Source organism: Salvia hispanica, chromosome 4 (assembly GCF_029641045.1).
Source record: "Salvia hispanica isolate PSC_SH4W2 chromosome 4, Shi_PSC_v1, whole genome shotgun sequence".
Lineage (NCBI taxonomy): Eukaryota > Viridiplantae > Streptophyta > Magnoliopsida > Lamiales > Lamiaceae > Salvia > Salvia hispanica.
The window spans coordinates 31366364-31437518 of NC_142695.1; the positions used below are offsets into that span (position 1 = coordinate 31366364).

Genomic DNA, 71155 nt, shown 5'->3' on the forward strand with positions numbered 1-71155 from the left:
ACGATGAGACCTTCTTCCCAGTAGTCATGCTCAAATCGATCCGTATTCTTTTGTCTATAGCAGCTTACATGGATTGGGAAGTATGGCAGATGGACGTTAAGACTGCGTTTTTAAACGGGAGTCTTGAGGAGACCATCTACATGGAAAAACCCGAAGGCTATGTGGTAAAGGGCAAGGAACATATGGTTTGGAAGCTTAAGAAGGCCATTTATGGCCTCAAGCAAGCATCTAGATCATGGAACCAGTGTTTTGATCAAACTGTTCAAAAGTTTGGATTCGAAAAGTGCCCTAATGAAAGCTTCGTGTATAAGAAGGTTGAAAAAGGAAATGTTGTGTTCTTAGTTTTATATGTAGATGACATTCTTCTAATTGGAAACAATAAAAAGCTGTTGTCATTAGTACGAACTTGGTTGTCCAGCAAGTTCGAGATGAAAGATATGGGTGATGCGGGACACATTCTCTGTATCAAGGTTCTTCGCAACCGTGCAAAGAGAAAGTTGTGCCTATCCCAAGAATCTTGCATCGATACGGTACTTAGACGCTTTTTCATGCAAGATGCCAAGAAAGGTTTCTTACCTTTTAGACATGGCATCCATCTATCTCAAGAGATGTGTCTAAAGACATGATCTAAGATAGCAGAGATGAGAAGGATACCATATGCCTCGGCTGTTGGTAGTCTCATGTATGCTATGCTTTGTATTAGACCTGATATCTATATCTGCTTTGCTGTTGACATGGTAGCAAGATATCAATGAAATCCGGGCCAAGGACATTGGACTGCCGTAAAGAACATACTCAAGTACCTTAATCAGACTAAGGACTATGTTCTAGTTTATAATGCAGCCGAGCTCTGTCCTTTAGATATACAAATTCAGACTTTCAAGCTAATGTAGATTCAAGAAAATCAACTTTTGGATATGTGTTTACCTTAGGAGGTGGAGCTGTAATTTGGAAGAGTGTAAAGCAGAAATGCATTGCAGACTCTACCATGGAAGCCGAATATGTGGCTGCTTCGGAGGCTGCAAAAGAGGTTGTATGGCTTAAGAACTTCCTTCTGGACTTAGGTGTGGTTACGAACTTTCCCAAGATCATCACCATTTATTGTGACAATTCTGGTGCTGGGGCAAATTCGAGGGAACCACGGGCTCATAAAGCGAGCAAGCACATAGAGAGGAAGTATCATATCATTCGAGATATAGTGCAGAGAGGAGAGATACAAGTGGTCAAGATTGAGTCAGAAAACAAACTGCCAGATCCTTTCACGTCGGCATTAGCGGTCAAACCGTTTGAGAGCCATGTTGAAGGAATGAGAGTTCGGCTAATACAAGACCTCAATCCGCTTTCAGTATGAGTGGGAGAATTAGACGTTAGCACATTTTTTTTGTATAGTCGAAAGTGGTTTGATTATAAGTGGGAGATTGTTAGAGTTTGTGTACTAGAAATTACGTTTCGAGTGACTGAATACCGTAAAACTCTTATTTTATTTTCCAAGGAATAAAACAGATTATTTTTGTCATAATGTTGTTATGTTTTACATTTAATGGATGTTAATGCATGTTTAAATGTATAAATTAACTTAACAAAGTCTAAGTCTTTGTTTTAGTAGACCGGTTGTGGGTGGCGTCCACTTTAAGGTAACACGGTCAGTCCTAAACAAAGAAAAAGAAGAATTTCATGACCTAGATGGAATTAAACTATCCATCGTGAAAGGTTGCAATGACAGAAAAACACAACACAACACATTATTTTTCTCTTGAAAAATTTCGCCCCCCCCCACCAAATAGCAGTTGGGCGATTTTTCCTTCTCCTCCGTGGAGTAGAATTTCTGTCTTCTTTATTTAAGTCCTAGTATTCCGGTGAGATCAGCCCACACTGATATTAGAGTACCGTTCGGGAACCAGAGAGAAGATCCGTGGTCTAGTATTCAAAGCGTCACGTGGAGAAGTCGCTAGCCATCGTCAATTCTTTGGAGAATTAATAAGGTATTATTTCTGCTCCGTAGGAAAGCATGTTTCAGGTTTTAAATATTTAAAATATGATTAATTCAAGTTATGAGCATGATACATTTGAGAATTACGCGAATAGATTTTGTCTAAATAATCTGCTAAATAGATCTGATTATTATGTGATTTATTTGTTCGATTAATTATTAAATTATGAAATCCGAACGCGCTTCCACTGTCAGTTCCTTCAGTCCGACCATCGAGGTCACTGCCAACGGACGCCAATATCATATGGGGTACTACTTGGCCGATGGCATATACCCACGGTGGCCTGTTTTTGTGAAGACGATCAGCTACCCAATGGGTGACAAGAGAGTGTTATTTGTGGCAAAACAGGAGGCTGCGCGGAAGGATGTGGAGCGGGCTTTTGGTGTGCTCCAATCGTGGTGGGCAATAGTGAAAGGTCCGACACGTTTGTGGTTCAAGGAAGTCATCGCCGATGTCATGTATGCGTGCATCATCTTGCATAACATGATAGTCGAACAAGAAGCTGGACATGTCACCGATTGGGGCGATGATGAAAGTGGATCTAGGTCCAGCACAGCGAGCGCGACTGTTGCTTACGGATTACCGATGGACTTCAGTGAGGTTCTAGCTAGAGAGACCTCAATGCGCAGCCAACAAGACCATGCGACGCTTATGAACGACATGATTGAAGAAGTTTGGAAGCGCCACGACCATTGAGAATTTGTAGTTTTTTTATTTCGTACTGTAATTTAAACTTTCACTGAAATGAAGTGATTTTTTCCTATTTTTTTAGTGTTTAAATATTCAAAAAATAAATAAAATGTTTAGGGCGGGCTATAGTCCACCCCATTGCAGGTGGAAGGGGCGGAGGATAAAATGCTGATGTGGGGGTGCATAGGGCGGGGCTTAGGGCGCCGCATCCTCCGCCCCATTGTGGATAGCGCCGACAAATTAGAAGATGAATTATAAAAGTTGGAAATATGTTAAGGGGGGGGTTCACTAGTGTTCTTTTACCCTTAGAATCACAACATCCTTTTAACCATGTGTTGCCATGTGGCACTTATAAGTAACAAAATAACGTTATTAAGCAACAAAATTAATGAATGACATTGACGGATTTCCGCGAATTTCATAAACGACTATTTATGTTGCATTAAATGCAGTTTATTTTGCACTAATAGTCTTTTATGCAATTCACGAAAATCTATCAATGTCATCCACTAATTTTGTTACTTAATAACGTTGTTTTGTTACTTAATTTAGTGGCGTGTGCAGCAGGAAACAAGGGAGTACAATTGTATCCCAATTTTTTTTTGTTTTTTAATATTATTATACATATCCTTTATTACTGTTAATTATATTTTGATATTGTACTCCTAAATATTTGGGAAAAAATTTATTAATCTACAATTAATCTTTAAGATAGATACAGAAGGAAAAAAACATGACACACAGGTACAAAAGAGATCAAAATCGAAAGATATTTGGATCCAATTTCAATTTGTAGAAGGAAATAAATACATAAGGTAAAAAAATTGAAATTAAAAAATCAAACCCTATTAATTTCGCCCAAATAAATACCTCCATACTCGAATCAAGAGGCAAGAGTTTTCGCCTCCGAGTCGCCGCTTTGACTGGTCCGTTGTCTCGTCTCCCTTCAATCGCCCAGTCACCAAATTCAATTGAGAATTTGAACTCTTATCGCCTTGTCGGTTCTCCTAACGCGGAGAGATAATACCATAAATTTATCTACTTTGAAAAGGTTAGTAAATTAATGGGTGTTAAAATGGGTGAATTTATATATTTGTATGATAAATTTATCTATCATAAATCCAAAACCTTCCATAGATCCCTGTGTAGGCCCAAAAGGAACTTAATATAAATAGGAGAATAAAGGAGACAGAAATCATAATTTTTACTACTAAAATTTCCGTCCCCCTCTAGTAAGAGGAGTTCGAAATTTTCCTCTAATTTGAAAATGATTTCTTCTGCCTTCTTTATTTAAGTGGTAAGATCAGCCCACACTGATATTGGAGTACAGTTCGGGAACCAGAGAGAAGATCCGTGGTCTAGTATTTAAAGCGTCACGTGGAGAAGTCGCTAGTCATCATCAATTCTTTGGAGAATTAATTAGGTATTATTTCTACTCCGTAGAAAAGCATGTTTTAGGTTTCAATATTCTTAAAGCATGATCAATTCAAGTTATGAGCATGATACATGTGAAAATTACGCGAATAGGTTTTGTCTAAATAATCTGCTAAATAGATCTGATTATTATGTGATTTATTTGTGCGATTAATAATTATTAAATTATGATAATCCGACGCACGCTTCCGCTGCCAGTTCCTTCACCTTTCTGGTTCACGAGGAACCCTCCCACTACGGCGAGGCTTTACAATTTGTGGTACGGAAGTTGATATCTCAGGTATAGATTGTACTTGTGTTATTGGTTATTTGCTTGTGGAAACTAAAGTATCTCTTAGTTCCTCAAGAGCTACTTCACTTCTGGGCTTATGATTCATCACATAGTCTTGTTCTAAGAACTTAGCATTTGTGCTAACAAATACCTTCTCATCTCGTAGACTATAGAATTCATAGCCTTTCGTTCCACTGGGATACCCTACAAACAAACATACCTCAGTACGAGACTCCAACTTCTTTGGATCTTTCTCCAACATGTGTGCTGGACAACCCCACACTCTGAGATGTCTTAGACTAGATTTTCGTCCAGTCATGTGGTGTTGTAGGTACTGATTTGGATGGTAAGTTGTTCAAGGTATAGCTTGTTGTGAGCAACGCGTGTCCCCAGAACGAAATAGGTAATTCAGCATAACTCATTATCGATCGAACCATTTCTAAGAGGGTTCTATTCCTCCGTTCAGCTACGCCGTTCTGTTGGGGTGTGCCAGGCGCAGTCAATTGAGATTCAATTCCCGCCTCCGATAAGTAGTCCAAGAACTCACTACTGAGGTACTCGCCTCCACGGTCAGACCGTAGAGACTTGATTGTCTTACCATGTCGCGTCTCCACAAGTGCTCAGAATTCTTTGAACTTTTAAAAAGATTCTGACTTATGACGCATCAAATAGACATATCCAACTTTCGAGTAGTCAGTCATCAATGAAGGTGATGAAATACTGAAAGCCGCCTCTAGCTTGAGTAGTCATTGGTCCACACACATCAGAGTAAAGGAGCTCAAGTACTTCCTTGGCCCTATTACCCTTGACCTTAAATGGTCTCTTAGTCATCTTGCCTTCCAAACATGATTCACAAGTTGTATAAGGTTCTATTTCTAGATCCTTAAGTAGACCTTGGTCTATCAACGCTTAAATCCTAGTAGGGTTAGCATGACCAAGTCTAAGGTTCCATAAGTATGTTTCGTTCATTGAAACTGAAGGAGATTTTCTTTTTCGAGAAACTTTCGATGTTGAGTTAGATTCTATTTTATGTTGCATATACTGTGTAGACATTATAGTATAAAGATTGTTTTCCATGATACCACGACAGATATAAGAACTACATTTCTTGATAATGCATGAATCATCAAATGAAATCGAATATCCATCAGAAACAAGTTTAGAAACTGAAATTAAATTTCTTCTAAACGAAGGTATCAACAAAACATTGTTCAACACTAAAATTCTATCACTAGAAAAACATAACTAAACGTCTTCCACTGCAACAGCTGCCACTCTCGTAGCATCGCCTAGCTGGATTTTGATCTCTGCTTCATTCAACTCCTTGTTACCTGCATAATATCAGGATCAAAGCAAACATGATAAGTAGCTCCAGTATCAACCACCCATTGCTGAGTAGATACAACTGCTAAACATGATTCTACAACGAAAGCTTGGTGCATACCTGAGCCATTGCCCTTTTTAGGACAATCCGGCTTCCAATGCCCTTTTTCGCCGCATTTGAAGCACTTGCCGCCTTGCTTCTTGTTCGTGTTCACCCGTTTCTTTTTGTCCTTAGCTATCTAAGGTGCTACAACATTTTGTGCTTTCTTCTTCCCCTTACCTGGCTTAGAGCCTGAGGAAGACGGCCTAGAACTCATCATAGCAGCCTTTGTCTTGATCATAAGATCCTCCGCTGACTGCAACTCAGTCAACAGTTCATCTAGGGTGTAAGCCCTCTTGTTCATCTCGAAATTGAGCTTGAACTGCTGATAGCTAGCTGGAAAACTCTGAAGGATTATAGTTACTTGGGACTCGGGATCAATGGTCCTTCCCAAAACCTAAATTTGATTGAGGTGGCTCATCATCTCGAGGACATGGTCCCTCACAGGTGTGCCCTCCTTCATAACCTTAGTCATGATGCTTCGAAAGGCTAAAGACTTAGCCGCTCAATTCTAAGTACCAAAAAGGTTATTAAGATTGTTCACAATCTCAGTAGCAGTGTTCATGCCTTGATGTTGATGTTGAAGTACTGTTGACATAGAAGCCAACATATAGCACTTCGCCATCTCATTGGCTTTACATCACTTCCTGTATGTTTCTTTCACTGCTGTTGAAGCATTTGCAGCAGGTACGGGTGGACATTCAGTAGTGAGCACATATTTGTACTCTTCGGCAGTGAGAACGATATCCAAGTTTTGTTTCCATGCAATATAGTTATGACCTTCGAGTTTGTGTTCTTTAAGAATAGCAGAAAGAGGATTGAACGACAACTTGTTTGGATTTAGCTGCGAAAAAGAATAGCTTATGTTACAAACTATGTAAGATTCTAAAGAGTAAAAACCATTAAAACAGTTCAGATTCTCACAACAGTCAAATAGAATTAAGTACGCCTCTAGGGAGGTCAAGTAAAAAATTCATATTTAACTAAATTCTGGTCACAACATCAACGAATAGTCCAGAGACCACTAAGGTGGCATGGCCGCCAAACATTGCCTAAGCTTGTACCATTGAATATTCACCCCAAGAATTTCGTTTTCGTATTGATACTCCTTCTAGGGAGAATCGCACGCCACGAACAAAATTCTACAGTTATCTCATAAGTCAATTTAATATTCTGAACTTTGCAATTTCTTAGGATTAAAGCTCCCACTAAGGTGGGTCGCGATAATATTGGAAATCACATCTAGATAAAATTGAACTTAAAACTGAGAAGTCTAACCAATGAACTTGCTGTTTCTTAGGATTAAGGCTCCCACTAAGGTGAGTCGCGTTAATATTGGAAACTGCTTCATAATAAACAGTGATGCTCTTGGGCATACTCGGAATCACATTCAAATCACTAAGAAATTTCTGAACCATACTGCTTCCTTTGCGGCTTCTGATGCTGCCACATATTCAGCTTACATGGTAGAGTCTGCGATGCATTTCTGCTTCACTTTTTTCCAAATTACGGCTCCACCTCCTAAAGTAAACACATATTCATAGGTTGATTTCCTCAAATCCCGATCAGACTGAAAGTCTGAATCAGTGTAACCCAAAGGATACATCTCGGATGCTTGGTAAACTATAGAATACTCCTTAGTTATTTTAAGATATGGTTTTTCTTTGGAGACTAATTCTTTGGAGACCATATCGCTTAGTTATTTTAAGATATTGGTTTTCTTTTAATTATCACTTAAGTGAATTAGGCAGAAATTTCACTTATATTAATTTCAAATTAATAGATAGTTCTATTAAATCCATGAAATTAAACTAAGATAATTAAATAATTTGATTAATTAATAATTAATAATAATTATAAATAATTAATCACATATTTTCTTTAATTTATATTAATCAATTATTATTAAATAATATTAATAATATTAATTATAATATTTATCCTTTTCCATTAGGTTTAGGAAATCTAGATATAATAGGATTTAGTTGGAAAATACTTATCCAAATCTTCTTAAGATATATTCTAGATAAATAAAATTTATCAATATCTTATAGATAAGGATTATAATTCAAACCTAACCATATCATAATAAGTATATATTATGGAAATAATCTACATTAAATTCCAGTTTATTTATTCCATAAAATTGGAATCCTAGATTTATAGGATTTATTTGAACAACAAAATCTAATCTATCTAGGATATATCTAGATAGAAATCTATCAAAATCCCTAAGATATAGATTAAAGTTATGTAAAATCATAATAAATTAATTTAATAATATTCCATATAAAATTAATTTTGATTTTAGTTACATAGCATTTGACCGATTACAATATTTGAAACCAATGCTAACTAAAATTGCCAAAACTAGTTTCCTACTACCACCAAGACATGGAGTTCTCAATAGTTTAGTGATATTCACGTGAGCATATATTTGTTCACAAATTGAAAAACATGGACTCATATTATTCAAAACAATCATGCCACACTTCACGTAATTATACCAACTAATAGTCAGTTTCAAAATTCACGCAGTTTATGAATAAAAGCAATTCAGTTCAGAAAAACACGCATTAGCACAACACACGTAATCAGTTCACCAAAACGTGATTTGTTCACAAATTCTGCTGGAAATTTCGGCAACAGAGCAGCTGACTTCGTCGCTTGCTGCAACTGCTCGACGGTCAGCCGTTAGGCGCTGCTCTCAGCCGTGTAAACACGTCCAGCAGCTGCCTGGTTCTGACCTCGAAATTGATAGCTGATCAGGCAGACCTGGTGCTGCTCTCGCCAGAGTAGACTCGGTCAGCAGCCTCCATCTACCTGACGACTCTGTTGTATGCCGCATCAAGCTTCTCTTGGTCAGAAAGATTCAACCAGCAGCTGTCTCCGTCAGATTCAGATCATGGGAATCGCTGGCGCTGCTCTCGGCGTTAAGAACAGCCAGCAACGCCCCTCGTCTTCCACTAATCTCTCCTCCTCATCGACCAGCAAGCCCCGTACCATGATCGAAAATTTATCGACCATCAGCGCCTGCTTCCTGTCGACAAATGGCGTGTGATCCGGAGCTGCCCTCGGCTTTCAACCGGCAGCTCCCACTGAATTTTCATGATATCGTGTCTGCTCTCAACCATTAAAGGCTAGCGTCACCATTTTATTCAAAGTGTGCGTGATTAATTGATCATCTAGGTAATGGAAAGCAAGTCACGACCTTGATCAATGCGATAACCGATCGTCTCGCCCTAGGGCACGATCAAATCGACTTCTTTTCGAAAGTTCTAGATTCAACAAATACTTAATTGAAGACTAAAACATGCATCGAAAACTATAAACATGCTATTCATACAATCAAAGCACGTAGTAAATCAAACAATCAGAGCCTTAAAAACAGGCTCTGATACCAATTGTTGGTTTTGCAGCGGAAATCTATTTAGTTTGATTGAAAGATTTACATCTAAACATGCTTTTATCAGATTGTAAACTAGAAATATGTTCATAAGCATATAATCACAGATCGTACTGAATATATGCAATTAAAATCATAAGATTTACCGTATGAATTCAAGTAATTGAATTCGAACACCTTCTTCATCGACCTCTACCACGGATCTTCTGATTTTTTCCCTTTAACTCGGAATTGACCTTTGTGTGGGCAAAGCTTGTCAAATCCTCAAAAGCCGGAGAAGAATATAAGAAGAACCCTAAATACCGATTCTTCACTCTTGATTGCAGAGAACGAGACAAATAATATCGGTAGAATTAATTCGGTCTTCTCTTCTTCTCCCTTTTATATTAAGTTAATTATTTTGGGCCAGACCAGGGATCTATGGAGGATTGGATTGGCCACAGTTTAGGCTTTCACTAATAAAATTAAAACTAATTTAATTCAAGCCCAAACTTAAATATTATCATCATCCACTATAGATATAATATTGACTGCCCGTCCAAACCGAAATTACGAGTATTCCGGGACATCCTCTTTAATTAAATCATTTCCCGTGTTAAAGATATAAATATTCATTAATTAATATCAAATGACTTTTATTACTTAATTTTTTTTTTCCAGGAGTGGTCTAGTTTAGAAACATTATTTATTATTCATGGAATAAATTCTAACTGGCCAGTTTTCTGAATAATAAAACCTTTTTCTAAACACCTCTTGAGGATATTATCAGACTGGTCTCTCCCAATACACGATTCATTGCAATAATAATACTAGCACCACTTAGACATTAATGATCACTACCCAATCTATCAGGATTCTTGGGCAACGAAATACCCTCACCATTTGATAAGTCAAAGTAGTTTTCAACTAATATCGCATGCTCAATGTTATGTCAACAATGATTAAGAAATGACAATCACCGAGACCTCGTCTTTCAGTAAATAGCCAAGAAAGACTTATCTCACTGTTTGATCCTTTCAGTGTTATACCACACCGACGTCGTTCATTTCCTTAGGTAAGGAAACTTTCGGACTGATGTCGCAACCTTTGACGATAGGTACTCAAAGCCTATGTAGGTTGTGAAACAGTTTTCCTTCGGCAAGAACCGACAAGTTACCTACTGTGAACGCCGCTCACAACTTGTCAACTATGCAGAAGACTTTGACTCATTTTGCTTAAACTATGTGTCACACCTCTACCCTTATGACGTATACACTTATATTAAAAATAAATTCAAAATTTTAAATGAAATAATCCACACTTCAAATACAAAAATACATATATTTTATAATTTCAAAACTAACATTTATAAGGTACATATCTCAAAACATTCTAATCAGCAGTGGGACCCTCTCACCACTCTATATGCTACACATTTATCTACATGCAAAAATGATGAGGAGGAGAAGGTTGTCAAAATGCGTCAGCCGCCGACCCTGATAACATGTAGAGTTTGTATAACTCACATTAACCAAAACATCACTGATATCTTATTCCTGAAAAATATTAGTGGTTTATATGAGCCACAACTCAGTGCATATAAATTTTCACCTTTAATTTCACACACAAATATCAAACACATTCTTTCACCAACATATATCACCAAAAGTAATAAATATCATAAACAATTTAATATTCATATGCATATGCCTCTCCGTTCTTTTTATTATTCTGTGACAGATCAAGCCTGGTATCTGCCCGTGATTTCCATTGTACACGACCCTTAGGTCCCTTATATTTATTTGACCTTTCCACGAAGGCCCCTCTTTGATTTGACCTTTCCACCAAGGCCCCTCTTTGCATATTTTGACCTTTCCACGAAGGCCCCTATTTGATTGAACCTTTCCACGAAGGCCCCTCTTTGCATATTTTGACCTTTCCACGAAGGCCCCTCTTTGATTGGACCTTTCCAAGAAGGTCCCTCTTTGCTCTTTGTATTGACCCGTAGGTCTATTATCATGGTATATGACCCATAGGTCTATTTTCATTTCCATTGATATCAGACCCAGGACAAGATTGTCACATATCCTCTTTAATCCAATGATACAAATAATTCTAATGCTATATAAAAATATATCCATAGCATCACTCACATATTCAATATTCCACCATCAATATCAAATAACACATAAATATTCACTCCAATTTAACACATAGCAATCAATCACATAAAATATGTAAAATTAAAAGTGTGATTTATACACACTTGATTACTGTAGATACTCTAATTGAGCCGTTGATTCTACTTAGCACTGTGTATCATTTCTTCACCAAATTGGCTTGATTTAGTTTGCTATTCTACCTTTTCAAAATATTAGCTGAACATTGTTTCATCAATTCTGTAATTAGGAGCTCACGTTTTGAGTCGACCACTTTCTCGTAGACTTCCTCTAAAAAAATTTCCCCTTCTAACTCTAGTACTCATATAGATATAAATATATATTAAAGAGTCGGTGTAAAATATGACTAGCTTTTCAACTATCATACGTGTTTACCTACTATCTAAATTACTCACACGTATAACTCTTGTAGGCGGTATAACTCTTGTAGGCACATATGTCATGCAACCTATTTATATTATATTAATTATGAAACTATTAATCACCATGCATTAAGGGCATATTTCATGCACACACACGTTACATATATATGCACACATATATACACTTCCCCATGCATACTTGTTAACCATTAATATATTTTTCATACACCTATACCATCTTTATACATATATATATAATTAGTTTAATGATTTCACTATTCCTGTACATTTATACACTATATTTCCATAACACATATTCACATTATTACATGATAAGGCTAATTTCATACATCGGTTATGTGGTGAAAAATCACTTTTTTACTGGGTCTAACACAAGTTTTAAGCCAGGTGTGTGAAGGAAATCGCTAGGTCCAGGAAGAGCTGGAGGCAGTGGATCGGCAAAGGAAAGCGAAGGGAAGTGAGCAGAATTGAAGAGAAAAAAAGGGCTAGACGAAGGAAGTCCAAAGCCGAGGGTAACGAAGACTATTCACACCTTGCTGGACCCACTCCTACGCCTACATAAAGAGGAGCATGCAGCACACGAAACATACATGATTTTTGCTCTCAGCTCACACACTCACACACACTTGGGAAAAGGGGGATTCTGGGGTAATTAGGGGTTTCATCTTCGGAGAAAGTTAGTGGTAACACTGTGCTCACGAAGGGCGAAGATACAATCAGTTTACATTCAGTTTTTGCACTGTTATTCCGTCGAACTTCAACGTTTCCGAAGTCGATTGGTTGTTTGCTACTTATCGTTATTCTATGTATTTAGTTTACGTCACGATGGTGTTTATTTTGTGTTGATTTATGTTGATTCTGTGTTTTGAGGTTTATTTAAGAAGTTAAATGTTATTCTCTGGGAAATAGGTTGTGGATTGTGCTGTTGTTGTTGATCTGTGGTGAATCGGCGAATCTGTAGTTATGGATATAATTTTGGAAGGAGTTTGTTTTGGATGCTTGGATCCAGAGTGGATTTAGCATCCGGAGTGTGGATCTGAGCAGGGGAAACCAAGTTTTGCATGGATTTTGAACTTTCTACTTTCTTTTTACTTTACTTCGTCTAGTAGCCGTAGATCTGCTTTAGTTTTAATTGTTCTCCGATTTTGTCGCTTGAATTTCTGTTGCTTCGTTTCAATTACGTTCTCACTCTTTTTTTTACTGGAAGTTTCATGCCATTTGTTGGAGAAGATGATGTTGTTGTTAGTTAGTACTTTAGTTAGTTGTTTTCCAGCTTTTCATCCGTATTTTACCTTTTCAGTAAATGGTCCCCACCGTCGGTTGTTTTCTCAGGTCTAGGCAAATTTAGGAAGTAGTTCTTTCGATCCAGTTGTTAGAATAGCATATCTCAATTACCAAGTCTAGTTAAATTCCTCAACCCAAATTGCGTGGCAGCAGCCAACCCAAAAATAGTCCCGAGTCTTTGAACATGTTTACTTGCGCATTCATCTCTGTGGGATCGATCCCTACTTCCCTGTGCTAATTTTAGTATATGTGGTTGAGGGTTTTGAAGAGGTATTCTGTGTGTCCGACGACCGAGATCTTCCAACGTTCTGTGAGTTCCTAGACCCCGTGATCTAGTGGATTCGCTGGACCTAGGGAGCTTGATATTTCTTACTGTGCACACAGTCTAATCCAGCACACTTCAAATGGCGCCGTTGTCGGGGATGGATGGCGTAAATTGTTTATGTGTTTGAGGATTTGGTGTAAATAGTATAATTTCTATTATTTTGTTTTTCTTGACAGTTTATGAACACGGGCTTCCATTTCGGAAGTTGGGCTAGTTCATCTGGGTCAGGAAACACCCGATACAAGTGGCAAGTCAAGGAGTCTACGTCCATTGTCACTACCAGATCAGGGTTAAGGACAGTAGACCCATTCCCATTCGAGTCAGAAAGTGAGAAGGAGTGAAACTCGTCAGGAGAAAAGGACCGAAAGTCGTCCACAGAAACAAAGCATTCCGAGACTGAGGAAGAGGAAGACGTGAATATGGCACACTTAGTGGATCCCGATCCGGAGATAAGTTCACTCACCGCGCATCTGGACGGTGAACCCGCCCATGCCATAGTTTCAAACCCGTGCCGAAGGTCCATCGATATCAAGACAAATGTGCTCGGGGTTTTGCCCACATTCTCTGGACGAAGGAATGAATGACCTTACGAATTTTTTAACGAGTTTAGTAAGCTGTGCAGCATCCAGAAGCGACCAACGAGGCGACTGAGGAGGACTACCGTTTGCATGCAGTCCCGTTTGCCCTTAAGGGGGAGGCTAATGCTTGGCTGCTGAGGCTCCCACCAGACTTGATCAGCATATGGAAGGATTTCAAGCTGGAGTTCTTGGATTATTTTTTACCTTCCAACAAGACGAACGCTTTGAAGAAAGAGATCCAGGAGTGCAAGCAAGAATATGATGAGTCTCTGAGCTCTTATTGGTCCCGTTTCAAGGGACTGTTGGATGCTTGTCCGAACCACAGGATGATCGAGGCAGAAACTTACTATTTGTTTTACGAAGGTGCAAACCCTGAATCAAAGGATTTGATGAATTCCTCGAGCGGGAGAAATTTTACCAAGCATAGAGCAAGTGAAGCCAGAGAAACTTTGGGAAAATTGATCGAGGCAAAAAAGGCCTATGATAACCCGCAGAGCATTTTGAGAAGGGGATCGACCAATGCAGTAACAGAACAAGATGACAAGAAAGTGGAGAACAGGATAGATAAATTGGAGAAAGCACTATTGAATGCAATTGAGAAGTACAACCCTCATGCTCCATCGGAAAATGAGAAACCCCCTGATCAAGAGGAAAGGCAACTTCAACCTTATTTCGGTCAACCTTGTGAAGGGGAGTGCCAAGCCCAGGCGAATTCGATGGGGAGCTGGAATCCGGATGGAAGTTGAAACCAAGGAAGGGAAAGGGAGGCCCCATGGAGGACTCACCCCAATTTTAGATGGACTGACAATGATCAAAGTCAGCCGCCCCCACTGCAGATCACAAATTATGCACACCCACCAGAGAGGCAGTCCAACTGGTCAGGGATGAATCAAGAGGGGCAACTGCAATTGGGATACAGGAATCAGGACCATACTAATTGGGGAAGCAAAAATTAGAACAATCCAGGGTGCTCCAATGTGCCACCTCACCAAAGGAATAACCAAGGAAACTATCAGAATTCCCAACCAAATCACCAAAGAAATCAAGGGTCTAGCAACCAGTACAATAACCACCAAGGGAATCAAGGGAACTATTGGCAAAACCAAGGACAAAACCAAGGTCAAGGATCAAATTCAAATCAATTCAACTCCAGGCCACCAAGGAGTTTGGATGACATGGTCCACGACCTAGTGAATTCGCAGCAGTTCATGCAGAACAATCTGCATTCCAACAATGACGTGGTGCATAAACTGCAAGACGCCCAGTTGGAGCACAAAGCAGCCATGGACATGATGGCAAAGCAACTGTCTCAGATTGCAGTTTCATTGAATGAGATGCGGGGGAATGAAGGAAAACTCCCTGCCACAGTCAAGCCACCTGATCGAGCAAACATTAGTCAGATCACCTTGAGATCAGGGCGGGGCTATGAAGGCCCGACGCTGGAGATTGACGAAGAAGTACCCGCACAGGCAAGTAAGGGGAAGGAAAGTCAAGAGTTTCAAGGGGATAGCCCTAGACCCAGAGAAGTTCATGCTCAGGATGACCTCCAGAAGGGAGATTTAGAGGGATCTTTACCTCGAGCAGCTGATCCATTTTTCCTAGATCCAGAGCCTGAGTCAGTAAGTAAGGAAGGAAGTAGGCAAGCTGGCGAAACCCCGGCTGTGAGTTCCACAAATGCGGTAAAGCGAGCAAAGCCGTTTCCATACCGAGGGGAAGCCAAGAAGAAGAAGGATGATACAGAGGACCTCATGGAAATTTTTAGCAAGCTGGAAATTAACCTGCCCTTCTTGCAATCCCTGAAGATGCCTGTCTTTAGCAAGTTCATCAAGGAATTCATAGCTGGGAGGACCAAGCCAGACGGAAAGATTGTGATCGGGGAGAACGTGTCTGCTGTGATACAAAAGAGAAGGATGCCTTCGAAATGCACAGACCCAGGTATGTTCAAATTACCCATTTCTCTAGGGGATATCAGAGTCGAGCATGCTATGTGTGATCTAGGGGCGTTTATAAATGTTTTACCGCTCTCGATCTACAAGAAACTGACAGGGGTGAGGATGGACGCCACCAAGGTGGTAATCCAGTTAGCAGATAGAACTTGTATCTGTCCTAAAGGTGTGTTAGAGAATGTCATAGTTAAGGTGCATGATTTTCTATATCCTGCTGATTTTTATGTTATCAAAATGAATGATAATGAGTCTGCTGAGTCTAGTGGCGTGCTTTTAGGGAGACCATTCTTACGCACTGCTAAGACCATTATCGATGTCTTCGATGGAACGATTTGCTTGGACTATAATGGGGAAAAATATACATTTAGCATAGATGAAGGAATGAAAAGGCCATTAGATAATGAGAATTTGTATGCTATAGATGTCATTAACCCCCTGGTCCAAGAATATCTTGAGACAGAATTCATACAGGAACAAATTGACAACCCGGAGTTGAGCCATTTGATCGACCGAGAAGTTGTAAAGTGGTGTGCATCAATGAATACAACGGAATTGACAGATGAGGAACTAGCAGAAGCCATCATGGAGTTTTGCAAAAATCCCTAGTTAGCTAGATCAAGGGGATCAACCCATGTGGCTAGTCTGGAGAATTCTCTTGGGTCTGGGAAGGAGACATTACCTGATAGTGCAGAAAAAAATCCCTTGCCCCAGGAGACGAACAACACCAAGAAGGAACTGAAGACACTCCCACCAGGTCTCAAGTATGCTTACTTGGAAGAGAATGAGGCTTTCCCAGTAATAGTCAACAGTAACTTGACCGAGGAGCAGGAGAAGGAATTATTGGGAGTGATCAGGTGGAACAAAAAAGCAATAGGGTGGACCCTCTCTGATTTAGTAGGAATCAGCCCTGATCTCTGTATGCACCACATCCGTTTAGAAGAGGGTGTGAAGGCTCACCGAGATGCACAATGGAAACTGAATCCGAACATGCGAGAGGAAGTTCTGAAGAAGGTGTTGAAATTGCTCTCTCTAGGGATCATTTACTCCATTTCGGACAGTGAGTGGGCCATTCCTGTCCATATGGTGCCCAAAAAGTCTGGAATACAGGTTGTCAAGAATGAAAAGAACGAGTTGGTGCCCACTAGGCTGGTAACGGGATGGAGGATGTGCATCGACTACAGGAAGCTGAATGAGGCCACGAAGAAGGATCACTTTCCCCTACCTTTCATTGATCAGATGTTAGAAAGGTTGGCTGGAAAACAGTATTTTAGCTTCCTTGATGGATACAGTGGCTATTTCCAGATCTACGTTAACCCTGAAGATCAAGGGAAGACTATATTCATGTGCCCTTTTGGTACGTATGCATACCGAAGAATGCCGTTTGGGTTGTGTAACGCACCAGGAACTTTCCAGTGGTGTATGATGAGTATTTTTTCGGATTTGCTTGAAGTATGCATACCGAAGAATGCCGTTTGGGTTATATCTAAAAACTTCTCACACTTAGACTATGCAATTGGCTAAGTGGGAGAGCTTCAAATATATACATAGATTTACAAAACAGAGCAGAATATTTACAAAACATGATATAAAAACATATAAACTCCTCACACTTAGACTACGCAGTAGGCTAAGTGTGAGTTAACCTGCTAATGACAGAACACATGCACCGAAGTAGCAAACCCTTTACTTCTCAATCTTAGACTATTGAATAGGCAAAGTGTTATGAATGGGGTTTGCTCACATTTAATACACATAATTCTACCTATTTAACAAAAGTAAAAAAAAAGAGAAATAAAAGAAAACTAAAAATTAAAAAGAAAACTAACTGGTCAGTTTGGGGGGGTCGATCAGACGTTCCTCTTGCTTCTCCTTGGCGCAGGGGTCTGTGCAGGTGGTTCCTTTGGTTCCTCTTCAGTGGATTCCGGTTGGTTGTCATCTGCCTCCTCTTGTTCATCACCTTCTTCTTCCTCAGGTCCGGTGGTTTCCTCGTTCTGTCCTCCATGTCCACTTGTTCCAGCTCTAGTGCTTTCCTTTCCTCTCGTCAATTCCTTTAGGATACTCTCCATTAGGGTTGTCAGCTTTGTCATCTCTGCCCGTGATTGTCTATTCTCATCCGCTAGCTCAATGACTGTCTTCTCCAGATTTTCTTGCCTCAGCCTTTGCGCTTGGTCGATTTGCCCAGCTTGCCCCTCTTGGCCCTGTTGTGCCCTTCCACCAGGGGCTTCTCCCATCGGGTAGAATTGGGACACTCCTTCTCTGTAGTATACCAAGGTTGTGCGGACGAAGAAGGGTATATCGAACAGGCCAGGAGCGTCGACCATGTACATCGGAGATAGGTCTTCTGCCTCTGTTATGATGATGTTGTTGCGCACGAAGTCTCCTAGTATGTGGCAGAGGGATAAGTTCCTAGCTGGGTGGGTGGCTATCAGGTGGCATTGGTAGGCTGTCCAAAATCCTAAATGCAGCCTCCTACCGCGATTAGCGCACCACACCATGTACAATTCAGTCATAGATGTTCTGGCAGCCGAATTACACTGTCCCAGTAAGTTGTAGCCCCAGTAGAGTTGCACTAGTCTCAGCATGGAATTGTTGAAATGTGTGGATCTGGATGTAGTGGAGGCGAACTGACCAGCATGAGGGTGGGTTAGCTCCTCCCAGGCTTCCTGGGGCTCAAAGTCTATGTGTCTCCTCGGTACCCCCCTCTCTCGACTTCTCCATTCTGGTCCTATAGCCTCCGCCAGGCTACACATTCCCAGTCGCACGGTCCACTCGATCAGACTCATGGACAGCTCTCCACCGAATATCCCGAAGGAAATTGACACTTCGTCTAGGTCCGTTGTGACTTGGAACCTAAACGTGGTGAAGAACTCCTTCGCTAATCTCACAGATATCTCCGGGTCCCTATTCTCTAACAGCCACTCAAAACCCAATGCTTCCATACTGGCCAGGAAGGAATCACGAACAGATAACTCATCCGAAGAGGGTATGTGGAGTACCTTTCCGCATTTGACCTGCTTGCTGCTATCTTCCTTGTCGTCTAATGCGTCCTGAAGCTTTTTGGTGTTGTAGTGCTTCATGTCCTCCATAAGCTCATCAGTGAGCTCTACCCTCCACCGTTGGTACACGATCCTCTCGAGGGTGGACTAGTTCTTGGTGGTTGTCGGGGAGCTGCTGCTCATGGTACTCTTCCCCCTCTATAGAGATATCACTTTCTGAGTCAGACTCTTCACTGGACGTGTAGTCGCTGTCACTTAACCTCCTTCTTTCTTCCCGCTCTCTGATCACTATGCTGGCATTGGCAGTGCGCTGTTTCTTTACGGCTTGTTTCTTCTTGGCAGGGGCTTTCCCCTTTCTCTTTCTTTCTTGGATGAACTTGGCTTCTTCGATTTCCATTGCCTCTGCTTCTTCGTCTGCTTGTGTTGAAACGTCCTCCTGGGTGGTAGGCTCGGTCACCACACGGGTACTAGTATCACTTCTTGTCGCCTCCTCCCGACCTACTGACTCTGATGCGAGGTCCAGACCCTCAGCCACCTTGTCAGCATTCTCCTTCTGGTCAGTCGGCGTTGATGATACTGTCCCTATTGCCATTTGGGTGTCCTTCTAGCTAGCTTTCGAGGGCTCCTCCCCAGGTTTTGTAGGAGTAGTCTTCTCGTCTTCGCTAGAGACCTCCACTGCATCTGCTGCTGTGTTTTCTCCTGTTTTGTTGGACTTCCACTTTTCTAAGCATCTCTGTGACACTCGTTGGGGTTTCTGCCTTTCTGCCTTGGGGTCGTTCTTCCTAGCCTCCTCTTTACTGGCTCTGGTTTAGTTACCACTGAGGCTTCCTCTTGATGTGTTTCTGGTTCTTGCCTCTCCTCCTTCTCTGCTTCGTCCTTCTCGCCCTCGCTTGCTCTCCCTCCGCTCTCCTTTTCCTCTGTTTCTCCCCAATTGGGATCTTGATAGGCGGAAAGAGGGCTAACGTCGAGCGGCTCTGTTTGTTGGTGTTTGGGAGAAAGGTGAGAGGGTTCTGATTGTGCAGTTACTGTTGGGGATGTCTTTTTGGATGTCGGATTTGAGGTTTTTGGGGTGGTGGTGGGTGGGTTTATTGTGGTTGCAGTTTGAGTAGGGTTTGGTGTCGCCGGCATTTCTCCGGTCAGGCTAAATCCGGCCAGAGTCGCTGTCCAATCTTTGTTCGGATCTTGTTGCCTTAGATACGCCGCCAGTGCGTCTAAAGGAGCCATTGCCGGAATTTGTGTCGTCGGCGTTGGCTGTGATCGTTGCGGACTCGAAGGCTGCGATTCGGTTGTTGCTCGGACTACTGGGGGGTCTTCGCCGGTGGTAGATGCTGGGTTATCGGTTGCTTTTCTCTTCGCCATAGTCTGTATCGGTGGTGGTTCTCTTTTTCAGTTAGTGGTTCATGGTGGTTTTTGGATTTGGGTGGTAGTTTTCAGAGTGGGTTGGTGGTTGTGGGTGAGAGAATGCAGGTAAGGGTTTGTAAAGTGAAAGGGGAGTAGGCGGTGGGGTATTTTATAGTGGGATGGGCAGTTGAGGGTTTTGACCGGTTGCAGGCAGTTTCCAGGTTGCGACGCTTCGGGTGGGAGACAGTTGAGCATTCTCGCAGCTGATTGGACGTCTCCTATCACGTCTCTGCTCCACGCGCCCTCCCAGTCTCTGTACTCGCCTGCTGCAACACGCACCAAAATTCAAATTTCACTCTATACCTCCCACTCAACTAGCTGGAAATAGAAATAAAGCAAATAAATGGCTCTTAATATAATTCAGAGTTTCACCCAAGTGGTATCCTCGTGGTGAGTTCGTACTCCAAATTAATATTTAAGATCCGAAAATCTTTTTGGTGTTTTTCCTACTTAACTTAAGTTAAATTACTAAATATTCACAATATTACATCATTACTAAGGGTATTTAAAGTTTTACCTGGTCAATAAGCACAAATCATATTACGTTGACCAGGTGGAACTCCAAACCCCTTTTCTACTGGTCATTTAGACGTTATTGAGATGTAGTGGAATTTCTTCCACTACACACACCTCTTCATTTTCCCTATATATTTTTAATCTATGCCCATTAACTACAAAAGGTTCAGAGTTAGGGACACTCCCTGAAATCTCGACCGCTCCATTAGCACGTAGTGCAGTGATAATGTAAGGTCCTGCCCATTTTGACTTGAGTTTCCCAGGCATTAGCTTCAATCTTGACTGGAAGAGTAGTACTTTCTGACCAACTTGGAGATCCTTGGTTCTCAGATTTTTGTCATGCCACATCTTTGTTTTCTCCTTGTACCACATGGCTGAGTCAAACGACTCCAATCTGAGTTCTTCCAGCTCTTGTAGTTGCAGCTTCCTTTCCTCTTCACAGGCCTTAGCATCCACGTTAACCTGCTGAACTGCCCAGTACGCTCGGCGCTCAATTCCTACTGGCAACTGGCACATCTTCCCAAAGACGATGCGATATGGGGACATCCCGATAGGAGTTTTGTAGGCTGTCCGATATGCCCACAGAGCATCCTCCAACCTTGTGCTCCAATCTTTTCTGGAGGGGTTGACTGTCTTCTCTAAGATGCTCTTTATTTCCCTGTTTGAGATCTCTGCTTGCCCGTTGGCTTGAGGGTGGTAAGGACTAGATAGGCGGTGATGAACTCCGTACTTCTTCATCAATGCTTCGACCGTTCGGTTGCAGAAGTGAGTCCCTTGATCGGAGATGATTGCCCTTGGTATCCCAAATCGGCTGAATATATGACTCTTGAGGAACTTGGTGACTTCTTTAGATTCACAAGTGCTCGTGGCTTTGGCTTCTATCCACTTTGATACATAATCAACTGCCACCAGGATGTAGGAGTTCCCATAAGATGAGGGAAAAGGACCCATGAAGTCCATACCCCAGATGTCGAACACCTCACAAACAATTACTGGAACTTGCGGTATTTCGTCCCTTGCGGAGATTCGACCGGTCAGTTGGCAACGGTCACAGCATTTGCAGAACTCGTATGCATCTCTGTTCAGGGTCGGCCAGTAGAATCCGCTATGCAGCACCTTTCTGGCAGTCTTCCTTGGCCCGAAATGTCCTCCACACGCCAAGGAGTGGCAGTGCGTTAGTACATCCCATTGCTCTCAGTCAGGAACACATCTCCTTATGACCTGGTCGGTTCCTGCCTTCCACAAGTATGGGTCGTCCCAGAAATAATACTTTGCTTCGCTCTTGATATTCATCCTCTGAGCCTTTGTCACGTTTGGCACCATTGGTAGCTCTCCCGTCACTAGGTAGTTGGCCAAGTCCGCATACCAGGGTTCCTGGCCTATTTTCTCCTTGCCCTTGGTTGTTGCGTCCTGCCCAGTAAGCCTCATTACTTCTTCCCAATCGATCTTCCTTGCGGAGAAAATCACTTCACACAAATGCTCTTCCGAGAATCGATCTCTCTCATCCTCACTGTTCTCTTCTTGTATTATTCTGCTCAAGTGGTCCGCTACTTTGTTTTCAACCCCCTTTTTGTCTTCTACTTCCCATTCAAATTCTTGTAAAAGCAGCACCCATTTGATCAGTCGGGGTTTTGACTCCTTCTTCGCAATGAGATACTTAATGGCCGCATGATCAGTATAGACGATGACTCTAGATCCCAGTAGGTACTGCCTGAACTTTTCGAATGAATAGACAACCGCCAATATCTCCTTCTCGGTGGTGTCATAATTCCGTTGGGCTTGATTCAAGGTCTTAGATGCATAGAATATCACGTACCTTTTTCCATCGATCTTCTGACCTAGTACGGCCCCCACTGCATAGTCACTAGCATCGCACATCACCTCGAAGAGGTGATCCCAGTTAGGAGCCTGAATAATCGGTGCAGAAGTCAATTTTTCCTTAAGGAGGTTGAAAGAAGCCCTGCAATGCTTGTCGAAAATGAACTCCACCTCGTTCTGGAGAAGTCTGGTAAGGGGTCGGGCAATCTTGGCGAAATCCTTGATAAATCTTCGATAAAATCCAGCATGGCCTAGAAAACCTCTTATTCCTTAGCTTGATCCACCTGGATTCCTCGGTGGTAGTTTGGATATGACATCCACCTTAGCTTGATCCACCTGGATTCCCTTTTCTGACACCACGTGTCCTAAGACAATTCCTTCTGTAACCATAAATTGGCATTTCTCAAAATTTAAAACCAGACTCTTTGCTTGGCACCTTTCTAGCACCACATCCAAATGTTGCAAGCACGAGTCGAAAGAGTTTCCGTAGACAGTGAAATCATCCATAAAGATCTCTATACAATCTTCAATCAAATCCGAGAATATGCTCATCATGCACCGTTGGAAAGTACCGGGGGCGTTGCATAAGCCAAATGGCATACGCCTATACGCATAGGTTCGAAATGGACAGGTGAACGTGGTCTTATCCTGGTCCTCCGGGTTCACGTAGATTTGAAAGTAATCACTGTACCCATCCAAAAAGCAGAAGTACTTCCTCCCAGCCAGTCGCTCCAGCATTTGATCGATAAATGGCAGGGGGAAATGGTCCTTCCTGGTTGCAGTGTTCAGCTTTCGGTAATCTATACACATTCGCCATCCAGTGACTTGTCTGGTGGGCACTAGCTCATTCCTCTCATTCTTAACCACCTGGATCCCTGATTTCTTAGGGACCATATGGATTGGGCTGACCCCACTATCGGGTACCGAGTATATAATGCCTAGTGAGAGGAACTTCAAGATTTCCTTCAGTATCTCTTCCCGCACGTTTGGGTTCACCTTTCTTTGTGAATCTCTATGTGCCTTGGTTCCCTCCTCCAGCCTAATGTGGTGCATGCAGACGTCCGGGCTTATCCCCACCAGGTCCGTAAGGCTCCATCCAATAGCCTTCTTGTTTTTGCTCAGCACAGTTAGTAGTCTTGCCTCTTGCTCTGCAGTCAGCCCGCTATTGATGATTACAGGGAACGAGTCTTCCTCCCCGAGGTAGGCATACTTAAGGTTCGCTGGCAATTTTTTTAACTCCACTTGTGGGGGTAGCGTGTCTGTAGGTAGAGGGTTCTTTCCAGAATCCTCCTCTCGCTCTTGTTCACCATCTGATTTTTCCTCCATACTGGCCGGTAGTAAAGCCCCTACGGATCCCGCTAGTTCCGACTTCTGACAGAATTCCGTAATTGCTTCTTCGATCTCCTCGTCAGTTAACCCTCGGCTATTGATCAGATCACACCATGCAGCTGCTTCCATATTTGCCCTATGCTCCTTCTGGGCACTTTGCATTTCCTGCATTGTTTCATTACTGGACTGCAAGTCGCTTTTAATGCTCTGCTGCGAAGCAAACATCTCTCCCATCATGTCCTCCATAGACCTCCTCGACCTATTTGGGTGATGGAATTGGTTCGAGCCCTGGTGCTGGTTATACTGGGGTGGTGGGTTTGACTGGTAGCCGAGAAATTTTGTTGGTTTTGGTTCTGTGGGTACTGGTTATACTGGGTAGGAGGGTTGCACTGGTCGTGGTTGTGCTGGTACTGATTTTGGTTTTGGTTGTGGCTGTTATGTTGAGGCCCTGGGTTAAATTGGTTCTGGTTGTTTCGCTGATGGGGTGGCACATAGGCAGGGTTCGGGTTCTGGTTTTGAGGGTTTTGGTTCTGAGGATGCTGGTTTCTTCCTACCCAGTTAGACTGGTAGTCAGGGTTTGTTGGGCCACGGTTGGAATTTTGGTTCGGGTGGGGGTTGGGTTGATTTTGAGCCTGATTTTGGTTCTGATTCTGATTTCCATCTCCCCATCGGAAGTTTTGGTGGTCCCTCCACGGTGCATCCCTCTGCCTTCCCTGGATCCAATTGCCGTTGGAATTGTAGTATTCTGCGGCATTTGCTTGCTCCACATCTGGCGAGTTGTCCGATTGATCATATGGTAGTTCTGGGGCCTCTTTGCCTCCAGTCGGAGAAGGTGGTGGAGTGTTCTGCTTGATTGTAGTCAGCAACTCCTTCTTTAATTCCTCCATCTTCAAATCCATCCGTTCCTCCTGGTCAGTAGCCGAAGCACTTGCTACCCTTTCTCTGTTGTACCCATCCCTTGCGTTGTCGTACGTCTTCTTCGCATTCAACAGCTTGCGTAACACCTTTTTTGGCTTCACTGACTCTCAACTGGGTGAAATCGCCTCCAGATGATGAATTCGCCAGATCCTTTGTTTCCTTGTTCATCCCCTCATAGAAGGTGTGGTGCACCTCTATCTCCTTCATGCGATGGTTGGGGCATGACTCCATAAGACTCATGTACTACTCCCAGTACTCGCTCAGGGTTTCATCGTATTCTTGCCTTATGCACGATATTTTCCTCTTCAATGCACTTGTCTTTGAAGACGGGAAGAACTCAGCTAGGAAAACTGACTTGAAATCGGCCCATGTATTGATGGAGTCGGCTGGCAGGCGCATGAACCAGGTGTTGGCCTCTCCCTTTAGGACAAAAGGTAGGGCCTTCAGTCTGTAATCATCCTCGCTTGCTCCTACTGGCCGCCTCTGCGCCTTACAGATTTTGCAGAACTCATTTAAGATTTCGTAGGGTCCCTCGTAATTCTTCCCACAGTACGTCGGTAGGATTGCAATAACATGGGGTTTCACATCACAGGCGATCTGGCCTGGGGTGACCACTATGGCTTGTGGAGGATCTGCGTCAGCGTGTGCAGTAAGTGTTGCAAGCTCGGGATCATCCTCACCTTGGTCTGCCATTCTCACTAGTGTTCTTACTGGTTGGGGTGGAAGCTCCGGGAGTTGGTACTCTAGATCTTCTTTCTCCTCGTCGCTGCTCGTGCCTAGGTCAGATAGTGCTGTCGACAGGCCAGAACGAGTGGTAACGAGTATTGTTCCTCGGGGAAATATCCTTGGTCTCCACTGGCCAGGAGCTGAGCCACTTCTGATAAACTGAAAACAAAAAGAAAAGGAAAATTATAAACAATATGTACACCAAAAACATCACACACAATAACAAGTATGAACGCCATCCATCCCCGGCAACGGCGCCATTTTGAAAGGTTGCAGGTTTTCTTTCGGTCAACGTATGTAAATGGGAGTGTATCCAACTGATCAGAAAGAGATTCCTGACCCAGCTGAGTCGTTGGTATGACAACCGGGACCTGATTTCAAACAAGTTTCCTCAACCCACTTCTACTGATTAGTATAGTGGAGGTAAGGGTCGAATCCCACAAGGATGGACACGTTCGGATAACTGCGGTGACTTTCCTGGGTGTTTTTGGTTAGCTACCACGCTTGGGTTTAGAATTTACCTAGGCAAGTGAAGATCTACTAGACACACTAGTGTGTGGGTAGTCACTGTGTGCACAGAATGAAAATAACAGGTTTTCTAGGTCCAACAAATCCGCTAGATCACACGGTCCAGGAACTCGTTGGTCGTCGGACACACAGAGCACTCCTTCAAAAACCCTCAACCACTTTACTAAAACCTAGCACAGGGAAGTAGGGATCGATCCCATAGAGATGGATGCGTAATAATCATGCTCAAGGATTTGGGGATTGTTTTTTGGGTTGGCTGCTGCCACGCATTTTTTTGGGTTGAGGAAATTAAACTTAACTTGGGATTTTAAACTGCTACGCTAACAACTAGATCTAGGCGAAACAACAAAAGCATGCACGGAAACTAAACCGAACAATCACTAGATCTAAGAAACTACTCTAATTACCTAGATCTGGGATACAAACTGACGGTGGGGACCATAACTGAAAAAGCAGCAGAGTACGGACGAAAAGCTGGAAAAACAACTAACTAAGGTACTAACTAACAGCGACATCATCTTCTCCAACCAATTTGCGTAAAAAAAACTCAGAGAAAGCAGCATGAGCGAAATCGGAACAGAGTAGACTGGATTTAAACAATTTTAATGAGTAACAATTAAGAACTAAACAGATCTACGGATGCTAGACGAAGTAAAACAGAAAGCAAGCAGAAAACTCAAAATCCATGCATAACTCGACTTCCCCTGTTCAGATCCAACCTCGAACGCTAAATCCACTCCGGATCCAAGCGTCCGACACAAACTCCAGCCAAAAGAAACATTTCATAACTTCAGATTTAACCAACAACCTCCGATCAACAAATAACACCGCAGATCTACAGCCAAATTCCCAGATCGAGCACCAAAGTAACAAAAACAGAGATCAACATACAACTTGCCGAAATAAAAACTCTCAACAGCAGAATCAACGTAAATCAACACAAAATAGCACAAATGTAACGAAAGCGAAAAAATGCAAAGATAATTAGTAACATCAACAACCAAATCGACTTCCAAAGGAGAAGTTCGAACGAAAGAGAGTGCAAAAGAAACTGAAAATAAAGAGATTGTATCTTCGCCCTCACGCGGACGGTGTTACGACTGAAATTTTCTGAAGAAGTGACCCCTTGAAACCGAAAACTACCCCAGAACTCTTATTTCCCCAGTGTGTGTTGTGTGTAAGCTAAGAGTGAGCGAAAAATGTGATATCTTGTGTGTTGCATGCTCCTCTATTTTTTTTTTTATGTATAAATCAAATATATAACAGAAAAAAAATAGTTTTAGTACAACAGAGACTCGGGCATACCCGAGTGAACATGATAAAGATAAAACAATATCAAGGAAAAACTAGGAAAACACCATATGAAGGAGAACACGACAACATCTCAAGTTATCCGTCGAAACCGAAATGGCGGGCCTCATTAAAACCCCTCAGAAGAAAAAACCCCGTGGGCTCCTCTATTTATAGGCGTTGAAGTGGGGCCCAGCGAGGTATAGATAGACTTTGTTGCCCTCAGCTATTGACTCCCTTCTTCAAGCCTTCTTTTTTCCTTAGATTATGCTCACTTCTACTTCATTCCTTCGCTAGACTGTTTCCTTCAGCATCTCCTGGATCTAGCGATTCTGTCACACACCTGGCTTAGAAACCGTGTTAGACCCAGCAAAATGTAATGTTTTCACTATATAACCGATGCATAAAATTAGCCTTATCAAACTGCTCACACTTAAAAAAAGGAATAAGGCGAATTTCAAGCAAGGTTATCCCCTGACCGACTCTTTAGACTCTAGACAGACTCCTAGACCTAGACACAATTTGAAACTAAACAATTAAACAAAAACATACAAACACATAAACACATATGCATGAGCTAGCTTCAACTTTTAGGCAACCGTCCCCACAAGATTAAGGTCAATCCAACAGGCTGCACTCCTCCAAATAGGCCATTTTCCTTCCTCTACCTAGCCAACCTGTCAGTTCATCAAGATAGCCTTTTACTTACCCAATTGTTGGATTCACTCGATCACTCATTCCTCACCAGGGATGTTAGGATCGATTCTCTCTTAAGTCATTGCCACACCACTGAAGCGTCGGGTTATGAGAGTTCCTCCTTTTCCTGGGTCAGGTTATTATTGCTTCTGCCCTTTAAACAGCTTCCCCCTGGACTTCGTCCAGCTTATACCTCCTTCGCTTTTTTTTTTTTTTTTTCTCTGGACTTCGTCCAGCTTATTCCTCCATTTTCCTCCTCTCTTCTGGACTTCGTCCAGCTTATAACACCTCACCCTGGACTTCGTCCAGCTTATAGCTTCATAACCCAATTCCCCTATTTTTTTCTCCTTCACAACTCTTCTCCCTAAGCATTCAGTGGCGGCCCTTTAACATGTGTTAGCTCGAAGTTATTTAAGGCTTATAACTCGCTATTATAGTAGGGCTTCACAACTAAGTAAGTAAAGGCATCCTCTATTTAAGGCTTATAACTCGCTTCACACAGATTGACTTGGCTTATTAAAGGAAAAGGCTTCTAAGTTGAAATACCTCCTATATTCAATTACATTCACTAAGGGGATCATGCCGTATTATATTCACTGGCTCATGCGACACAACAAAACTAGACCTAAAAAAAACTCTTATCATGCAGAAAAATTCATGCATTGACACCTCTCCCCCTCCCACTTCACTTAAGCTTGTCCCCAAGCCATCGTCGTGAAGGGGGGAAACAGAGAGATCAATGCAACAACAACAACAGTTTATATAAAAACAAAAACTTCTCACACTTAGACCAAGCATTGGGCTAAGTGGGAGAAAAACACAACAAAACAGAAAGTACAAACTTCTCACACTTAGACCAAGCAGTGGGCTAAGTGGGAGAAGACACAGACAAAACAGAAAATACAAACTTCTCACACTTAGACCACGCAGTGGGCTAAGTGGGAGAGAACACAGACAAATACCAAACACAAATAGGCAACAAAAACAAAAACAATAACAGATAACTGAAAGCAAGAAAAAATAAAAGTTACTTGGTCATGGGGGGTGATTCACTTCTGGGGTTGGCTCCCTCGAGAGCCAGACTGGGGTGGGATTCCGGGTCGGTTCATCTTCACTTTCTTCGTTGCTGGCTGCTCCAGCTCTTCTTCTTCCTGTTCGGGTACTGGCTTCTTCATTAGAGACTTTGATTTGGTTGGGGCTGAAACTTGCTTGGTAACGGGTGGGGAGATCAACTGCTTGAGCGATTGCTGCGGTCGCTTGACGGAGGGATTGCTCTGGATGGGCTGCTTGACCTCACTGCTGGACCCAGGAGTTACCTTCGACTGGGTCAAGGGGAGTGTCTGCTGCAACCACTTCAACATCTTCATTGAAAGTTCCACCGCTTCCGTCATCCGCTCATTTTGTTTGGCGCACTTCACCGCCAAATCTGCAATATTGCCCCTCAGGGTCTTCACTTCCTCCCGATTCCCGTTCAATTCCTTTCTGATCCCACCAAGTTCCTTCACCATTTCATTCCTTAACAATTGCATCTCCTTTCTCATATCCTGGACATCCTTACGTAGCTCTTCAACATCTTCACTTGGCATGGCTTCCTCGGCTTCTCCAGGCTCCGCTTTTACCTTGTCTCCTAACGAGTAGAAGAGGGTCTTGGCGCCATGAGTTTGTAGCAACCCCTTGTTGGAAAAATAATCAACACTGAAAACCTCCGGGGGGTCGCACATGACTACCAAAGGAGCGGCCTTGGAAATCTTCATTTCTATGTTCCGTTGGAGGTAGGCGCCGAGGAGGTGGCAGGTATACATATGACGCGCAGGGTTGCTCGCCATTTGGTGGCATGTCTGAGCCAGCCAATAACCTAGGTGCACCTTCACGCCCTTCGCCATGCACCAAGTGAAGTAAAGGTCGGTAGTTGTAAGAGCTGAATTAGCGGTTCCCATCAAGTTGTAGCTGATAAACGTCGGAGCAAAGTGGAGGATTCGGTCTTCGATGTAAGAGGCTTGGGAGTAGCTGGACTTAAACGTTCCCGCCTTGGAGTGGGTGATCAGTTCCCATGCTGTTTGTACTTTGAAACCCGGCGTATTCTTTGGCATACCGATCATCCTCTCATTCCATACCCCCTCATCATCCTCGGCTTGGGTGAACAATCACATTCGCAAAGACCATTCCCGGATGCTCATCTCATATTTTTCATTAAAAAGCCTGAACGCAGTGGTGTTTTTCAATCGAAAAGTGGAGAAAAACTCCCTTGCTAGGTCCACCGGCACCCTCTCCTGGCTGTGCTTCAGTAACCACTCAAATCCGATCGAATAGATACAAGCGCGGAAGTCCTTGTCACATGCAATCATTTTAAGCTCTTTGGGGCTGTACTGCTTCCCAGACTTAGCCATCTTCCCGGCGCTACATCTTTCCTTGTACACCGTGGTCCTCTTCTGATCGTCGAACTGCCTCATCTCCTCTAGCAGCTCTTTAGTCAGCCAGACTCCCGGACGTCCTGGAATAGGCTCTTCTTCAGCTTCTTCAGATCCGTAGTCGGGCTCAGGGGTAGGCTCGTCTTGTTCCACGGCAGAGGGATCCTCGGTCACTGGGGAAAGGGTCTCCTCAACCTCCTTGACGGAGGGAGCTTTCCTTGACCGAGTAGATGAGGTCGCCGCCGCCTTTCCTTTTCTCGCCCTTTCCTTGGCCAGGCGACGTTCCTCTGCCTCTGCAGCATCAGGAACTAAGTCATCAACTTCATCGAGCAGACTCCTCCTGGTTCGTCTCCTCTCTGCCCTCTCGTCTATTTGGGGTTCATCTTCCTCCTGGTCATCCACCAGGTCCACAATTAAGTTCAGCCCTCCTTTGGCGGGCTCCGGTACTCCAGTCGCAGGTAGATCTGTTTCTTCCATCAATTTTCCGGGGTTTCCCCCTCGTTGTCCACCATCGGGGTTGCCCCCTCAATATAAATGGGGTTCTCCCCCCAGACACCACTTGGGGCCGCCCCCTCTTCCATGGGTTCAGGGGTCGCACCCCTGAAATTAGTTGGGGTCTCATCCCCAGTTTCCGTAGGGGTTTCCCCCAAAGAAACATCTTTCACAACAGGGGTTTCCCCCTCCACAACGTCATTCATAATAGGGGTTTCCCCCTCACCATCTTCCTTACCCTCAGAACTAGGGTTTTCGTCACCTTGCTTCTCGGTCTCCACCTCTGCTCCGTTGTTCGTCGTCCACCATCCTCCGGCCGTTCGTGCACCGCCTCTTCTTTCTCCGCCTCCTGTGAAGCGGTTTCTGCATGTTGAGATCCAGAGTCTCGCGGCCCTTCTTCTCGAAGAAGGGCCGGTTGTGCCGCCGAATCTGTCGGAATCGTCAGTGGTGGTATGACCGGCGCGGATGTCATTAGGCTAGCGGAGAACAGGGCGTATACTTCCTTTGCTTTCTCGACGCTCCCCAATTTCTGCGTCAATTCTGCCAACAGGGCTGGGTCGTAAACCGTTTCCTGTGGACTTCCGTTGAGTTGGGTCGAATCCATCACTGCAGATCTGAAATTAGACAAAAAACTGAGCCGAATTTTGGTTAGGGTTTGTATTCTAGAGAGAGAACGAAAGTAGAGAGAAGGGAGAGTAAATTCGGTTTTTTCGTCGATTTGGGATTATTGGAGAGAGAGAAGCGACGGTTGCTTTTCTGATGAAAGGATGGTGCGGTTGCAGGCATGATGTAAGCAACCGTACAACTCCCATAAATATTGGCCAGATTTTGAAATTCAAATTATCTCCATCCCTCCTTGACCTCTTCCTCCAAGCTTTCCTTGACTTCTTCCTTCAGATTCTTCTCTAGCTGATTTCCCTGACCATGACTCTATACTTAAAAAAAATTGAAGGTTCCAGACTCCCAGGTCAAGGTTAGAGTATAAAGCATCGGTTTTCTTCGGAGTCTGGTGCTTCGAAAATATTTTTGAATTTTCATTAGTTTGAAAAACAATTAAACTATTTACACATTTCTTTAGAGTATTCCCGAGATGGTTCAGTTTGTATTTTCAAAAATGTCAACCTACTACCTGACCCAGGAATTCATTGAGAATACCTCCTCGTCCGTCTAGGCAATAGTAGAGAGTGCGTGTAGTGGAACTTCGTCCACCACACATAATTCAGAATTATCCCTATAGACTTTCACTCTATGACCATTGACAAGAAAAGGGACAGAGTTAGAAGCACTTCCCTGGATCTCCACTGCTCCATTTGCACGGATGCCGATGATGGTATATGGGCCGATCCATTTAGACTTCAATTTCCCTGGCATTAGCTTGAGTCGGGATTGGAAAAGGAGCACCTTCTGTCCCACATGAAGTTCCTTGACCCGGAGATTCTTGTCATGCCATAACTTCGTCCTTTCTTTGTACCACATGGCAGACTCAAAAGACTCCAACCTAAGTTCCTCCAGTTCTTGTAATTGTAACTTCCTCTCTTCTTCGCAAGCTATAGGTTTCATGTTCAACTCTTTCACTGCCCAGTACGCCATGTGCTCAATACCCACAGGTAAGTGGCACATCTTGCCAAACACAAGCCTGTAGGGCGACATTCCAATAGGCGTTTTGAAAGCAGTTCTGTAGGCCCACAATGCGTCACCGAGCCTCTTGCTCCAATCCTTCCTTGACGGATTAACTGTCTTCTCAAATATCGCCTTGATCTCGCGGTTAGAAATCTCCGCTTGGCCATTAGACTGAGGGTGGTACGGAGTCGACACTCTATGGTGAACACCATATTTCTTTACCAGAGCCTCGATGGTGCGATTACAGAAATGAGTTCCCTGATCTGAGACGATGGCCCGGGGAACTCCATATCTATTGAAAATATTGGCCTTCAAAAATTTTGCGACCTCCTTTGATTCACATGTTGTGGTGGCCCTAGCTTCTATCCACTTAGACACATAATCTACTGCAACCAATATATAAGTGTTCCCACAGGATGATGGGAATGGTCCCATAAAGTCCATTCCCCACACATCAAAAATTTTGCACACGATCACCGGGACCTGAGGCATCTCGTCCCTCCTTGAAATTCCCCCCGTCTGTTGGCACCTCTCGCAACATTGGCAAAACTCAAAGGCATCCCTATTTAACGTCGGCCAGTAAAAACCGCTGTCCAGAACCTTCCTTGCTGTCTTCCTTGGTCCAAAGTGACCTCCACATGCCAAAGTGTGGCAATGAATTAACACATCTTTTTGTTCCCATTCGGGAATGCAACGTCTAATCACTTGATTTGAGCACATTTCCCACAGGTAGGGGTAGCCCCAAAAGTAATATTTGGCTTCGCTTTTAATTTTCATCCTCTGGGCCCGGGAAACTTCGTCTGAACTTGGCACCTCTCCCGTGACCAAGTAGTTGGCTAAGTCAGCAAACCACGGTTCTGCGTTCAGTGTGCGCTTCCCTTTATCCGATTCTCCTAGACCGGTTAAAGCCAAAACTGCTTCCCAGTTAATTGGTCTAGGAAATTTCTCCAGAAAGTACAAATGCTCCTCAGGGAAGGCATCGGGTATGGCCTCTTCTGTTTCCCCTTGATATATTCTGCTCAAGTGATCGGTTACTCTATTCTTCGTTCCTCTTTTGTCTCTTACTTTCCAATCAAACCCCTGCAAGAGTAACACCCAACGGATTAATCATGGCTTAGACTCCTTCTTAGCCAGTAAGTACTTTATTGCTGCGTGATCTGTGAAGACTATAACCCTCGACCCAAGGAGGTAGGGTCGGAATTTTTCAAACGAGTATACGACAGCCAACATTTTCTTCTCCGTGGTGTCATAATTCTTCTGAGCCTGATTCAGCGTCTTGGAAGCATAGAAGATCACATAGCTTTTTCCATCAATTTTCTGTCCTAGGACAGCTCCCACAGCAAAATCACTCGCGTCACACATTATCTCAAAAGGATGATTCCAGTCTGGCGCCCTGATAATTGGTGCTGACACTAACCTGTCCTTAAGCAACTGAAATGCCTTTTTGCATCCTTCGTCAAAGACGAATTCCACATCATTGTGTAACAAACGAGTGAGTGGTTGCGCGATTTTTGCGAAATCCTTGATAAACCTCCTATAAAACCCTGCATGACCTAGGAAGCCTCTCACCTCTTTTTGGTTCGTAGGGTACGGTAACTTTGATATCACATCTACCTTTGCTTTGTCTACTTGTATCCCTCTCTCGGAAACCACGTGACCCAGGACAATGCCTTCAGTCACCATGAAGTGGCATTTTTCGAAATTCAATACTAAATGTTTCTCTTGGCATCTCTGTAACACTAGATCAAGGCTGGCCAAACAAGTATCAAATGAGTTCCCGTATACGGTGAAATCGTCCATGAATATCTCAATGCATACTTCCAGCAGATCTGAGAAAATGCTCATCATACACCGCTGGAAAGTTCCTGGTGCATTACACAATCCAAATGGCATTCTTCGGTATGCATAGGTACCAAAGGGGCACGTGAACGTGGTTTTCCCTTGGTCCTCTGGGTTAACGTAGATTTGGAAATAGCCATTGTATCCATCAAGGAAACAAAAGTACTGCTTGCACGCCAGTCGTGGCTTCGTTCAGCTTCTTGTAGTCGATGCACATCCTCCACCCCGTCACTAGTGTAGTGGGCACCGGCTCATTCTTTTCATTCTTAACAACCTGTGTTCCAGACTTTTTAGGTACCATATGGACAGGACTGACCCACTCGCTGTCCGGAATGGAGTAGATGATTCCTAGAGCAAGCAATTTTAACACCTCCTTTAGGACCTCCTCTCGCATGTTCGGATTCAGTTTCCGTTGTGCATCTCGATGAGCCTTCGCACCTTCTTCCAGACGAATGTGGTGCATACAAAGATACAGACTTATTCCTACCAAATCCGAGAGAGTCCACCCTATTGCTTTCTTGTTTCTTTTGATGACTTCCAACAACCCCTTCTCTTACTCCTTGGTCAGGTTACTGTTGACTATTATCGGGAATGTCTCATTCTACTCCAAGTAAGCGTACTTGAGGCCTGGTGGAAGTGTCTTCAGTTCCTTCTTTGTTCCATTCGTCTTCTGGGGCAAGGGATTTTTGTCTGCAATTTCTGGTAATGCCTCCTTCCCAGACCCAGGAGAATTCTCCAGACTAGCCACGTGAGCCGATCCCTTAGATTTGGCTGACTCGGGACTTCTGCAAAACTCCATGATGGCCTCCGTGAGTTCCTCATCTGTCAATTCTGTTGTGTTCATTGCTGCACACCATCCTGCAACTTCTCTGTCAAATGAATGGCTCAACTCCGAGTTGTCAATTTGTTCTTGTATCAATTCCGTCTCAAGATATTCTTGGACCAGGGGGTTAATAACATCAATAGCATAGAGATTCTCAACATCTAAAGGCCTTTTCATCCCCTCATCTATGCTAAAAGTATATTTTTCCCCATTATAATCCAAGCAAATTGTTCCATCGAAGACATCGATAATGGTTTTGGCAGTACGTAGAAAAGGTCTCCCTAAAAGCACGCCACTAGACTCAGCAGACTCATTATCATTCATCTTGATCACATAAAAATCAGCAGAATATAGAAAATCATGCACTTTGACTATGATATTTTCCAACACCCCTTCAGGACAAATGCAAGTTCTATCTTCTAACTGGATCACTACCTTGGTAGCAACCATCCTTACTCCAGTCAATTTCTTATAGATCGAAAGCGGTAAAACATTAATGGACGCCCCTAGATCACACATAGCATGCTCGACCCTGATGTCCCCTAGAGAGATGGGTAATGTGAACATACCTGGGTCGGTGCATTTTGTGGGCATCCTTCTCTTTTGTATCACAGCAGACACATTCTCCCCGATAACAATCTTCCCGTCTGGCTTGGTCTTCCCTGCAATGAATTCCTTGATGAACTTGCTGAAAGCAGGCATTTTTAGGGTTTGCAAGAATGGCAGGTTGATTTTCAACTTGCTAAAAATCTCCATGAGATCCTCTGTATCATCCTTCTTTTTCTTTGCTTCCCCTCGGTATGGAAATGGCTTTGTTCGCTTACCTGCATTTGTGGAAGTCCCAACCTGGGTTTCATCAACTCCCATGTTTCCTTCCTTGCTCACTTCTTCAGGTTCTGAGTCTAGGAAGAATGGGTCGCTCGGTCGAGGTAGGGATCCCTCTAAATCTCCCCTCTGGAGGTCATTCTGAACAAAGATTTCCCTGGGTCTAGGGCTATCCCCTTGATGCATCTGACTTTTTTTTCCTTCACTAACCTGCATAGGTACTTCCTCGTCAATTTCCAAAGTCGGTCCTTCATAACCCCGCCCAGATTTCAAGGTGATTTGATTAATGTTTGCTCGGTCCGGTGGTTTGACTGTGGCAGGAAGTTTCCCTTCATTTCCCCGCATCTCATTCAAGGAAACTGCAATCTGGGACAGTTGCTTTGCCATCAAATCCATGGCGGCTTTATGTTCATACTGAGCGTCTTGCAATTTGTGCACCACGTCATTGTTGGAGTGCAGGTTATTTAGCATGAACTGCTGTGAATTCACTAGGTCGTGGACCATGTCATCCAAACTCCTCTGTGGCCTGGAGTTGAATTGATTAGAATTTGGTCCTTGACCTTGGTTCTGACGATAGTTCCCTTGATGATTGTTGTATTTGGTTGCTAGACCCTTGATTCCTCTGATGGTTGTTGTACTGGTTACTAGACCCTTGATTCCCTTGATGATTCGGTTGGGAATTCTGGTAGTTCCCCTGGTTATTTCTCTGATGAGGTGGCACATAGGAGCTCCTTGGATTGTTCTGATTCCTATTTCCTCAATTACTATGGTCCTGATTCCTGTACCCAGTTGCAATTGCCCCTCTTGACTTTTCCCTAACCAGTTGGACTGCCTCTCCGGAGGGTGTGCATAATTCGTGAGCTGAAGTGAGGGTGGCTGGCCTTGATCATGGTCAGTCCACCTAAAGTTTGGGTGAGTCCTCCATGGAGCATCCCTCTGTCTTCCTTGGTTCCAACTTCCGTCGGGATTCCAACTTCCCATCGAATTTGCCTGAGCTTGGCACTCCCCTTCACAGGGCTGACTGTAATACGGCTGAAATTGCCTTTCCTCTGGACCAGGGGGTTTCTCAATTTCTACTGGAGCATGCGGATTGTATTTCTCAATTGCATTCAGCAATGCTTTCTCTAGTTTATCGATCTTCCACCTTCTTGTCATCTTGTTCCGTTACTGCATTGGCTGACCCTCTCCTCAATATGCTTCGCGGGTTATCATAGGCCTTCTTCGCCTCGATCAACCTTCCTAAAGTTTCTCTGGCATCACTTGCTTTATTCTTGGTAAAGTTTCCCCCGCTCGAGGAATTCATCAAGTCCTTTGATTCAGGATTCGCACCTTCGTAGAACAGATAGTAGGTCTCCGCTTCTATCATCCTGTGGTTCGGACAAGCATCCAGCAACCCCTTGAACCGGGACCAATAAGAACTCAGAGACTCATCATATTCCTGCTTGCATTCCTGAATCTCCTTCTTCAAGGCATTCGTCTTGTTGGAAGGAAAAAAATAATCCAAGAATTCCAGCTTGAAATCTTTCCATGTGTTAATCAAGTCTGGTGGAAGCCTTAGTAACCAAGTATTGGCTTCCCCTTTGAGGGAAAACGGGACTGCACGTAAACGGTAGTCCTCCTCAGTCGCCTCGTTAGGTCTCTTTTGAATGCTGCACAACTTACTGAACTCGTTTAGGAATTCATAAGGACATTCGTTCCTTCGTCCAGAGAATGTGGGCAAAACTCCAAGCACATTTGTCTTGATATCAATAGACCTCCTACGCGGGTTTGAGACTATGGCATGGGCCGGCTCGCCGTCTAGATGCGCGGTGAGCGAACCTATTTCCGGATCAGGGTCCACTATGTGTGCCATATTCACGTCCTCGTCTTCCTCAGTCTCGGATTGCTCTGTTTCGGTGGACGACTTCGGGTCCTCTTTTCTTGATGAGTTCCACTTCTTCTCACTTTCTGATTCGAACGGAAATGGGTCCTTCGTCCTTAAACCTGACCTGGTGGTGATGGTAGACGTAGATTCCTTGACTCGCCACTTATATTGGCCACTCCCTGACCCAGATGAGCTCGCCCAACTTCCAGAATGGAAGCCTGCGTTCATAAACTGTCAAGGAGAAAGAAAATAACATAAATTAAAATATTTACACCAAATCCTTAAACGCAATAACAATAAATGCCATCCTTCCCCGGCAACGGCGCCATTTGAAGATCTACTAGACACACTAGTGTGTGGGTAGTCACTGTGTGCACAGAAAGAAAATAACAGGTTTCCTAGGTCTAGCAAATCCGCTAGATCACACGGTCGTTGGTCGTCGGAAAAATCTTGGTCGTCGGACACACAGAGTACTCCTAGCACAGGGAAGTAGGGATCGATCCCACAGACATGGATGCGTAATAATCATGCTCAAGGATTTGGGGGTTGTTTTTGGGTTGGCTGCTGCCACGCATTTTTTTGGGTTGAGGAAATTAAACTTAACTTGGGATTTTAAACTGCTACGCTAACAGCTAGATCTAGGCGAAACAACAAAAGCATGCACGGAAACTAAACCGAACAATCAGAGTACGGACAAAAAGATGGAAAAACAACTAACTAAGGTACTATCTAACAGCGACATCATCTTCTCCAACCAATTTGCGTAAAAAAAAACTCAGAGAAAGCAGCATGAGCGAAATCGGAACAGAGCAGACTGGATTTAAACAATTTTAATGAGTAACAATTAAGAACTAAACAGATCTACGGATGCTAGACGAAGTAAAACAGAAAGCAAGCAGAAAACTCAAAATCCATGCATAACTCGACTTCCCCTGTTCAGATCCAACCTCAAACGCTAAATCCACTCCGGATCCAAGCGTCCGACACAAACTCCAGCCAAAAGAAACATTTCATAACTCCAAATTTAACCAACAACCTCCGATCAACAATAACACCGCAGATCTACAGCCAAATTCCCAGATCGAGCACCAAAGTAACAAGAACAGAGATCAACATACAACTTGCCGAAATAAAAACTCTCAACAGCAGGATCAACGTAGATCAACACAAAATAACACAAATGTAACGAAAGCAAAAAAATGCATAGATAATCAGTAACATCAACAACCAAATCGACTTCCAAAAGTGAAGTTCGAACGAAAGAGAGTGCAAAAGAAACTGAAAATAAAGAGATTGTATCTTCGCCCTCACGCGGACGGCGTTACGACTGAAATTTTCTGAAGAATTGACCCCTTGAAACCGAAAACTACCCCAGACCTCTCATTTCCCAAGTGTGTGTTGTGTGTGAGCTAAGAGTGAGCGAAAAAGAGTGATATCTTGTGTGTTGCATGCTCCTCTATTTATAGGCGTTGAAGTGGGGCCCAGCGAGGTATAGATAGACTTTGTTTCCCTCAGCTATTGACTCCCTTCTTCAAGCCTTCTTTTTCCTTAGATTCTGCTCACTTCTACTTCATTCTTTCGCTAGACTGTTTCCTTCAGCATCTCCTGGATCTAGCGATTCTGTCATACACCTGGCTTAGAAACTGTGTTAGACCCAGCAAAATGTAATGTTTTTCACTATATAACCGATGCATGAAATTAGCCTTATCAGCAAGAAATAATGATGGTACTCTACTGACTAGTTGGCGTGAAAATAACAGGCATGTGGTTGTGTTCGTGAAAATAGGGGACAAAGTGTCTCAGAGCGATACGAAAAGTAGACAGTTACTAAAAGGGGAAATTTAGACAACAAGGTATATCTGGTGGCTGGTTGATTTTCTGACAAGTCTGGAAGGTACAACTGAAAATTAGGGAACAAAAGTAAAAGTAACTTAAAAGTAAAGTGGTCCAAACTAAAGTTGATTTTGACGTTTTCTTCTGCACCAACTATTAACAGAAATCATATGAACACAAACACCAAAACTAAACTCAGATTCATAACTTCAAACTCAAGATCCATAGATTAAAATGCTCAAACTTAAAATGAACGGCGAAACTGCAGTTTACCTCTACTGACTAACATGCAAGGTGGTGATTATAATGCAGAACGAAAGACTCATGCACGAAAATTAGACTAAAACATAACTACAACCTCAGATCAACAACCCCAGATAAGACAACGCTTAGAAGTTAAAACCAACGACTAGATCTAACTTTCCTGGGCAGAATGAAGCAAACTCGAACCAAAGGGACATTCGGAATAGAAATTTCATAACTAAAACGTTTGGATCTTCACCAAGTACATCAAAAGGCAACAAAGATAAATGTTTGCACAGATCCAACGAAGAAAGCAAGTAAAGATTAAACTAGAAAGCGAGTAACGATTGTTTTTGCCACTCCGGGCGGTGAAACTGCTATACTAATACGACGAACTGGCTGGAACGGTGGGAGGATGACTACTCCGGTAGACTCTTGGACGTCAAGTGACCATAGCTGTGGCGAGGAACGAGAGATTGGATAATGCTGAAAGACTGATCTTCTAGAGAGAATTCTACTAAGTGTGTATGAGAACCGAGAACTTGGAACTCCCAACCGAACTCCTCTTTTTCTCTCTCCAAGTGGCTTCTTTTATAGGGAGGCTTGCCCTTGCTTTTAGGGTAGACTTCCTTCACGTTTTGACTTTTTTGCCCTTGTTAATGATCATCCCAGCTATCCTTCTTCTCCATCTCGAGCCTTTTCTCTGGCATGCATCCTGGTCAGTATTGCACCTTTCTAGCGCCCTTTTCACTTGCGTCACCTGAATCGTCTCCTACTGATTTGGATCCCTTAATCCTGCACACTTGAGCAACTGTTTTGCAGATAATACATGCATTTCATGACATACTGACCAGTAACCAAGGATTAGAATATGACTTATCAAACTGCTCACACTTACCACATGCTTGTCCTCAAGCGTGAAGACAAACAAAAAGAAATAAGTCGAATTCGAGCCTGGTTACTCCCCCTGACCGACTCTACCTAACTAGACTCAAGACTCTGACGCAAAGGAAAAGAAAACAAACAACGACACAAACACATAACACATATAATTAACTTAAACACATAGAATAGGCTATATTTTCAACCACCCCACCCCTCGAGATCAGGTGCAATCCGGCCTTAGGCAGCCTTGAACTTCCGCCGCCCCCCTTTTCCTCCCCAGTCAGTATATCTGCTTGTCAGGATCACCCAATCTTAGGCCAAACACTGGGTTCACTCAGTCACTCATTCCTCACAGGGGATGTTAGGACTGTTTTCTCTCAATGCTAAACCACAGATGTTTCGGATTCAGATCTCACGTGCAGCTCCTGAAGGTCTTTAAGGCTTGTGACGGGGCTATTGGTTTGTAATGTTTGGGGTAGTTGTTCCTAAGGCTCTAAGGTTCAAAAACTAACTACTTATTTGATGAGGGAGAACTGTGTGTATTCGGGCTTCTGGCTAGGGCTTCTTCTTCGGCTGGACAATTTCTGACGTTGGCTTCCAACTGGTCAGTAGCTTCCTTGTGGCTTCGCCACCCTTATTCCTTCTTCCTCCTTTCTCTTTTTGTGGTCAAGTATCTGCGACAATTTTCATCGGTTTTCTTTCCTCTGGCTTTGCCACCCTTATACCTTCTTCTATTTTTTTTTGGATCTGGAATTTTTTCAGATCGATTTTCTCCTTCTTTCTTTGCTTTTCTTTTCTTCCGCAAGTTTCTTTTGTATGTCCTCCTGGGCAGTTGCCTCCTTGCCTTATGCCTTGCACACACACAGTTCCAGTGGTTGATGGGTTATTTCGGGGTATAGATCAGGTTAGAAAATGGGGTTCTAAGGGTAGGGTTTTTTTTTTTTTCTACACGCGGTCACCTTACCCTAGACATCATGTGGTAGCTACTCTTTTTTTTTCAGTGTTTAGTGGAAAGCAGTTCTACTTTGGGGCTTCTAACTCACCTTTTAAGAGGTCTTTCGTGTCTGACCTAAGGGGTGGGTTTTTCCTTCATACTTGCATCATCTATACTGACTAGGGGTTAATGGAGGGGGTGGTTTCTGTTTTCCGGCATGCCTTATCTCCCTCAATTCCCCTCACCGTCAGTTCGAGGCAGTTGAGTTTTAAGCCCATTCATTAAAAAAACACATAACACATAATTCCTAGACTTAAACAAACCCTGAAAAAAACTAACATGCACTGACTCAAATAACACATATATACATGTCATACTGGCCATTTGCTCCCCCCTCTTAGTTCACAAGTGTTTGCCCCAGATACGGGCTGTGAAGTGAAAATTGGGAATGGCTAGTATGACAGACACCCATTTATAACAAACAGATATTATATCTAAAAACTTCTCACACTTAGACTATGCAATAGGCTAAGTGGGAGAGCTTCAGATATTTACATAGATTTACAAACAGAGCAGAATATTTACAAAACATGATATAAAAACATATAAACTCCTCACACTTAGACTACGCAGTAGGCTAAGTGTGAGTTAATATGCTTATGACAGAACACATGCACTGAAGTAGCAAACCCTTTACTTCTCACACTTAGACTATTTAATAGGCTAAGTGTTATGAATGGGGTTTGCTCACATTTAATACACATAATTCTACCTATTTAACAAAAGTAAAAAAAAGAGAAATAAAAGAAAACTAAAAATTAAAAAGAAAACTAACTGGTCAGTTTAGGGGGGGTCGATCAGACGTTCCTCCTGCTCCTACTTGGCGCAGGGGTCTGTGCAGTTTGGTTCCTCTTCAGTGGATTCCGGTTGGTTGTCATCTGCCTCCTCTTGTTCATCACCTTCTTCTTCCTAAGGTCCGGTGGTTTCCTCGTTCTGTCCTCCATGTCCACTTGTTCCAACTCCAGTGCTTTCCTTTCCTCTCGCCAATTCCTTTAGGATACCCTCCATTAGGGTTGTCAGCTTTGCCATCTCTGCCCGTGATTGTCTATTCTCCTCCGCTAGCTCAATGACTGCCTTCTCTAGATTTTCTTGCCTCGGCCTTTGCGCTTGGTCGATTTGCCCACTTGCCCCTCTTGGCCCTGTTGTGCCCTTCCACCATGGGCTTCTCTCATCGGGTAGAACTGTGGCACTCCTTCTCTGTAGTATACCAAGTTTGTGCGGACAAAGAAGGGTATATTGAACAGGCCAGGAGCGTCGACCATGTACATCGGAGATAGGTCTTTTGCCTCTGTTATGATGATGTTGTTGCGCACGAAGGCTCCTAGTATGTGGCAGAGGGGAAAAGTTCCTAGCTGGGTGGGTGGCTATCAGGTGGCATTGGTAGGCTGTCCAAAATCCCAAATGCAGCCTCCTACCGCGATTAGCGCACCACACCATGTACAATTCAGTCATAGATGTTCTGGCAGCCGAATTACTCTGTCCCAGTAAGTTGTAGCCCAAGTAGAGTTGCACTAGTCTTAGCATGGAATTGTTGAAATGTGTGGATCTGGATGTAGTGGAGGCGAACTGACCAGCATCAGGGTGGGTTAGCTCCTCCCAGGCTTCCTGGGGCTCAAAGTCTATGTGTCTCCTCGGTACCCCCTCCCCCCTCTCGACTTCTCCATTCTGGTCCTATAGCCTACACCAGGCTACACATTCCCAGTCGCACGGTCCACTCGATCAGATTCATGGACAGCTCTCCACCGAATATCCTGAAGGAAATTGACACCTCGTCTAGGTCCGTTGTGACTTGGAACCTAAACGTGGTGAAGAACTCCTTCGCTAATCTCACAGATATCTCCGGGTCCCTATTCTCTAACAGCCACTCAAAACCCAAGGCGTCCATACTGGCCAGGAAGGAATCACGAACAGATAACTCATCCAGAGAGGGTATGTGGAGTACCTTTCCGCATTTGACCTGCTTGCTGCTATCTTCCTTGTCGTCAAATGCGTCTTGAAGCTTTTTGGTGTTGTAGTGCTTCATGTCCTCCATAAGCTCATCAGTGAGCTCTACCCTCCACCGTCGGTACACGATCCTCTCTACCGGAGGGTGGACTAGTTCTTGGTGGTTGTCGGGGAGCTGCTGCTCATGGTACTCTTCCCCCTCTGGAGAGATATCACTCTCTGCGTCAGACTCTTCACTGGACGTGTAGTCGCTGTACTTAACCTCCTTCTTTCTTCCCGCTCTCTGATCACTATGCCGGCATTGGCAGTGCGCTGTTTCTTTACGACTTGTTTCTTCTTGGAAGGGGCTTTCCCCTTTCTCTTTCTTTCTTGGATGTACTAAGCTTCTTCGATTTCCATTGCCTCTGCTTCTTCGTCTGCTTGTGTTGAAACGTCCTCCTGGGTGGTAGGCTCGGTCCCCACACGGACCTACTGACTCTGATGCGAGGTCCAGACCGTCAGCCACCTTGTCAGCATTCTCCTTCTGGTCAGTCGGCGTTGATGATACTGTCCCTGTTGCCATTTGGGTTTCCTTCTGGCTAGCTATCGAGGGCTCCTCCCCAGGTTTTGTAGGAGTAGTCTTCTCGTCTTCGCTAGAGACCTCCACAGCATCTGCAGCTGTGTTTGCTCCTGCCTTGTTGGACTTCCACTTTCCTAAGCATTTCTGTGACATTCTTTGGGGTTTCTTCCTTTCTGCCTTGGGGTCGTTCTTCAACACTAGCCTCCTCTTTACTGGCTCTGCTTTAGTTACCACTGAGGCTTCCTCTTGATGTGTTTCTGGTTCTTGCCTCTCCTCCTTCTCTGCTTCATCCTTCTCTGCTTCGTCCTTCTCGCCCTCGCTTGCTCTCCCTCCGCTCTCCTTTTCCTCTGTTTCTCCCCAGTTGGGATCTTGATAGGCGGAAAGAGGGCTAACGTCGAGCGGCTCTGTTTGTTGGTGTATGGGAGAAAGGTGAGAGGGTTCTGATTGTGCAGTTACTGTTGGGGAGGTCTTTTCGGATGTCGGATTTGAGGTTTTTGGGGTGGTGGTGGGTGGGTTTACCGTGGTTGCAGTTTGGGTAAGGTTTGGTGTCGTCGGCATTTCTCCGGTCAGGCTAAATCCGGCCAGAGTCGCTGTCCAATCTTTGTTCGGGTCTTGTTGCCTTAGATACGCTGCAAGTGCGTCTAAAGGAACCATTGCCGGAATTTGTGTCGTCGGCGTTGGCTGTGATCATTGCGGACTCGAAGGCCGCGATTCGGTTGTTGCTCGGACTACTGGGGGGCTCTTCGCCGGTGGTAGATGCTGGGTTATCGGTTGTTTTTCTCTTCGCCATGGTCTGTATCGGTGGTGGTTCTCTTTTTCAATTAGTGGTTCACGGTGGTTTTTGGATTTGGGTGGTAGTTTTCAGAGTGGGTTGGTGGTTGTGGGTGAGAGAATGCAGGTAAGGGTTTGTAAAGTGAAGGGGAGTAGGCGGTGGGGTATTTTATAGTGGGGTGGGCAGTTGAGGGTTTTGACCGGTTGCAGGCGGTTGCAGGTTGCGACGCTTCGGGTGGGAGGCAGTTGAGCATTCTCGCAGCTGATTGGACGTCTCCCGTCACGTCTCTGCTCCACGCGCCCTCCCAGTCTCTGTACTCGCCTGCTGCAACACGCACCAAAATTCAAATTTCACTCTATACCTCCCTCTCAACTAGCTGGAAATAGAAATAAAGCAAATAAATGGCTCTTAATATAATTCAGACTTTCACCCAAGTGGTATCCTCGTGGTCAATACGGACTCCAAATTAATATTTAAGATCCTAAAATCTTTTTGGTGTTTTTCTTACTTAACTTAAGTTAAATTACTAAATATTCACAATATTACATCATTAGTAAGGGTATTTAAAGTTTTACCTGGTCAATAAGCACAAATCATATTACGTTGACCAGGTGGAACTCCAAACCCCTTTTCTACTGGTCATTTAGACGATATTGAGATGTAGTGGAATTTCTTCCACTACACACATCTCTTCATTTTCCCTATATATTTTTAATCTATACCCATTAACGACAAAAGATTCAGAGTTAGGGACACTCCCTGAAAATCTCGACCGCTCCATTAGCACGTAGTGCAGTAATAATGTAAGGTCCTGCTCATTTTGACTTGAGTTTCCCAGGAATTAGCTTCAATCTTGACTGGAAGAGTAGTACTTTCAGACCAACTTGGAGATCCTTTGTTCTCAGATTTTTGCCGTGCCACATCTTTGTTTTCTCCTTGTACCACATGGATGAGTCAAACGACTCCAATCTGAGTTCTTCCAGCTCTTGTAGTTGCAGCTTCCTTTCCTCTTCACAGGCCTTAGCATCCACGTTAACCTGCTGAACTGCCCAGTACGCTGGCAAGTGGCACATCTTCCCAAAGACGATGTGATATGGGGACATCCCGATAGGAGTTTTGTAGGCTGTCCGATATGCCCACAGAGCATCCTCCAACCTTGTGCTCCAATCTTTTCTGGAGGGGTTGACTGTCTTCTCTAAGATGCTCTTTATTTCCCTGTTTGAGATCTCTGCTTGCCCGTTGGCTTGAGGGTGGTAAGGACTAAATAGGCGGTGATGAACTCCGTACTTCTTCATCAATGCTTCGACCTTTTGGTTGCAGAAGTGAGTCCCTTGATCGGAGATGATTGCCCTTGGTATCCCAAATCGGCTGAATATATGACTCTTGAGGAACTTGGTGACTTCTTTAGATTCACAAGTGCTCGTGGCTTTGGCTTCTATCCACTTTGATACATAGTCAACTGCCACCAGGATGTAGGAGTTCCCATAAGATGAGGGAAAAGGACCCATGAAGTCCATACCCCAGATGTCGAACACCTCACAAACAATTACTGGAACTTGCGGCATTTCGTCCCTCGTGGAGATCCCACCGGTCAGTTGGCAACGGTCACAGCCTTTGCAGAACTCGTATGCATCTCTGTTCAGGGTCGGCCAGTAGAATCCGCTATCCAGCACCTTTCTGGCAGTCTTCCTTGGCCTGAAATGTCCTCCACATGCCAAGGAGTGGCAGTGCGTTAGTACATCCCGTTGCTCCCAGTCAGGAACACATCTCCTTATGACCTGGTTGGTTCCTACCTTCCACAAGTATGGGTCGTCCCAGAAATAATACTTTGCTTCGCTCTTGATCTTCATCCTCTGAGCCTTTGTCACGTTTGGCACCATTGGTAGCTCTCCCGTCACTAGGTAGTTGGCCAAGTCCGCATACTAGGGTTCCTGTCCTACTTTCTCCTTGCCCTTGGTTGTTGCGTCCTGTCCAGTAAGCCTCATTACTTCTTCCCAATCGATCTTCCTTGCGGAGAAAATCACTTCACACAAATGCTCTTCCGGGAATCGATCTCTCTCATCCTCATTTTTCCCTACTTGTATTATTCTGCTCAAGTGGTCCTCTACTTTGTTTTCAACCCCCTTTTTGTCTTCTACTTCCCAATCAAATTCTTGTAAAAGCAGCACCCATCTGATCAGTCGGGTTTTGACTCCTTCTTCGCAATGAGATACTTAATGGCCACATGATCAGTATAGACGATGACTCTGGATTCCAGTAGGTACTGCCTGAACTTTTCGAATGAATAGACAACTGTCAACATCTCCTTCTCGGTGGTGTCATAATTCCGTTGGGATTGATTCAAGGTCTTAGATGCATAGAATATCACGTACCTTTTCCCATCGATCTTCTGACCTAGTACGGCCCCCACTTCATAGTCACTAGCATCGCACATCACCTCGAAGGGGTGATCCCAGTTAGGAGCCTGAATAATTTTTCCTTAAGGAGGTTAAAAGAAGCCTTGCAATGCTCGTCGAAAATGAACTCCACCTCGTTCTGGAGAAGTCTGGTAAGGGGTCGGGCAATCTTGGCGAAATCCTTGATAAATCTTCGATAAAATCCAGCATGGCCCAGAAAACCTATTATTCCTTTCTGATCAGTAGGGATGGGTAGTTTGGATATGACATCCACCTTAGCTTGATCCACCTGGATTCCCTTTTCTGACACCACGTGTCCTAAGACAATTCCTTCTGTAACCATAAAGTGGCATTTCTCAAAATTTAAAACCAGACTCTTTGCTTGGCACCTTTCTAGCACCACATCCAACTGTTGCAAGCACGAGTCGAAAGAGTCTCCGTAGACAGTAAAATCATCCATAAAGATCTCTATACAATCTTCAATCAAATCCGAGAATATGCTCATCATGCACCGTTGGAAAGTACCGGGGGCGTTGCATAAGCCAAATGACATACGCCTATACGCATAGGTTCCAAACGGACAGGTGAACGTGGTTTTATCCTGGTCCTCCGGGTTCACGTAGATTTGAAAGTAACCACTGTACCCATCCAAAAAGCAGAAGTACTTCCTCCTAAGCTCCAGCATTTGATCGATGAATGGCAGGGGGAAATGGTCCTTCCTGGTTGCAGTGTTCAGCTTTCGGTAATCTATACACATTCGCCATCCAGTGACTAGTCTGGTGGGCACTAGCTCATTACTCTCATTCTTAACCACCTGGATCCCTGATTTCTGTGGGACTATATGGATTGGGCTGACCCATTCACTATCGGGTACCGAGTATATAATGCCCAGTGAGAGTAACTTCAAGATTTCCTTCAGTGTCTCTTCCCGCATGTTTGGGTTCACCTTTCTTTGCGAATCTCTATGTGCCTTGGCTCCCTCCTCCAGCCTAATATGTTGCATGCAGACGTCCGGGCTTATCCCCACCAGGTCCGTAAGGCTCCATCCAATAGCCTTCTTGTTTTTGCTCAACACAGTTAGTAGTCTTGCCTCTTGCTCATCAGTCAGCCCGCTATTGATGATTACAGGGAACGAGTCTTCCTCCCCGAGGTAGGCATACTTAAGGTTCGCTGGCAATTTTTTTAACTCCACTTGTGGGGTAGCGTGTCTGTAGGTAGAGGGTTCTTTCTAGAATCCTCATCTCGCTCTTGTTCACCATCTGATTTTTCCTCCATACTGGCCGGTAGTAAAGCCCCTACGGATCCCGCTAGTTCTGACTTCTGACAGAATTCCGTAATTGCTTCTTCGATCTCCTCGTCAGTTAACCCTCGGCTACTGATCAGATCACACCATGCAGCTGCTTCCACATCAGCCTGGGCATACACATCCAAGGCTTGGAGTTTTTCCTGCAATAATTCGGTCTCAAGAAATTCTTGGACTAAAGGGTCAATTACATCAACATAACATAGATTTTCAGAATCTATTGGTTTTTTCATGGCTTCATTGATGTCAAAAACAAATTTCTCACCATTAAAGTCAATGCAAATTGTCCCCTCAGCCATATCCACAATTGTCTTAGCCGTTCTTAAGAATGGCCTTCCTAACAATATCCCGCTAGACTCCTTAGCTTCTGGTTCACTCATTTTAATTACATAAAAATCAGCGGGATAAGTAAAGTCTCGTATCCTGACCAACACATTTTCTAACACACCCTTCGAATTTATACATGACCTATCAGCCAGTTGGATCAACACGCTAGTATTTGACAATTGTACCCCCTTCAACAGATTATAAATGGATAACAGCATAACATTGATAGATGCTCCTAAATCGCACATTGCATGCTCGATTTTTACATCTCCAACTGTTATGGGTAGAGTAAACATACCTGGGTCGGCTCTCTTGGGTGGTAGTTTCTCCTGTACAATAGCTGACGCTATCCCTTCCACCATGATTTATCCATCCTCCTGGGCCTTTCCGGCTATGAACTCCTTTATAAACTTCCCAAGAGGGGGCAGTCTCACGGCTTGGAGGAATGGTATTGTGACATCTAGCTTTCCGAATATTGACATGAAATCCACAGGGTTTTCTTTCCTCCTCTTCGTGACAAACCGATATGGGAAGGGCTTTTCTCCCTTAGCCTCTTCAGTTAGCCTTGGTGGACTTTCTCTTGGTTCCTCCTGGGTTTGAGGTCCCGATGCGGGTATTGCTCCTTCAGGTTGCTCATTTTCAGGTTGTGTTTCTCCCTCCTTTCCTTCCACAGTAGGCTTCTCGTTTAGAAAAAAACGGATCCTCCATCTGAGGCAGAGGCCTCTTGAGCTCTTCCGCTGAGATGGTGTCGCTCAGCACCCTTGCTCTACTAGATTTCCCAATAGGGTTCTTGAGTTGAGGTCCATTATAGGCTGTTCCGGACCGCAGTGTAATCTTACTCACATTTGCCTTTTCATGTACTTGGACTGTAGATGGGAGTTTCCCTGAGTTCTCTTTCATTTCGCCCACCGAGTTAGCGAGCTGGGCCAACTGCCTGTTCATCATATCCATATTTGCCCTATGCTCCTTCTGGGCACTTTGCATTCCTTGCATTGTTTCATTACTGGACTGCAAGTCGCTTTTAATGCTCTGCTGCGAAGCAAGCATCTCTCCCATCATGTCCTCCATACACCTCCTCGACCTGTTTGGGTGATGGAATTGGTTCGAGCCCTGGTGCTGGTTATACTGGGGTGGTGGGTTTGACTGGTAGCCCGAGAAATTTTGTTGGTTTTGGTTCTATGGGTACTGGTTATACTGGGCAGGAGGGTTGTACTGGTCGTGGTTGTGCTGGTACTGATTTTGGTTTTGGTTGTGGCTGTTATGTTGAGGCCCTGGGTTAAATTGGTTCTGGTTTTGGTTCTGGTTGTTTCGCTGATGGGGTGGCACATAGGCAGGGTCGGGTTCTGGTTTTGAGGGTTTTGGTTCTGAGGATGCTGGTTTCTTCCTACCCAGTTAGACTGGTAGTCAGGGTTTGTTGGGCCACGGTTGGAATTTTGGTTCGGCTGGGGGTTGGGTTGATTTTGAGCCTGATTTTGGTTCTGATTCTGATTTCCATCTCCCCATCGGAAGTTTTGGTGGTCCCTCCACGGTGCATCCCTCTGCCTTCCCGGAATCCAATTGTCGTTGGAATTGTAGTATCCTGCGACATTTGCTTGCTCCACATCTGGCGAGTTGTCCGGCTGATCATATGGTAGTTCTGGGGCCTCTTTGCCTCCAGTCGGAGAAGGTGGTGGAGTGTTCTACTTGATTGCTGTCAGCAACTCCTTCTTTAATTCCTCCATCTTCAAATCTATCTGTTCCTCCTGGTCAGTAGCCGAAGCACTTGCTACCCTTTCTCTACTGTACCCATCCCTTGCGTTGTCGTACGTCTTCTTCGTAATCAACAACTTGCGTAACACCTTTTTGGCTTCACTGACTCTCAAGTGGGTGAAATCGCCTCCGGATGATGAATTCGCCAGATCCTTTGTTTCCTTGTTCATCCCCTCATTGAAGGTGTGGTGCACCTCTATCTCCTTCATGCGATGGTTGGGGCATGACTCCAGAAGACTCATGTACTTCTCCCAGTACTCGCTCAGGGTTTCATCGTATTCTTGCCTTATGCACGATATTTTCCTCTTCAATGCACTTGTCTTTGAAGACGGGAAGAACTCAGCTAGGAAAACTGACTTGAAATTGGCCCATGTATTGATGGAGTCGGCTGGCAGGCGCATGGACCAGGTGTTGGCCTCTCCCTTTAGGACAAAAGGTAGGGCCTTCAGTCTGTAATCATCCTCGCTTGCTCCTACTGGCCGCCTCTGCGCCTTACAGAACTCCCTCGTAACTCTTCCCACAGTACGTCGGTAGGATTGCAATAACGTGGGGTTTCACATCACAGGCGGTCTGGCCTGGGGTGACCACTATGGCTTGTAGAGGATCTCCGTCAGCGTGTGCAGTAAGTGTTGCAAGCTCGGGATCGTCCTCACCTTGGTCTGCCATTCTCACTAGTGTTCTTACTGGTTGGGGTGGAAGCTCCGGGAGTTGGTACTCTAGATCTTCTTTCTCCTCGTCGCTGCTCGTGCCTAGGTCAGGCAGTGCTGTCGACAGGCCAGAACGAGTGGTAACGAGTATTGTTCCTCGGGGAAGTATCCTTGGTCTCCACTGGCCAGGAGCCGAGCCACTTCTCATAAACTGAAAACAAAAAGAAAAGAAAAATTATAAACAGTATGTACACCAAAAAGATCACACACAATAACAAGTATGAACGCCATCCATCCCCGGCAACGGCGCCATTTTGAAAGGTTGCAGGTTTTCTCTCGGTCAACGTATGTAATTGGGAGTGTATCCAACTGATTAGAAAGAGATTCCTGACCCAGCTGAGTCGTTGGTAAGACAACCGGGACCTGATTTCAAACAAGTTTCCTCAACCCACTTCTACTGATTAGTATAGTGGAGGTAAGGGTCGAATCCCACAAGGATGGACACGTTCGGATAACTGCGGTGACTTTCCTAGGTGTTTTTGGTTAGCTACCACGCTTGGGTTGAGAATAGGCAAGAAATAAAGATGGTACTCTACTGACTAGTTGACGTGAAAATAAAAGGTATGTGGTTGTGTTCGTGAAAATAGGGGACAAAGTATCTCAGAGCTATACGAAAAGTAGACAGTTACTAAAAGGGGAAATTTAGACAACAAGGTATATCTGGTGGCTGGTTGATTTTCTGACAAGTCTGGAAGGTACAACTAAAAAGTAGGGAACAAAAGTAAAAGTAGCTTAAAAGTAAAGTGGTCCAAACTAAAGTTGATTTTGACGTTTTCTTCTTCACCAAGTATTAACAGAAATCATATGAACACAAACACCAAAACTAAACTCAGATTCATAACTTCGAACTCAAGATCCATAGATTAAAATGCTCAAACTTAAAATGAACGGCAAAACTGCAGTTTATCTCTACTGACTAACATGCAAGGTGGTGATTATAATGCAGAACGAAAGACTCATGCACGAAAATTAGACTAAAACATAACTACAACCTCAGATCAACAACTCCAGATAAGACAACGCTTAGAAGTTAAAAGAAACGACTAGATCTAACTTCCTAAGCAGAATGAAGCAAACTCGAACCAAAGGGGCATTCGGAATAGAAATTTCATAACTAAAACGTTTGGATCTTCACCAAGTACTTCAAAAGGCAACAAAGATAAATGTGTGCTCTGATCCAACGAAGAAAGCAAGTAAAGATTAAACTAGAAAGCGAGTAACGATTGTTTTTGCCACTCCGGGCGGTGAAACTGCTATACTACTACGACGAACTGGCTGGAACGGTGGGATGATGACTACTCCGGTAGACTCTTGGACGTCAAGTGACCATAGCTGTGGCGAGGAACGAGAGATTGGATAATGCTGAAGAACTGATCTTCTAGAGAGAATTCTACTAAGTGTGTATGAGAACCGAGAACTTGGAACTCCCAACCGAACTCCTCTTTTTCTCTCTCCAAGTGGCTTCTTTTATAGGGAGGTTTGCCCTTGCTTTTAGGGTAGACTTCCTTCACGTTTTGACTTTTTTGCCCTTGTTAATGATCATCCCAGCTATCCTTCTTCTCCATCTCGAGCCTTTTCTCTGGCATGCATCCTGGTCAGTGTTGCACCCTTCTAGCGCCCTTTTCACTTGCGTCACCTGAATCGTCTCATACTGATTTGGACCATAGCCTTCTAGCGCCCTTTTCACTTGCGTCACTTGAGCAACTGTTTTGCAGATAATACATGAATTTCACGACATACTGACCAGTAACCAAGGCTTAGAATACGACTTATCAAACTGCTTACACTTACCAAATGCTTGTCCTCAAGCATGAAGACAAACAAAAAGAAATAAGTCGAATTCGAGCCTGGTTACTCCCCCTGACCGACTCTACCTAACTAGACTCAAGACTCTGACGCAAAGGAAAAGAAAACAAACAACGACACAAACACATAACACATATAATTAACTTAAACACATAGAACAGGCTATATTTTCAACCACCCCACCCCTCGAGATCAGGTGCAATCCGGCCTTAGGCAGCCTTGAACTTCCGCCGCCCCCCTTTTCCTCCCCAGTCAGTATATCTGCTTGTCAGGATCACCCAATCCTAGGCCAAACACTGGGTTCACTCAGTCACTCATTCCTCACAGGGGATGTTAGGACTGTTTTATCTCAATGCTAAACCACAGATGTTTCGGACTCAGATCTCACGTGCAGCTCCTGAAGGTCTTTAAGGCTTGTAACGGGGCTATTGGTTTGTAATGTTTGGGGTAGTTGTTCCTAAGGCTCTAAGGTTCAAAAACTAACTACTTATTTGATGAGGGAGAACTGTGTGTATTCGGGCTTCTGGCTAGGGCTTCTTCTTCGGCTGGACAATTTCTGACGTTGGCTTCCAACTGGTCAGTAGCTTCCTTGTGGCTTCGCCACCCTTATTCCTTCTTCCTCCTTTCTCTTTTTGTGGTCAAGTATCTGCGACAATTTTCATCGGTTTTCTTTCCTCTGGCTTTGCCACCCTTATACCTTCTTCTATTTTTTTTTGGATCTGGAATTTTTTCAGATCGATTTTCTCCTTCTTTCTTTGCTTTTCTTTTCTTCAGCAAGTTTCTTTTGTATGTCCTCCTGGGCAGTTGCCTCCTTGCCTTATGCCTTGCACACACACAGTTCCAGTGGTTGATGAGTTATTTCGGCGGGGGGGGGGGGGGGGGGGGGGGTTTCCTACTGCCTTCAGGGTTTGCTACACGCGGTCACCTTTCCCTAGACATCATGTGGTAGCCACTCTTCTTTTTTTCAGTGTTTATTGGAAAGCAGTTCCACTTTGGGGCTTCTAACTCACCTTTTAAGAGGGCTTTCGTGTCTGACCTAAGGGATGGGTTTTTCCTTCATACTTGCATCATCTATACTAACTAGGGGTTACTGGAGGGGGTGGTTTCTGTTTTCCGGCATGCCTTATCTCCCTCAATTCCCCTCGCCGTCAGTTCGAGGCAGTTGAGTTTTAAGCCCATTCATTAAAAAAACACATAACACATAATTCCTAGACCTAAACAAACCCTAAAAAAAAATGCACAGACTCAAATAACAAATATATACATGTCATACTGGCCATTTGCTCCTCCCTCTTAGTTCACAAGTGTTTGCCCCAGATACAGGCTGTGAAGTGAAAATTGGGAATGGCTAGTATGACAGACACACATTTATAACAAACACATATTATATCTAAAAACTTCTCACACTTAGACTATGCAATAGGCTAAGTGGGAGAGCTTCAGATATATACATAGATTTACAAAACAGAGCAGAATATTTACAAAACATGATATAAAAACATATAAACTCCTCACACTTAGACTACGCAGTAGGCTAAGTGTGAGTTAACATGCTTATGAAAGAACACATGCACCGAAGTAGCAAACCCTTTACTTCTCACACTTAGACTATTGAATAGGCTAAATGTTATGAATGGGGTTTGCTCACATTTAATACACATAATTCTACCTATTTAACAAAAGTAAAAAAAAGAGAAATAAAAGAAAACTAACTGGTCAGTTTGAGGGAGGGTCGATCAGACGTTCCTCCTGCTCCTCCTTGGCGCAGGGGTCTGTGCAGGTGGTTCCTTTGGTTCCTCTTCAGTGGATTCCGGTTGGTTTTCATCTGCCTCCTCTTGTTCATCACCTTCTTCTTCCTCAGGTCCGGTGGTTTCCTCGTTCTGTCCTCCATGTCCACTCGTTCCAGCTCCAGTGCTTTCCTTTCCTCTCGCCAATTCCTTTAGGATACTCTCCATTAGGGTTGTCAGCTTTGCCATCTCTGCCCGTGATTGTCTATTCTCCTCCGCTAGCTCAATGACTGCCTTCTCCAGATTTTCTTGCCTCAGCCTTTGCGCTTGGTCGATTTGCCCAGCTTGCCCCTCTTGGCCCTGTTGTGCCCTTCCACCAGGGGCTTCTCCCATCGGGTACAATTGGGGCACTCCTTCTTTGTAGTATACCAAGTTTGTACGAACGAAGAAGGGTATATCGAATAGGCCAGGAGCGTCGACCATGTACATCGGAGATAGGTCTTCTGCCTGTGTTATGATGATGTTGTTGCGCACGAAGGCTCCTAGTATGTGGCAGAGGGACAAGTTCCTAGCTGGGTGGGTGGCTATCAGGTGGCATTGGTAGGCTGTCCAAAATCCCAAATGTAGCCTCCTACCGCGATTAGCGCACCACACCATGTACAATTCAGTCATAGATGTTCTGGCAGCCGAATTACTCTGTCCCAGTAAGTTGTAGCCCAAGTAGAGTTGCACCAGTCTCAGCATGGAATTGTTGAAATGTGTGGATCTGGATGTAGTGGAGGCGAACTGACCAGCATCAGGGTGGGTTAGCTCCTCCCAGGCTTCCTGGGGCTCAAAGTCTATGTGTCTCCTCGGTACCCCCCTCTCTCGACTTCTCCATTCTGGTCCTATAGCCTCCTTTAGGCTACACATTCCCAGTCGCACGGTCCACTCGATTAGACTCATGGACAGCTCTCCACCGAATATCCGGAAGGAAATTGACACCTCGTCTAGGTCCGTTGTGACTTGGAACTTAAACGTGGTGAAGAACTCCTTCGCTAATCTCACAGATATCTCCGGGTCCCTATTCTCTAACAGCCACTCAAAACCCAATGCTTCCATACTGGCCAGGAAGGAATCACGAACAGATAACTCATCCAAAGAGGGTATGTGGAGTACCTTTCCGCATTTGACCTGCTTGCTGCTATCTTCCTTGTCGTCAAATGCGTCCTGAAGCTTTTTGGTGTTGTAGTGCTTCATGTCCTCCATAAGCTCATCAGTGAGCTCTACCCTCCACCGTCGATACACGATCCTCTCTACTGGAGAGTGGACTAGTTCTTGGTGGTTGTCGGGGAGCTGCTGATCATGGTACTCTTCCCTCTAGAGAGATATCACTCTTTGAGTCAGACTCTTCACTGGACATGTAGTCGCTGTCACTTAACCACCTTCTTTCTTCCCACTCTCTGATCACTATGCTGGGATTGGCAGTGCGCTGTTTCTTTACAACTTGTTTCTTCTTGGCAGGGGCTTTCCCCTTTCTCTTTCTTTCTTGGATGTACTTGGCTTCTTCGATTTCCATTGCCTCTGCTTCTTCGTCTGCTTGTGTTGAAACGTCCTCCTGGGTGGTAGGCTCGGTCACCACACGGGTACTAGTATCATTTCTTGTCGCCTCCTCCCGACCTACTGACTCTGATGCGAGGTCCAGACCCTCAACCACCTTGTCAGCATTCTCCTTCTGGTCAGTCGGCGTTGATGATACTGTCCCTGTTGCCATTTGGATGTCCTTCTGGCTAGCTTTCGAGGGCTCCTCCCCGGGTTTTGTAGGAGTAGTCTTCTCGTCTTCGCTAGAGACCTCCACTGCATCTGCTGCTGTGTTTGCTCCTGCCTTGTTGGACTTCCACTTTCCTAAGCATCTCTGTGACACTCTTTGGGGTTTCTGCCTTTCTGCCTTGGGGTCGTTCTTCAACACTAGCCTCCTCTTTACTGGCTCTGGTTTAGTTACCACTGAGGCTTCCTCTTGATGTGTTTCTGGTTCTTGCCTCTCCTCCTTCTCTGCTTCATCCTTCTCTGCTTCGTCCTTCTCGCCCTCGCTTGTTCTCCCTCCGCTCTCTTTTTCCTCTGTTTCTCCCCAGTTGGGATCTTGATAGGCGGAAAGAGGGCTAACGTCGAGCGGCTCTGTTTGTTGGTGTATGGGAGAATGGTGATAGGGTTCTGATTGTGCAGTTACTGTTGGGGAGGTCTTTTCGGATGTCAGATTTGAGGTTTTTGGGGTGGTGGTGGGTGGGATTACTGTGGTTGCAGTTTGGGTAGGGTTTGGTGTCGCCGGCATTTCTCCGGTCAGGATAAATCCGGCCAGAGTCGCTGTCCAATCTTTGTTCGGGTCTTGTTGCCTTAGATACGCTGCCAGTGCGTCTAAAGGAACCATTGTCGGAATTTGTGTCGTCGGCGTTGGCTGTGATCGTTGCGGACTCGAAGGCCGCGATTCGGTTGTTGCTCGGACTACTGGGGGGTCTTCGCCGGTGGTAGATGCTGGGTTATCGGTTGCTTTTCTCTTCGCCATGGTCTGTATCGGTGGTGGTTCTCTTTTTCAATTAGTGGTTCGCGGTGGTTTTTTGATTTGGGTGGTAGTTTTCTAAGGGTTGGTGGTTGTGGGTGAGGGAATGCAGGTAAGGGTTTGTAAAGTGAAGGGGAGGGGAGTAGGCGGTGGGGTATTTTATAGTGGGGTGGGCAGTTGAGGGTTTTGACCGGTTGCAGGTTGCGACGCTTCGGGTGGGAGGAAGTTGAGCATTCCCGCAGCTGATTGGACATCTCCCGTCACGTCTCTGCTCCACGCGCCCTCCCAGTCTCTGTACTCGCCTGCAAAGCTGCAACACGCACCAAAATTCAAATTTCACTCTATACCTCCCTCTCAACTAGCTGGAAATAGAAATAAAGCAAATAAATGGCTCTTAATATAATTCAGAGTTTCACCCAAGTGGTATCCTCGTGGACAGTACGGACTCCAAATTAATATTTAAGATCCGAAAATCTTTTTGGTGTTTTTCCTACTTAACTTAAGTTAAATTACTAAATATTCACAATATCACATCATTACTAAGGGTATTTAAAGTTTTACCTGGTCAATAAGCACAAATCATATTACGTTGACCAGGTGGAACTCCAAACCCCTTTTCTACTGGTCATTTAGACGTTATTGAGATGTAGTGGAATTTCTTCCACTACACACACCTCTTCATTTTCCCTATATATTTTTAATCTATGCCCATTAACTACAAAAGGTTCAGAGTTAGGGACACTCCCTGAAATCTCGACCGCTCCATTAGAACGTAGTGCAGTGATAATGTAAGGTCCTGCCCATTTTGACTTGAGTTTCCCAGGCATTAGCTTCAATCTTGACTGGAAGAGTAGTACTTTCTGACCAACTTGGAGATCCTTGGTTCTCAGATTTTTTCAATGCCACATCTTTGTTTTCTCCTTGTACCACATGGCTGAGTCAAACGACTCCAATCTGAGTTCTTCCAGCTCTTGTAGTTGCAGCTTCCTTTCCTCTTCACAGGCCTTAGCATCCACGTTAACCTGCTGAACTGCCCAGTACGCTCGGCGCTCAATTCCTACTGGCACCTGGCACATCTTCCCAAAGACGATGCGATATGGGGACATCCCGATAGGAGTTTTGTAGGCAGTCCGATATGCCCACAGAGCATCCTCCAACCTTGTGCTCCAATCTTTTCTAGAGGGGTTGACTGTCTTCTCTAAGATGCTCTTTATTTCCCTGTTTGAGATCTCTGCTTGCCCGTTGGCTTGAGGGTGGTAAGGACTAGATAGGCGGTGATGAACTCCGTACTTCTTCATCAATGCTTCGACCGTTCGGTTGCAGAAGTGAGTCCCTTGATCGGAGATGATTGCCCTTGGTATCCCAAATCGGCTGAATATATGACTCTTGAGGAACTTGGTGACTTCTTTAGATTCACAAGTGCTCGTGGCTTTGGCTTCTATCCACTTTGATACATAATCAACTGCCACCAGGATGTAGGAGTTCCCATAAGATGAGGGAAAAGGACCCATGAAGTCCATACCCCAGATGTCGAACACCTCACAAACAATTACTGGAACTTGCGGTATTTCGTCCCTTGCGGAGATCCGACCGGTCAGTTGGCAACGGTCACAGCATTTGCAGAACTCGTATGCATCTCTGTTCAGGGTCGGCCAGTAGAATCCGCTATGCAGCACCTTTCTGGCAGTCTTCCTTGGCCCGAAATGTCCTCCACACGCCAAGGAGTGGCAGTGCGTTAGTACATCCCGTTGCTCCCAGTCAGGAACACATCTCCTTATGACCTGGTCGGTTCCTGCCTTCCACAAGTATGGGTCGTCCCAGAAATAATACTTTGCTTCGCTCTTGATATTCATCCTCTGAGCCTTTGTCACGTTTGGCACCATTGGTAGCTCTCCCGTCACTAGGTAGTTGGCCAAGTCCGCATACCAGGGTTCCTGGCCTATTTTCTCCTTGCCCTTGGTTGTTGCGTCCTGCCCAGTAAGCCTCATTACTTCTTCCCAATCGATCTTCCTTGCGGAGAAAATCACTTCACACAAATGCTCTTCCGAGAATTGATCTCTCTCATCCTCACTGTTCTCTTCTTGTATTATTCTGCTCAAGTGGTCCGCTACTTTGTTTTCAACCCCCTTTTTCTCTTCTACTTCCCATTCAAATTCTTGTAAAAGCAGCACCCATCTGATCAGTCGGGGTTTTAACTCCTTCTTCGCAATGAGATACTTAATGGCCGCATGATCAGTATAGACGATGACTCTAGATCCCAGTAGGTACTGCCTGAACTTTTCTAATGAATAGACAACCGCCAATATCTCCTTCTCGGTGGTGTCATAATTACGTTGGGCTTGATTCAAGGTCTTAGATGCATAGAATATCACGTACCTTTTTCCATCGATATTCTGACCTAGTACGGCCCCCACTGCATAGTCACTAGCATCGCACATCACCTCGAAGAGGTGATCCCAGTTAGGAGCCTGAATAATCGGTGCAGAAGTCAATTTTTCCTTAAGGAGGTTGAAAGAAGCCCTGCAATGCTTGTCGAAAATGAACTCCACCTCGTTCTGGAGAAGTCTGGTAAGGGGTCGGGCAATCTTGGCGAAATCCTTGATAAATCTTCGATAAAATCCAGCATGGCCCAGAAAACCTCTTATTCCTTTCTAATCAGTAGGGAAGGGTAGTTTGGATATGACATCCACCTTAGCTTGATCCACCTGGATTCCCTTTTCTGACACCACGTGTCCTAAGACAATTCCTTCTGTATCCATAAAGTGACATTTCTCAAAATTTAAAACCAGACTCTTTGCTTGGCACCTTTCTAGTACCACATCCAAATGTTGCAAGCACGAGTCGAAAGAGTCTCCATAGACAGTGAAATCATCCATAAAGATCTCTATACAATCTTCAATCAAATCCGAGAATATGCTCATCATGCACCGTTGGAAGGTACCGGGGGCGTTGCATAGGCCAAATGGCATGCGCCTATACGCATAGGTTCCAAACGGGCAGGTGAACGTGGTCTTATCCTGGTCCTCCGGGTCCACGTAGATTTGAAAGTAACCACTGTAGCCATCCAAAAAGCAGAAGTACTTCCTCCCAGCCAGTCGCTCCAGCATTTGATCGATGAATGGCAGGGGGAAATGGTCCTTCCTGGTTGCAGTGTTCAGCTTTCGGTAATCTATACACATTCGCCATCCAGTGACTAGTCTGGTGGGCACTAGCTCATTCCTCTCATTCTTAACCACCTGGATCCCTGATTTCTTGGGGACTATATGGATTGGGCTGACCCATTCACTATCGGGTATCGGGTATATAATGCCCAGTGAGAGTAACTTCAAGATTTCCTTCAGTATCTCTTCCCGCATGTTTGGGTTCACCTTTCTTTGCGAATATCTATGTGCCTTGGCTCCCTCCTCCAGCCTAATATGGTGCATGCAGACGTCCGGGCTTATCCCCACCAGGTCCGTAAGGCTCCATCCAATAGCCTTCTTGTTTTTGCTCAACACAGTTAGTAGTCTTGCCTCTTGCTCTGCAGTCAGCCCGCTATTGATGATTACAGGGAACGAGTCTTCCTCCCTGAGGTAGGCATACTTAAGGTTCGCTGGCAATTTTTTTAACTCCACTTGTGGGGGTAGCGTGTCTGTAGGTAGAGGGTTCTTTCTAGAATCCTCCTCTCGCTCTTGTTCACCATCTGATTTTTCCTCCATACTGGCCGGTAGTAAAGCCCCTACGGATCCCGCTAGTTCTGACTTCTGACAGAATTCCGTAATTGCTTCTTCGATCTCCTCGTCAGTTAACCCTCGGCTACTGATCAGATCACACCATGCAGCTGCTTCCACATCAGCCTGGGCATGCACATCCAAGGCTTGGAGTTTTTCCTGCAATAATTCGGTCTCAAGAAATTATTGGACTAAAGGGTCAATTACATCAACATAACATAGATTTTCAGAATCTATTGGTTTTTTCATGGCTTCATTGATGTCAAAAAAAAATTTCTCACCATTAAAGTCAATGCAAATTATCCCCTCAGCCATATCCACAATTGTCTTAGCCGTTCTTAAGAATGGTCTTCCTAACAATATCCCGCTAGACTCCCTAGCTTCTGGTTCACTCATTTTAATTACATAAAAATCAGCGGGATAAGTAAAGTCTCGTATCCTGACCAACACATTTTCTAACACACCCTTCGGATTTATACATGACCTATCAGCCAGTTGGATCAACATGCTAGTATTTGACAATTGTACCCCCTTCAACCGATTATAAATGGATAACAGCATAACATTGATAGATGCTCCTAAATCGCACATTGCATGCTCGATTTTTACATCTCCAACTGTTATGGGTAGAGTAAACATACCTGGGTCGGCTCTCTTGGGTGGTAGTTTCTCCTGTACAATAGCTGACGCTATCCCTTCCACCATGATTTATCCATCCTCCTGGGCCTTTCCGGCTATGAACTCCTTTATAAACTTCCCAAGAGGGGGCAGTCTCACGGCTTGGAGGAATGGTATTGTGACATCTAGCTTTCCGAATATTGACATGAAATCCACAGGGTTTTCTTTCCTCCTCTTCGTGACAAACCGATATGGGAAGGGCTTTTCTCCCTTAGCCTCTTCAGTTAGCCTTGGTGGACTTTCTCTTGGTGTCTCCTGGGTTTGAGGTCCCGATGCGGGTATTGCTCCTTCAGGTTGCTCATTTCCAGGTTGTGTTTCTCCCTCCTTTCCTTCCACTGTAGGCTTCTCGTTTAGAAAAAACGGATCCTCCATCTGAGGCAGAGGCCTCTTGAGCTCTTCCGCTGAGATGGTGTCGCTCAGCACCCTTGCTCTACTAGATTTCCCAATAGGGTTCTTGAGTTGAGGTCCATTATAGGCTGTTCTGGACCGCAGTGTAATCTTACTCACATTTGCCTTTTCATGTACTTGGACTGTAGATGGGAGTTTCCCTGAGTTCTCTTTCATTTCGTGGGAGAGCTTCAGATATATACATAGATTTACAAAACAGAACAGAATATTTACAAAACATGATATAAAAACATATAAACTCCTCACACTTAGACTACGCAGTAGGCTAAGTGTGAGTTAACATGCTTATGAAAGAACACATGCACCGAAGTAGCAAACCCTTTACTTCTCACACTTAGACTATTGAATAGGCTAAATGTTATGAATGGGGTTTGCTCACATTTAATACACATAATTCTACCTATTTAACAAAAGTAAAAAAAAGAGAAATAAAAGAAAACTAACTGGTCAGTTTGAGGGGGGGTCGATCAGACGTTCCTCCTTCTCCTCCTTGGCGCAGGGGTCTGTGCAGGTGGTCCTTTTGGTTCCTCTTCAGTGGATTCCGGTTGGTTGTCATCTGCCTCCTCTTGTTCATCACCTTCTTCTTCCTCAGGTCCGGTGGTTTCCTCGTTCTGTCCTCCATGTCCACTTGTTCCAGCTCCAGTGCTTTCCTTTCCTCTCGCCAATTCATTTAGGATACTCTCCATTAGGGTTGTCAGCTTTGCCATCTCTGCCCGTGATTGTCTATTCTCCTCCGCTAGCTCAATGACTGCCTTCTCCAAATTTTCTTGCCTCGGCCTTTGCGCTTGGTCGATTTGCCCAGCTTGCCCCTCTTGGCCCTGTTGTGCCCTTCCACCAGGGGCTTCTCCCATCAGGTAGAATTGGGGCACTCCTTCTCTGTAGTATACCAAGTTTGTGCGGACGAAGAAGGGTATATCGAACAGGCCAGGAGCGTCGACCATGTACATCGGAGATAGGTCTTCTGCCTCTGTTATGATGATGTTGTTGCGCACGAAGGCTCCTAGTATGTGGCTGAGGGACAAATTCCTAGCTGGGTGGGTGGCTATCAGGTGGCATTGGTAGGCTGTCCAAAATCCCAAATGCAGCCTCCTACCGCGATTAGCGCACCACACCATGTACAATTCAGTCATAGATGTTCTGGCAGTCGAATTACTCTGTCCCAGTAAGTTGTAGCCCAAGTAGAGTTGCACCAGTCTCAGCATGGAATTGTTGAAATGTGTGGATCTGGATGTAGTGGAGGCGAACTGACCAGCATCAGGGTGGGTTAGCTCCTCCCTGGCTTCCTGGGGCTCAAAGTCTATGTGTCTCCTCGGTACCCCCCTCTCTCGACTTCTCCATTCTGGTCCTATAGCCTCCTTTAGGCTACACATTCCCAGTCGCACGGTCCACTCGATCAGATTCATGGACAGCTCTCCACCGAATATCCTGAAGGAAATTGACACCTCGTCTAGGTCCGTTGTGACTTGGAACCTAAACGTGGTGAAGAACTCCTTCGCTAATCTCACAGATATCTCCGGGTCCCTATTCTCTAACACCCACTCAAAACCCAAGGCGTCCATACTGGCCAGGAAGGAATCACGAACAGATAACTCATCCAAAGAGGGTATGTGGAGTACCTTTCCGCATTTGACCTGCTTGCTGCTATCTTCCTTGTCGTCAAATGCGTCCTGAAGCTTTCTGGTGTTGTAGTGCTTCATGTCCTCCATAAGCTCATCAGTGAGCTCTACCCTCCACCGTCGGTACACAATCCTCTCTACCGGAGGGTGGACTAATTCTTGGTGGTCGTCGGGGAGCTGCTGCTCATGGTACTCTTCCCCCTCTAAAGAGATATAACTCTCTGAGTCAGACTCTTCACTGGACGTGTAGTCGCTGTCACTTAACCTCCTTCTTTCTTCCCGCTCTCTGATCACTATGCTGGCATTGGCAGTGCTCTGTTTCTTTACGACTTGTTTCTTCTTGGCAGGGGCTTTCCCTTTTCTCTTTCTTTCTTGGATGTACTTGGCTTCTTCGATTTCCATTGCCTCTGTTTTTTCGTCTGCTTGTGTTGAAACGTCCTCCTGGGTGGTAGGCTCGGTCACCACACGGGTACTAGTATCACTTCTTGTCGCCTCCTCCCGACCTACTGACTCTGATGCGAGGTCCAGACCCTCAGCCACCTTGTCAGCATTCTCCTTCTGGTCAGCCGGCGTTGATGATACTGTCCTTGTTGCCATTTGGGTGTCCTTCTGGCTAGCTTTCGAGGGCTCCTCCCCAGGTTTTGTAGGAGTAGTCTTCTCGTCTTCGCCAGAGACCTCCACTGCATCTGCTGCTCTGTTTGCTCCTGCCTTGTTGGACTTCCACTTTCCTAAGCATCTCTATGACACTCTTTGGGGTTTCTGCCTTTCTGCCTTGGGGTCGTTCTTCAACACTAGCCTCATCTTTATTGGCTCTGGTTTAGTTACCACTGAGGCTTCCTCTTGATGTGTTTCTGGTTCTTGCCTCTCATCCTTCTCTGCTTCATCCTTCTCTGCTTCGTCCTTCTCGCCCTCGCTTGTTCTCCCTCCGCTCTCTTTTTCCTCTGTTTCTCCCCAATTGGGATCTTGATAGGCGGAAAGAGGGCTAACGTCGAGCGGCTCTGTTTGTTGGTGTATGGGAGAAAGGTGATAGGGTTCTGATTGTGCAGTTACTGTTGGGGAGGTCTTTTCGGATGTCAGATTTGAGGTTTTTGGGGTGGTGGTGGGTGGGATTACTGTGGTTGCAGTTTGGGTAGGGTTTGGTGTCGCCGGCATTTCTCCGGTCAGGATAAATCCGGCCAGAGTCGCTGTCCAATCTTTGTTCGGGTCTTGTTGCCTTAGATACGCTGCCAGTGCGTCTAAAGGAACCATTGTCAGAATTTGTGTCGTCGGCGTTGGCTGTGATCGTTGCGGACTCGAAGGCCGCGATTCGGTTGTTGCTCGGACTACTGGGGGGTCTTCGCCGGTGGTAGATGCTGGGTTATCGGTTGCTTTTCTCTTCGCCATGGTCTGTATCGGTGGTGGTTCTCTTTTTCAATTAGTGGTTCACGGTGGTTTTTTGATTTGGGTGGTAGTTTTCTAAGGGTTGGTGGTTGTGGGTGAGGGAATGCAGGTAAGGGTTTGTAAAGTGAAGGGGAGTAGGCGGTGGGGTATTTTATAGTGGGGTGGGCAGTTGAGGGTTTTGACCGGTTGCAGGTTGCGACGCTTCGGGTGGGAGGAAGTTGAGCATTCTCGCAGCTGATTGGACGTCTCCCGTCACGTCTCTGCTCCACGCGCCCTCCCAGTCTCTGTACTCGCCTGCAAAGCTGCAACACGCACCAAAATTCAAATTTCACTCTATACCTCCCTCTCAACTAGCTGGAAATAGAAATAAAGCAAATAAATGGCTCTTAATATAATTCAGAGTTTCACCCAAGTGGTATCCTCGTGGTCAGTACGGACTCCAAATTAATATTTAAGATCCGAAAATCTTTTTGGTGTTTTTCCTACTTAACTTAAGTTAAATTACTAAATATTCACAATATTACATCATTACTAAGGGTATTTAAAGTTTTACCTGGTCAATAAGCACAAATCATATTACGTTGACCATGTGGAACTCCAAACCCCTTTTCTACTGGTCATTTAGACGTTATTGAGATGTAGTGGAATTTCTTCCACTACACACATCTCTTCATTTTCTCTATATATTTTTAATCTATCCTTGGTCTCAGATTTTTGTCGTGCCACATCTTTGTTTTCTCCTTGTACCACATGGCTGAGTCAAACGACTCCAATCTGAGTTCTTCCAGCTCTTGTAGTTGCAGCTTCCTTTCCTCTTCACAGGCCTTAGCATCCACGTTAACCTGCTGAACTGCCCAGTACGCTCGGTGATCAATTCCTACTAGCAAGTGGCACATCTTCCCAAAGACGATGCGATATGGGGACAACCCGATAGGAGTTTTGTAGGATGTCCGATATGCCCACAGAGCATCCTCCAACCTTGTACTCCAATCTTTTCTGGAGGGGTTGACTGTCTTCTCTAAGATGCTCTTTATTTCTCTGTTTGAGATCTCTGCTTGCCCGTTGGCTTGAGGGTGGTAAGGAATAGATAGGCGGTGATGAACTCCGTACTTCTTCATCAATGCTTCGACTGTTCGGTTGCAGAAGTGAGTCCCTTGATCGGAGATGATTGCCCTTGGTATCCCAAATTGGCTGAATATATGACTCTTGAGGAACTTGGTGACTTCTTTAGATTCACAAGTGCTCGTGGCTTTGGCTTCTATCCACTTTGATACATAGTCAACTGCCACCAGGATGTAGGAGTTCCCATAAGATGAGGGAAAAGGACCCATGAAGTCCATACCCCAGATGTCGAACACCTCACAAACAAATACTGGAACTTGCGGCATTTCGTCCCTTGCGGAGATCCCACCGGTCAGTTGGCAACGGTCACAGCCTTTGCAGAACTCGTATGCATCTCTGTTCAGGGTCGGCCAGTAGAATCCGCTATCCAGCACCTTTCTGGCAGTCTTCCTTGGCCCGAAATGTCCTCCACATGCCAAGGAGTGGCAGTGCGTAAGTACATCCCATTGCTCCCAGTCAGGAACACATCTCCTTATGACCTGGTCGGTTCTTGTCTTCCACAAGTATGGGTCGTCCCAGAAATAATACTTTGCTTCGCTCTTGATCTTCATCCTCTGAGCCTTTGTCACGTTTGGCACCATTGGTAGCTCTCCCGTCACTAGGTAGTTGGCCAAGTCCGCATACCAGGGTTCCTGTCCTACTTTCTCCTTGCCCTTGGTTGTTGCGTCCTGCCCAGTAAGCCTCATTACTTCTTCCCAATCGATCTTCCTTGCGGAGAAAATCACTTCACACAAATGCTCTTCCGGGAATCGATCTCTCTCATCCACACTGTTCCCTTCTTGTATTATTCTGCTCAAGTGGTCCGCTACTTTGTTTTCAACCCTCTTTTTGTCTTCTACTTCCCAATCAAATTCTTGTAAAAGCAGTACCCATCTGATCAGTCGGGGTTTTGACTCCTTCTTCGCAATGAGATACTTAATGGCCGCATGATCAGTATAGACGATGACTCTGGATCCCAGTAGGTACTGCCTGAACTTTTCGAATGAATAGACAACCGCCAACATCTCCTTCTCGGTGGTGTCATAATTCCGTTGGGCTTGATTCAAGGTCTTAGATGCGTAGAATATCACGTACCTTTTTCCCATCGATCTTCTGACCCAGTACGGCCCCCACTGCATAGTCACTAGCATCGCACATCACCTCGAAGGGGTGATCCCAGTTAGGAGCCTGAATAATCGGTGTAGAAATCAATTTTTCCTTAAGGAGGTTGAAAGAAGCCTTGCAATGCTCGTCGAAAATGAACTCCACCTCGTTCTGGAGTAAGGGGTCGGGCAATCTTGGCGAAATCCTTGATAAATCTTCGATAAAATCCAGCATGGCCCAAAAAACCTCTTATTCCTTTCTGATCAGTAGGGAAGGGTAGTTTGGATATGACATCCACCTTAGCTTGATCCACCTGGATTCCCTTTTCTGACACCACGTGTCCTAAGACAATTCCTTCTGTTGTAACCATAAACTGGCATTTCTCAAAATTTAAAACAGACTCTTTTCTTGGCACCTTTCTAGCACCACATCAAAATGTTGCAAGCACGAGTCGAAAGAGTCTCCGTAGACAGTGAAATTATCCATAAAGATCTCTATACAATCTTCAATCAAATCCGAGAATATGCTCATCATGCACCGTTGGAAAGTACCGGGGGCGTTGCATAAGCCAAATGGCATACGCCTATATTTGCATAGGTTCCAAACGGACAGGTGAACGTGGTCTTATCCTGGTCCTCCGAGTTCACGTAGATTTGAAAGTAACCACTGTACCCATGCAAAAAGCAGAAGTACTTCCTCCCAGCCAGTCGCTCCAGCATTTGATCAATGAATGGCAGGGGGAAATGATCCTTCTTGGTTGCAGTGTTCAGCTTTCGGTAATCTATACACATTCGCCATCCAGTGACTAGTCTGGTGGGCACTAGCATATTCCTCTCATTCTTAACCACCGGGATCCCTGATTTCATAGGGACCATATGGATTGGGCTGACCCATTCACTATCGGGTACCGAGTATATAATGCCCAGTGAGAGTAACTTCAAGATTTCCTTCAGTATCTTTTCCCGCATGTTTGGGTTCACCTTTCTTTGCGAATCTCTATGTGCCTTGGCTCCCTCCTCCAGCCTAATGTGGTGCATGCAGACGTCCGGGCTTATCCCCACCAGGTCCGTAAGGCTCCATCCAATAGCCTTCTTGTTTTTGCTCAACACAGTTAGTAGTCTTGCCTCTTGCTCTACAGTCAGCCCGCTATTGATGATTACAGGGAACGAGTCTTCCTCCCCGAGGTAGGCATACTTAAGGTTTGCTGGAAATTTTTTTTAACTCCACTTGTGGGGGTAGCGTGTCTGTAGGTAGAGGGTTCTTTCTAGAATCCTCCTCTCGCTCTTGTTCCCATCTGATTTTTCCTCCATACTGGCCGGTAGTAAAGCCCCTACGGATCCCGCTAGTTCCGACTTCTGACAGAATTCCATAATTGCTTCTTCGATCTCCTCGTCAGTTAACCCTCGGCTACTGATCAGATCACACCATGCAGCTGCTTCCACATCAGCCTGGGCATACACATCCAAGGCTTGGAGTGTTTCCAGCAATAATTCGGTCTCAAGAAATTCTTGGACTAAATGATCAATTACATCAACATAACATAAATTTTCAGAATCTATTGGTTTTTTCATGGCTTCATTGATGTCAAAAACAAATTTCTCACCATTAAAGTCAATGCAAATTGTCCCCTCAGCCATATCCACAATTGTCTTAGCCGTTCTTAAGAATGGTCTTCCTAACAATATCCCGCTAGACTCCCTAGCTTCTGGTTCACTCATTTTAATTACATAAAAATCAGCGGGATAAGTAAAGTCTCGTATCCTGACCAACACATTTTCTAACACACCCTCCGGATTTATACATGACCTATCAGCCAGTTGGATCAACACGCTAGTATTTGACAATTGTACCCCCTTCAACCGATTATAAATGGATAACAGCATAACATTGATAGATGCTCCTAAATCGCACATTGCATGCTCGATTTTTACATCTCCAATTGTTATGGGTGGAGTAAAAATACCTGGGTCGGCTCTCTTGGGTGGTAGTTTCTACTGTACAATAGCTGACGCTATCCCTTCCACCATGATTTTTCCATCCTCCTGGGCCTTTCCGGCTATGAACTCCTTTATAAACTTCCCTAGAGGGGGCAGTCTCACGGCTTGGAGGAATGGTATTGTGACATCCAGCTTTCCGAATATTGACATGAAATCCACAGGGTTTTCTTTCCTCCTCTTCGTGACAAACCGATATGGAAAGGGCTTTTCTCCCTTAGCCTCTTCAGTTAGCCTTGGTGGACCTTCCCTTGGTGCCTCCTTGGTTTGAGGTCCCGATGCGGGTATTGCTCCTTCAGGTTGCTCGTTTCCAGGTTGTTTTTCTCCCTCCTTTCCTTCCACAGTAGGCTTCTCGTTTAGAAAAAACGGATCCTCCATCTGAGGCAGAGGCCTCTTGAGCTCTTCCGCTGAGATGGTGTCGCTCAGCACCCTTGCTCTACTAGATTCCCCAATAGGGTTCTTGAGTTGAGGTCCATTATAGGTTATTCCGGACCGCAGTGTAATCTTACTCACATTTGCCTTTTCATGTACATGGACTGTAGATGGGAGTTTCCCTGAGTTCTCTTTCGTTTCGCCCACCGAGTTAGCGAGCTGGGACAACTGCCTGTTCATTATATCCATATTTTCCCTATGCTCCTTCTGGGCACTTTGCATTCCTTGCATTGTTTCATTACTGGACTGCAAGTCGCTTTTAATGCTCTGCTGCGAAGCAAGCATCTCTCCCATCATGTCCTCCATAGACCTCCTCGACCTGTTTGGGTGATGGAATTGGTTCGAGCCCTGGTGCTGGTTATACTAGGGTGGTGGGTTTGACTGTTAGCCCGAAAAATTTTGTTGGTTTTGGTTCTGTGGGTACTGGTTATACTGGGCAGGAGGGTTGTACTGGTCGTGGTTATGCTGGTACTGATTTTGGTTTTGGTTGTGGCTGTTATGTTGAGGCTCTGGGTTAAATTGGTTCTGGTTGTTTCGCTGATGGGGTGGCACATAGGCAGGGTTCGGGTTCTGGTTTTGAGGGTTTTGGTTCTGAGGATGCTGGTTTCTTCCTACCCAGTTAGACTGGTAGTTAGGGTTTGTTGGGCCACGGTTGGAATTTTGGTTCGGGTGGGGGTTGGGTTGATTTTGAGCCTGATTTTGGTTCTGATTCTGATTTCCATCTCCCTATCGGAAGTTTTGGTGGTCCCTCCATGGTGCATCCCTCTGCCTTCCCGGAATCCAATTGCCGTTGGAATTGTAGTATCCTGCGGCATTTGCTTGCTCCACATCTGGCGAGTTGTCCGGCTGATTATATGGTAGTTCTGGGGCCACTTTGCCTCCAGTCGGAGAATGTGGTGGAGTGTTCTGCTTGATTGCAGTCAGCAACTTCTTCTTTAATTCCTCCATCTTCAAATCCATCCGTTCCTCCTGGTC

At 44.6% G+C, this 71155-nt stretch overlaps 4 protein-coding genes across 4 annotated transcripts; 1 reads left to right on the forward strand and 3 right to left on the reverse strand.

Moving 5' to 3' along the window:
* The first annotated feature begins 2234 nt into the window (after window positions 1-2234).
* On the forward strand, window positions 2235-2687 carry LOC125194981 (uncharacterized). Its single transcript, XM_089056675.1, has 2 exons — window positions 2235-2406; window positions 2482-2687. The coding sequence occupies exons 1-2, from the start codon at window positions 2235-2237 to the stop codon at window positions 2685-2687; spliced, it is 378 nt and encodes a 125-aa protein (XP_088912801.1).
* A 2944-nt stretch (window positions 2688-5631) lies between these two features.
* LOC148928445 (uncharacterized) lies at window positions 5632-6434 on the reverse strand. The gene is made up of 3 exons (XM_089056676.1): window positions 6329-6434; window positions 5990-6145; window positions 5632-5717 (listed from the first exon to the last, which is right to left on the reverse strand). The coding sequence occupies exons 1-3, from the start codon at window positions 6432-6434 to the stop codon at window positions 5632-5634; spliced, it is 348 nt and encodes a 115-aa protein (XP_088912802.1).
* Window positions 6435-6449: 15 nt separating this feature from the next.
* LOC148928446 (uncharacterized) lies at window positions 6450-56472 on the reverse strand. Its single transcript, XM_089056677.1, has 2 exons — window positions 55516-56472; window positions 6450-6653 (listed from the first exon to the last, which is right to left on the reverse strand). Exons 1-2 carry the CDS (start codon window positions 56470-56472, stop codon window positions 6450-6452), a joined length of 1161 nt encoding a protein of 386 aa, XP_088912803.1.
* Window positions 56473-63579: 7107 nt separating this feature from the next.
* Window positions 63580-65552, reverse strand: LOC148928447 (uncharacterized). The gene is made up of 3 exons (XM_089056678.1): window positions 65496-65552; window positions 63870-64610; window positions 63580-63642 (listed from the first exon to the last, which is right to left on the reverse strand). The coding sequence occupies exons 1-3, from the start codon at window positions 65550-65552 to the stop codon at window positions 63580-63582; spliced, it is 861 nt and encodes a 286-aa protein (XP_088912804.1).
* Between the last annotated feature and the right edge of the window lie 5603 nt (window positions 65553-71155).

Excerpts from the sequence above, each read along its gene's own strand:
- LOC125194981 (XM_089056675.1), top strand. The coding sequence starts at position 2,235 with ATGGGGTACTACTTGGCCGATGGCATATACCCACGGTGGCCTGTTTTT. Across the intron at positions 2,407-2,481 it reads GTGGTGGGCAATAGTGAAAG|TCGAACAAGAAGCTGGACAT; the intron begins GTCCGACACGTT and ends ATAACATGATAG.
- LOC148928447 (XM_089056678.1), bottom strand. The coding sequence starts at position 65,552 with ATGGCGAAGAGAAAAGCAACCGATAACCCAGCATCTACCACCGGCGAA. Across the intron at positions 64,611-65,495 it reads CCACCGGCGAAGACCCCCCA|GAGGACGTTTCAACACAAGC; the intron begins GTAGTCCGAGCA and ends CCTACCACCCAG. Across the intron at positions 63,643-63,869 it reads GGAGAAGTCGAGAGAGGGGG|GAGGCTGCATTTGGGATTTT; the intron begins GTACCGAGGAGA and ends TAATCGCGGTAG.
- LOC148928446 (XM_089056677.1), bottom strand. The coding sequence starts at position 56,472 with ATGGAGGACATGAAGCACTACAACACCAAAAAGCTTCAGGACGCATTT. Across the intron at positions 6,654-55,515 it reads AAGAAAATCTGGAGAAGGCA|CTAAATCCAAACAAGTTGTC; the intron begins GTCATTGAGCTA and ends TCTTTTTCGCAG.
- LOC148928445 (XM_089056676.1), bottom strand. The coding sequence starts at position 6,434 with ATGGCGAAGTGCTATATGTTGGCTTCTATGTCAACAGTACTTCAACAT. Across the intron at positions 6,146-6,328 it reads CAATCTTAATAACCTTTTTG|CTAGCTATCAGCAGTTCAAG; the intron begins GTACTTAGAATT and ends AGAGTTTTCCAG. Across the intron at positions 5,718-5,989 it reads TTCCTCAGGCTCTAAGCCAG|GTAACAAGGAGTTGAATGAA; the intron begins GTAAGGGGAAGA and ends GATATTATGCAG.